The sequence below is a fragment of the Zingiber officinale genome, chromosome 2A, assembly GCF_018446385.1.
Source record: "Zingiber officinale cultivar Zhangliang chromosome 2A, Zo_v1.1, whole genome shotgun sequence".
Classification (NCBI taxonomy): Eukaryota; Viridiplantae; Streptophyta; class Magnoliopsida; order Zingiberales; family Zingiberaceae; genus Zingiber; species Zingiber officinale.
In genome coordinates this window covers 72,644,708-72,716,371 of record NC_055988.1, presented here as the reverse complement: position 1 = coordinate 72,716,371, position 71,664 = coordinate 72,644,708, and the positions used below count along the sequence as shown (strand labels likewise).

At 37.4% G+C, this 71,664-nt stretch overlaps 6 protein-coding genes across 6 annotated transcripts; 4 read left to right on the top strand and 2 right to left on the bottom strand.

Annotated features, from left to right (window-relative positions):
- Positions 1-13,784: 13,784 nt before the first annotated feature.
- Positions 13,785-15,050, bottom strand: LOC122043699 (zinc finger MYM-type protein 1-like). Its single transcript, XM_042604295.1, has one exon. The coding sequence runs from the start codon at positions 15,048-15,050 to the stop codon at positions 13,785-13,787; it is 1,266 nt and encodes a 421-aa protein (XP_042460229.1).
- A 5,933-nt stretch (positions 15,051-20,983) lies between these two features.
- Positions 20,984-21,532, top strand: LOC122039701 (arabinogalactan protein 22-like). Its single transcript, XM_042599175.1, has 2 exons — positions 20,984-21,140; positions 21,288-21,532. The coding sequence occupies exons 1-2, from the start codon at positions 21,023-21,025 to the stop codon at positions 21,383-21,385; spliced, it is 216 nt and encodes a 71-aa protein (XP_042455109.1). The 5' UTR covers positions 20,984-21,022; the 3' UTR covers positions 21,386-21,532.
- A 15,075-nt stretch (positions 21,533-36,607) lies between these two features.
- LOC122041187 lies at positions 36,608-40,925 on the top strand. The gene is made up of 5 exons (XM_042600794.1): positions 36,608-37,190; positions 37,408-39,505; positions 39,709-39,769; positions 39,847-40,067; positions 40,599-40,925. Exons 1-5 carry the CDS (start codon positions 37,067-37,069, stop codon positions 40,654-40,656), a joined length of 2,562 nt encoding a protein of 853 aa, XP_042456728.1. The 5' UTR covers positions 36,608-37,066; the 3' UTR covers positions 40,657-40,925.
- Positions 40,926-45,638: 4,713 nt separating this feature from the next.
- Positions 45,639-48,227, top strand: LOC122041185 (high mobility group B protein 6-like). Its single transcript, XM_042600792.1, has 11 exons — positions 45,639-46,111; positions 46,186-46,323; positions 46,391-46,633; positions 46,719-46,747; positions 46,822-46,927; positions 47,009-47,074; positions 47,163-47,228; positions 47,302-47,406; positions 47,504-47,604; positions 47,676-47,760; positions 47,841-48,227. The coding sequence occupies exons 1-11, from the start codon at positions 45,704-45,706 to the stop codon at positions 47,964-47,966; spliced, it is 1,473 nt and encodes a 490-aa protein (XP_042456726.1). The 5' UTR covers positions 45,639-45,703; the 3' UTR covers positions 47,967-48,227.
- A 167-nt stretch (positions 48,228-48,394) lies between these two features.
- On the bottom strand, positions 48,395-57,824 carry LOC122041186 (rhodanese-like domain-containing protein 4, chloroplastic). The gene is made up of 8 exons (XM_042600793.1): positions 57,183-57,824; positions 56,237-56,339; positions 56,051-56,131; positions 55,696-55,770; positions 55,548-55,622; positions 55,400-55,480; positions 48,971-49,150; positions 48,395-48,688 (listed from the first exon to the last, which is right to left on the bottom strand). Exons 1-8 carry the CDS (start codon positions 57,776-57,778, stop codon positions 48,641-48,643), a joined length of 1,239 nt encoding a protein of 412 aa, XP_042456727.1. The 5' UTR covers positions 57,779-57,824; the 3' UTR covers positions 48,395-48,640.
- Positions 57,825-69,454: 11,630 nt separating this feature from the next.
- LOC122043698 lies at positions 69,455-70,576 on the top strand. The gene is made up of 3 exons (XM_042604294.1): positions 69,455-69,839; positions 69,948-70,153; positions 70,247-70,576. Exons 1-3 carry the CDS (start codon positions 69,455-69,457, stop codon positions 70,574-70,576), a joined length of 921 nt encoding a protein of 306 aa, XP_042460228.1.
- The last annotated feature ends 1,088 nt before the right edge of the window (positions 70,577-71,664 follow it).

Below are 71,664 nucleotides of genomic sequence, written 5' to 3'. Positions count from 1 at the left end.
ACATGAATTTTCTTGCCCAAGAACACCTCAACAAAATGGTGTAGTGGAGAGGAAAAATAGGGTCTTACAAGAAGCGGCTAGGACCATGCTCAATGCATACTCCCTACCTAACTATTTGTGGGCCGAAGCGGTTAATACCGCATGTTATATCCAAAATCGTGTTTTGATTCATAAGTTTTTAGGGAAAACATCATTTGAATTATGGAATGGCACAATTCCTACAATTCACTATTTTAAGGTCTTTGGTTGTAAGGTTTATATTCTCAATACCAAAGATGACTTAGGAAAATTTGAGCCCAAGTCTAATGAGGGAATTTTAGTTGGATACTCATCCACTAGTAGAGGATATAGAGTATACAACAAAAAGACTCAAATGGTTGAGGAATCGTCTAATGTTGAGTTTGATGAGTCTACTAGGACTTATCCTAGAAAATCCTCTATTGACAAGGATATAATTGAAAATAATCAAAACATCACTCAAGAAATGCAAAATCTACAATTAGGGGGTATTGATCTAGGGGGAGAAAGAGATGGTTCGGATGATGAAAGAAACAATGATACTTCCAAAAATGATGATTCCATTACCTCAAGGACCTTAAGGCACCATCAAGATCATCCTATTAATCAAGTAGTTGGAGATGTGGCACAAGGGGTAAGGACTAGATCCTACTTTAGGGATCATACTAGTCAAATTGCTCTAATATCACAACTTGAACCAAAAACAATTGATGATGCTTTACTTGATACGGATTGGATTTTAGCAATGCAAGAAGAGTTGAACCAATTTGAAAGGAGTGATGTATGGGAGTTGGTTCCAAGACCTAATGAGAGTACAATCGTCACAACAAAATGGGTTTTTAGAAATAAGTTGGATGATCAAGGGAGAGTCACTAGAAATAAGGCTAGGTTGGTAGCTAGAGGTTTCAATCAAGTGGAAGGACTTGATTATGATGAAACCTATGCTCCGGTAGCTAGGTTAGAGTCCATTCGAATATTATTAGGATATGCCGCTTACATGGGTTTTAAACTCCACCAAATGGATGTAAAATCGGCTTTCTTAAATGGTTTCATTAAGGAAGAGGTTTATGTAGAGCAACCACCCGGATTCGAAAATATAGATTGCCCAAACCATGTTTATAAGCTTAAGAAAGCATTATATGGGTTAAAACAAGCACCTCGGGCTTGGTATGAGAGACTTTCATCCTTCCTAATCTCCAAGGACTTTAGAAGAGGAACAATTGACCCAACATTATTTCTAAAGTCTAAGGATGGGGAAATTTTTGTTGCACAAGTCTATGTTGATGACATCATTTTTGGTTCAACAAATAATGAACTTCTTCATGACTTTATCAAACACATGGAAAGTGAGTTTGAAATGAGTCTTGTTGGAAGATTGAGTTTCTTTTTGGGATTACAAGTCAAGCAAACTAGCGAAGGAACCCATGTTTACCAAACCAAATTTGCTAAAGAACTTATTAAGAAATTTGGGTTGGAAAATGCTAAAGGAGCATCTACTCCTATGGGGACTAATACCAAGATAGATAGTGATCAAGAAGGGAAATTAGTTGATCCAAAACTATATAGGAGCATGATTGGTAGTTTGCTATACCTAACCTCTAGTAGACCGGACATAATATTTGCCGTAGGAATGTATGCAAGATACCAATCATGTGCCAAAGAATCACACTTAGTAGCGGTAAAGAGAATTTTGAGATACAACAAGAGTACCCTTAATGTAGGTCTTTGGTATCCTCGGACTAGGAATTTTGAGTTGATTGGGTATACCGATTCCGATTATGCGGGTTGCAAATTAGATAGAAAAAGTACTAGCGGTGGTTGTCAATTTCTTGGACCTTCCCTTGTAAGTTGGAGTAGTAGAAAACAACCTTGTGTGACCTTATCCACAACCGAAGCCGAGTATGTGGCCATGGGTAGTTGTGTAGCTCAATTGCTTTGGATGATGCATACTTTAGAAGATTATGAGTGTCACTATTCCAAAGTTAAGGTTTTGTGTGATAATATTAGCACCATCAACTTAACCAAAAATCCGGTGCACCACTCTAGGACAAAGCACATTGAAGTGAAGCATCATTTTATTAGAGATCATGTGGCAAGAGGAGACATTGAACTACTTTATGTTGAATCTCAATCTAATCTTGCCGATATTTTTACCAAGCCTTTACCCGAAGTAGAGTTCACCTCTATTAGGAGGGAACTTGGTATGTGTCTTGTAGAATAGTGAGTATAGCATCGCATGTTTTTACATCACATTATGTTTTTTTTTTCATCTCACATAGCCCTAAGGAGCCTTGCTTGTGTATTTCTTCAATTAGATACCATGTGAGATGTTTAGGATGATGTCTTTGGTTCAACATGTTTGTCATGATACATGACTTTGGGCCAATATGACATCTAGTCACATTGATCCTTAAGTGGACCAATCATTGGTAAGGCTTGTGCACAATTAATGTGTACATAGCTCTTTGAACATGATTGGATATTTCTTTCAAATACAAGTATCATACCCTATTGTATGCAATTTAAGATGATATGGAAAATACCATATAAAGAGGTGTAAGAAAGAAGCCTTGTTCTAATATAGGTACAGCACCTATAGGGAAGTTCAAATTGGGACTTTCACTCAACGATATACTACATAATCTAACTAGTGTTGAAGCATGTGTCAATCTTGGGATCTATGGTAGACATATTTTTATACATATTTTTCCCGAATAGACAAGGTTCAAATATACTTCTCCACTAAATTTGAGAATTTTTGGAGGTCGGTATAATTATCTGTAGGTTTCTGAAATTCGGGGCAGAATAAGGCCAGAATTGGTATCAGTCGACTGGTTCATGTACCAATCGACTGGTAACAGTGACTTTTGCGAACAGAATGATTCTGTGGGTTTCTGTTTTAGGCACCAGTCGACTGATGGAAGCATCAGTCGACTGGTACTCGCGTCTTTATATATCCTTCCGCGTGCAGGTGGCCCGATGGAAACCCTAGTTTCATCTGCCGCCTGGATTCCAGCGCGGCTCGTCGCCGTTTCTTGTCCTCTCCGGCCGCCTAAACCTCCTTCTCTTTCTCGATCTGTCCTCATCTTCCCTCATTGCTCAGTTTGTTTCTCCTGCGGCCTCTCAACGCCAGTCGGCTCGTGTCCTCACCACACCTCCTTCTTCCTCGGTTCTTCCTTGATTTCGTGGCTATGGAACGAAGGTAATCCTTCTCCCTCATCTTTTCTCAAGATCAAGTGTGATTTAACCCTAATACCTTGCTGTTTGTGCTGTTTTTGCTGTGTTTCTGTGCTCTTCTCCCTGTTTTGGGGTTACTTTTGGATCATATGCATTGCATTACCACATTTAGGGTTAGGCAAAAACGCAGAGCTGGTGAGGGAACTTCCCGGCAGTCTGCTCCCGTTCTCTCGGGGGATCGATTTCGATCCGAAGCCGCACGACAACGATTTACGGCTACTGATTTCGCTATGATACCCTGTCGGTATCTGAATCAGACCTATTTTACTACAATTGTACCAGATGTCATGGAGATCATTCAGTATTTTGGTTTAGATAAGTTAGTGCATTGCACGCATTTAGTCAATCTGGATTTATGTAAGGAATTCTACACCAATTTGCATCCTAGAGGTAGTGGAGGTCATACATGGATATCTCGTGTAGGTTGTGTCGATATTGAGTTCACTCCCAGCATTCTCCAGTCCTTCTTAGAGTGTCGGGCTTCTGAGAGCTCCTTTACATGTTTTCCTACAGTTGTTGAGCCATTCACCGATTCACTCTCTCATTTGTCCATTGAATTGATACATCAGTATTACTTCAATGCCCCCCGAGCTCCTCTGCGGCGCATCTTCGATGCTACCCGTATGTCTGCCCGCAGCAACATCCTTTATAAGGTTGTTATTGGGTGTATCTTACCTATAGTCACTCGGGGGCAAGCCAAGATTCGGCTGCCCCATCTGGTCATGATGTATGCTTTGGAGCACCGGCTCGACATCAACATCGCTCTTCACGTCTTTGAGTCCATCGTGCACTTCTCTAGTCCTACTAATGAGAAGTTGTGCATGCCTTACTGTCACATCCTGACATCTTTCTTTGCTTCTCGGGGTCTCGATGTCATGAGGGGTCAACTGCATCAATTATCTAAGGACTATGATCAGATTGGGGTCCGCCAGTTGTCTCTTGCAGGTATTGAGAGACGCCAGGGGGAGATGGTATGGCGTGCTCAGGAGGCGGATGATTCTGACGCTGAGGAGGCTGACGTACCTCCTCCTGTATTGGCACCGCATCCAGCCCCTATGACTGTCGAGGCCCGATTGACTCAGCTGGAGGAGACAGTACGCCAGGGGTTTCAGGAGTTTCGGGGGTTCCGGCAGGATTGGACTGCTTCTCAGCAGCGTCAGGCGGATATGTATGCGATGCTGCAGCGCTGGGATCTGACATACCAGGCTCCTCCACCTCCTCCCAATGATGATAACTAGGACTATGATTCTGGTTTTCTTTGTGTGTTGGTGTCGAGATGTGTTTTGGCTTCGACAGTGCTATATTATGTTCATCTCGAACATTTAGCTTCCTGACTATGATGGACGCCTGGTGTTATGACATTATGTGACTAGTGCTTATTTTCTTTCACTGTTGTAAGCTCCTTTATATTAGCATATGTCCTCGTTTATTATCTGTCATATGTTTCTTCCTATCACTTGCTCTTAGACGATATCATGGATTAAGGGGGAGTTGTCGTTTTTTTTTTTTTTTGTGTGGCAAAAAGGGGGAGATGTGGATATCTTAAGTTAGATATTTTGTATGCTTATGCTTCATTCATGATTCATGTTATATGAAGATATTTTGTATGCTTATGCTTCGTGAATATCATCATACTTTCTAGATGTTGTATATTTAAAGACCTAACTTAAACGCATTTTGCCAAACATCAAAATGGGGGAGATTGTTGGAGCAATCTTGCTCAAGACATTACTAATTGTTGATGTTTGGTTAAAATAGTTTAAGCTAGGCATTAATTGTGATCTAACATAAGTATTGAGTGAGCAGATACAAAGAAAAGACCAAGTATGAAGTTTTGGCAAGGAAAGATCCGGAGGTGCGATCTATTGGCAAAAAGGAGACTTAGCATGACGGAGCCAAAGGTAGCCCTTGAAGGCAAGCGCAAGGATGAGGAGTCGTGGAGACAGAAGCATCCTAGGGGCGTAAGGCTGAGGGAAGGTGCTTGGAGGCTTGAAGTCTAAGCTAAGGAAGTAAATTCAAGTGTATAAAATAATGTAAAACTGAGACGGTAGAAACTGCTGTAAATTTCAGAAGTATAAGGTACCAGTCGACTGGTACTTATACCAGTCGACTGGTACCAAGGCACAGAATGGACAGAATGTCGCCAGGGTAATTGGAGGCAAGTACCAGTCGACTGGTAGATGACCGTTATGAAGTGGCGGCTCAAAATCTCGTCAAATCTTTAGTGCCGTTAAAGCCCATCAGTCGACTGATAGGTATACCAGTCGACTGATGTCGGGAAAAATATAAAAGCAATTCTTAGAGCTTGGAGATAACCAACTGTTCAAAAACCGAAAAAGTGCTCATCAAGTGATCCTCAAGCCTACAGATACTCATACTCTTCCTTCTGATCCAAACTTTCACTTTGTAAAAGGAAGAGGAGATTGTGTAAGGGTTTCTCCACCTTCGATTGTCATTCGAGAAGGAGAAGTTTATAGTGGAGCTTCATAGTGTGGGTGTGTGCGCCTTGGATTAGTCACCTCAAGGAGGTGGAGACCAAGTAAACAAAGGGAGTTAGCATTGCCTTTTTGTTTTCATACTTGTTCATTTGTTTCCTTTATCTTCCACTAACAAGTTGTAGGTCAAAAGTCAAAGAAAGGCTATTCACCCCCCCTCTAGTCGAACACAAAGGTTCTAACAATAATTACATATAGTTTCATTCTCCTCTGTATACAATGCTTTAAAATCACTTCACAAAAATGCACACTTTTAACTTTCTCTTCTCTTTGCATGATAATGTAAACATGCTCCCCTTATACATGGCTTGAAAGATGAGGGATATAGCTTTCGTGTCTATCATGCTTGAACTCTTCAAGGCATCTGATCTTATTGAGAATTTTTCTCCTTAATGGATAGCAGATCTGAGAATGTTGACTGTTAGGATGGGCCTCCATGTATGTTGATCCGGCGGTAAGAACAGGGGACCCCCGTTCTGGGGAGTCAACGTCACGTGGAAGTCAAAGGGCCAGGTGGCCGACCGGAGATGGGTGGGTCGAACGCCCGGCCAGCTGACCGGTGTCTAACTGATGGCAAGAGGCGCCCCAGCAGGAAGCTGGGCCCTAGCACTCATGGTACAGGATCGTAGGGCCGAGCGGAGGGCACGCTCGGCCGAAGACATGAGGTAGCATACTGCTAACAATCTCCACAAAGCACATTACCGAGAATCTCCCAAGTAGACCACTATAGGTGTCCGGCCGGACGTAAGGCAGAGGCTGGCCGGCCGGACGCCCAGCCGGGAGCAAGGGGAAAGGGACAAGGGACATCTTTTTCTGACAGCGGGCATGTTCTACGTTTAGGCCATACTCCAAATCTTACGACAGGGGGTTCCGCTGTCCCATCGAAGATGTGCTTGGACTGTAGCAGTATGGGGTCAGGTAAGCTCACTAACAGTCCCTTACTGGGGTATGGGCTGAGGACACGTGTACACCTTGGTATGTGTGCACCCGCTTCTCCACAGCCCTATATAAAGGCCCTCATCCTTCGCCGGAGGTACGGATTCGACGATTCTTGGAGCCACTTTCTTGTTGAGCTTTGCCTAACTTGAGCGTCGGAGGGTCATCGCCGGGAACCCCTTCCCTGCCCGACTTCCTTGCAGGTTCGCCGGAGGACCGTACGACCGGGCGGATAGTCAGCAGATCTACGTCAGCCGCTTGAAGAGCGCCACGTGCCCAGCGTCCGTTGATTCAGCTTTCGGACAGGATCAATTTGGCGCCGTCTGTGGGAACGCTCCTGCATCCGATCGGAAGCAATGGACGAGGCTGGACGACCGCATACGGTGATGCTCTCCTCGAAGAAGCTCGACACTCTAATCAAGGCAAGAGTAGCTAAGCTCGTGGAGCAACAGAGAGAGAATGCGCAAGCCGAGCGGCTGAAGCAACAAACAACGTCAACATCAGGTGGCCGAGCGGAGGCAATGATCCCCGAGCGGGCGCCTCCCCTGAGACAATGATCCAACCAGCATTCAAGGGGGAGCACCGCCGAGCGGATGAAGATGGATTGAGACTTGGATCAACCATGAAGCGCAAATTATCTCCAGCCTTTCCGGGGCAGGGTGAAAGGTGCACCAATATAATGTGTGCTGTATATTTTCCGTTTGGCTGTATATTTGAAATGCAGGAAGCAAAATGTTAAAACGCAATTGGCATTATCTGCCGAGCGGCCTATCTCCATGATGTATAAGAGCCGAGGCACCGACTCAATGTCGAAGACCCCGGGCCGATCGGCCGGGCGTAAAAATTATCCGAGCCAAGTCATCGAAGACGAAGACCCCTCGCCGCTCGGTAGGGCGTATGTCATCAGTGTTAAAATTAGCCTTAAAGGTCGTCGAGCTCCGACGTTAAATATCGAGAGACGAGCCAGCGTCTATAAACCCTCCGAGCGGAAGACCGTCGAGCTCCGACGTTAAAAATCGAGAGACGAGCCGGCGTCTATAAACCCTCCGAGCGGAAGACCGTTGAGCTCCGACGTTAAAAATCGAGAGGCCCGGTGCCTATAAACCCTCCGAGCGTAAGACCGTCAAGCTCGACGTTAAAATCGAGACGAGCCGGCGTCTATAAACCCTCCAAGCGGAAGACCGCCGAGCTCCGACGTTAAATCGAAATGAGCCGGCGTCCATAAACCCTCCGAGCGGAAGACCGCCGAGCTCCGACGTTAAATATCGAGACGAGCCGGCGTCTATAAACCCTCCGGGCGGAAGACCGCCGAGCTCCGACGTTAAAAATCGAGACGAGCCGCCTATAAACCCTCCGAGCGGAAGACCGCCGAGCTCCGGCGTTAAATATCGAGAGACGAGCCGCCCATAAACCCTCCGGCGGAAGACCGTCGAGCTCCGACGTTAAATATCGAGACGAGCCGGCGTCTATAAACCCTCCGAGCGGAAGACCATCGAGCTCCGACGTTAAATATCGAGAGACGAGCCGGCGTCTATAAACCCTTCGAGCGGAAGACCGTCGAGCTCCGACGTTAAATATCGAGAGACGAGCCGGCGTCTATAAACCCTCCGAGCGGAAGACCGTCGAGCTCCGACGTTAAGAATTGAGAGACGAGCCGGCGTCTATAAACCCTCCGAACGGAAGACCGTCGAGCTCCGACGTTAAAAATCGAGAGACGAGCCGGCGTTTATAAACCCTCCGAGCGGAAGACCGTCGAGCTCCGACGTTAAAAATCGAGAGACGAGTCGGCGTCTATAAATCTTCCGAGCAGAAGACCGTCGAGCTCCGACGTTAAAAATTGAGAGACGAGTCGGCGTCTATAAATCTTCCGAGCGGAAGACCGTCGAGCTCCGACGTTAAATACCGAGAGACGAGCCGGCGTCTATAAACCCTCCGAGCGGATGAGGCCAATAAAAAGGACTGCAAGTGTCCAAGAGACTCGCCGTCAATATCGTTCGATCGTCTCTACGTTCCGCTCGGCTCAAAACCCAAAAGTTCTTCATCGGCATATAGCGAGTGATCTCTGCTATCAAAGCGGAATATTACATATTTAGCCAAGCGGAAGGGTCACGCCAAATACTTCGTAAAAATCCCTTTCGGATGCTAAAGGTGTGATAATAGATGAGCGGATAACACATACATTGGCTAGCAAAAGGGGCAAAGTACGCGAAAGAAGGAATGAGGCGACGGAGGAGAAAACGAAGATCTTATAGGGTGGAGGCCGGGCGGCCTCCACCGTTGGATCCAGGTTACGGGAATCAAAGCTCGCATCGCGCCGTTCATTTCGAACCGCTTCGATCCCATCAAAGCACCATGCCGCCTCCGCCGTACAATGACGACAGTGTGCCACGTGGCATTCAGTTATTCGAAGCATTTAATGAGCGCATGCTCAGCCTTAATGTCGAAGATTGGCGCAGATTACGAGGAGGTTCAAGGAATGTGGCTGTTGACTAACCTTAAGGCCATCCCTGCGGTAGGCCGAGCAGAGGATAATGGCACGAAGGCGCCGCCCGGCTAGACTCGCAGTCCAGTCAGTCGGACTAATCGCCTCCTTCGACTAGACTTGAAGGGGAGGCAAGTGATCCGGCAGTAAGGACAGGGGACCCCCGTTCTGGGGAGTCAACGCCACGTGGAAGTCAAAGGGCCAGGTGGCCGACCGGAGATGGGTGGGTCGAACGCCCGGCCGGCTGACCGGTGTCTAACTGATAGCAAGAGGCGCCCCAGCAGGAAGCTGGGCCCCGGCGCTCATGGTACAGGATCGTAGGGCCGAGCGGAGGGCACGCTCGGCCGAAGACATGAGGTAGCATACTGCTAACAGTCTCCACAAAACGCATTACCGAGAATCTCCCAAGTAGACCACTATAGGTGTCCGGCCGGACGTAAGGCAGAGGCTGGCCGGCCGGACACCCGGCCGGGAGCAAGGGGAAAAGGACAAGGGACATCTTTTTCTGACAGCGGGCATGTTCTACGTTTAGGCCATACTCCAAATCTTACGACAGGGGGTTCCGCTGTCCCATCGAAGACGTGCTTGGACTGTAGCAGTATGGGGCAGGTAAGCTCACTGACAGGCCCTTACTAGGTATGGGCTGAGGACACGTGTACACCTCGGTATGTGTGCACCCGCTTCTCCACAGCCCTATATAAAGGCCCTCATCCTTCGCTGGAGGTACGCATTCTATGATTCTTGGAGCCACTTTCTTGTTGAGCTTTGCCTGACTTGAGCGTCGGAGGATCGTCGCCGGGAACCTCTTCCCGGCCCGACTTCCTTACAGGTTCGCCGGAGGACCGTACGACCGGTTGAAGATCCACGTCAGCGACTCGGAGAGCGCCACGTGCCCAGCGTCCGTTGATTCAGCTTTCAGACAGGATCATATGCTTTTTTGATTTTCTCTGATGGTCAGTGAAAAACTTTCGTGGGATCAGGTTGGTCACCCCAGGTTCGACGTTACTTAACTTGGCTAATTATTTTTTCTTTCAAAACATCTTATCCGGATGTATGTTGTGGGTCCTATAAGGATTAGGGAGAGTGATGGAGGGTATTTTGGTCATTTCACTAGATATCCCCTTTTTATAGTTTTCTTGGACTCGGAGGAGGGGAGGGGCTTCGTTTTCTCCACTACACGCACATCATCGCCCCACACCGGCTCCGGCATCACCTCCAGCAGCTACCGCCTGAGCTCACCAGGACACTGGCAGCCCACAACTCCTCTCACACTCGCTTGCTTGTCGACGTTAGCCGCCCCTTTCATCGCCAGCCACAAGCAGCCACACTAGCCCACGAGTCATCGCTCCCCTCCTTTTGACGCTGCCTCCCTCTCCCTCTGCACACTAACAGACCACAGCGCTCACAGGGGCACCTCGTCACCACCTCCATGTGGCCTCCAACATTGCTGCCACCTTCGCACAGGCACACCAGCAGCCCACACGTCACTTCCAGTGCCGGCTCCCTCTTCCTCTGCAGGTCGGCAGCCTATAATGCACACCACCGCCTCTCACACACGCCTCCTCCCCTCACACTGATAGCCTTGTCTCCTCCAACCAGACCTTTGCCGCTGGCCACGAGCAGCCACGGCCGGCCCGTGCCACCGCTCTCCTCCTTTCCAACGCCACCTCCCCCTCTCACACACACCAACAACCCATACACCCTCCCTCCTCTGACCAGCAGCCTCTTCATCGCCTCCAGCGTCGCCACTTCTTGATCCGCCGCCTCTAGCAGCCACCACTTCCCGATCCGCCACCTCCAGCAATTGTCGCCTCTCGATCCATCCTGCCATACACGTTCGACACCAATCCAACATCTGATGTACGCTGCCGTCACTTTTGATGTCGATCCAGCATCTAATCCACGTTGTCATACACTTCCAATGCCAATCAGATATCTGATCCGCGTTGTTGAACGTTTCTGATGCCTTCCAGCATGTGTGCCATTGTTTCCAGCCTTCACGGCGCTCTCATGTTCTGGCTTTCGTGCCACTATTGTGTTATGGCCTGCGTGCCACTGTTTTTGGTTTTCGCGCAGCTGTCATGTTCCAGCCTACGCGTCGCTATTATGTTTTGGCCTGCGGGCCGATATTATGTTTCGGTCGCTATCTTCACACCTCTCTTCGACTCCGTGCCATCATCCAGCTCTGTGTTAGCACCTTGAGCTCGTTCTTGTAGGTCTGGTATGCTTCACATTCAATTTTTATGGATTTCATTACAGTATTGTTTATCTATTTCATATACTTTGTCGGATACTGACTTGAGCGTCGGAGTGAAAGGCTAGGGCAATCCGAACTCCGCGCGTCTAACACCCCGTCTACCTTTTCTTGTCTTCTAGCAACTTTGCATGCATCATTGACGAAAGACTTTCTGACACCTTTGGTCTCTTGTTCTTGGTTTTTTTTCGGGTTCAGCGACTCAATCAACTTAGAAGACAGTTCAACGCCTTTTTCTCCCTCTGGATCGTAGTGATTTGGTCAATATTCCAGTCAACTCATTGGCATTCCATCTATCACAACTTCCAGATGGGATCAACATTCCTTTGGACTTGCGACAATGTAATCTCATCCTTTGTCTCGTCAAATCCATTATTTATGATCTCCCAAAGGACTACTAATGAAGATGGCATGTGATATTCGAACAGAACATTCAAGTTTAATTTTAAGAGAAAAAGTTTTAGTAGAGAGGAAGATCTCGCTTCTTATTCTTAAAACTCACTTTTCTTTAAGTTACAAATCAAGGGAGGAGAAGCCTATGGATAGTAATTGAGAATCTTAACATCCAACTACTCAATTTATTAATCATTTGCTCCTAACTATTCGATATGCTAACCACCTAATTTTCAGCCAACAACTTGCTACTTTGCCCTGGGACTATGGTGCATGATTAAATCATTCAAACGTCCCTTCGGATGGATCTAGTGATTAGCACATGAAATATTGCCACAATGAGGTCAGGGGTTCGAATCTCGGTAAAGCCGAGGTAAATGTCTCCCTTATGTGCTAGTCATTATTCCAAAGGTTAGTAGCCGTCCGTGATTTACCTTCTTCGTGTTGACCTTGGGACGAGTTGACGGGGGCACTGGGAGCGAACGTATTCACCTTTTGCCATAATAATTAAATCATTCAAATGATTAATTAGATATTTAAAATTAATTCTAATTGTGATATATCATTCAAATGATTAATTAGATATTTAAAATTAATTCTAATTGTGATATACTATAGGAATTTTTCCTTCAGTATAATGATAAATTTAAGAAAATTGACCAATTGGATGACAAGTATTTTTAATTTATAAAATTTTTTTATAAACCTAAACTTTTAAAATTAATTGATTTGAAAAACTGAGCTCTTAGGTTGATATAATAGCCACTTTCGAGTACTCCAATTTAAACTTTATTATTAAATGTAAAATCTATCTGGTACGAAAAAAATATATAAAGTGAATAATTTTGAAGATATTAATGGAGTGAATAAGTTGAGAAGTTTAGCTGAAGGTGAAATCAGGACTCAGTCATCTTCTAGTTGGATAATGTGTCACAAGGCCAAGGAAGTTTGGTTGACTTGGAACAGTTGACTTGAAATTGAATGTTTCAATACTGTCTTGCTCAATGCTAGTGGTGGCTGACCGAATGTTGACTGACTGATCTCACCAATGACCTTGTGTGGAAATGCTCCATTCAAAAAAGACAAGGGATTTCTATTGCACATTGATATCGAGATGCTGAAATTAACGCTGAAATGAAAATTTTTCATTTCAAACTTTAAATTTCTCTTACCTTTTCAAAATTCACTCTTCGGACTTAGATAGAGTTATCCATTTAAGTTGGATATATCGGATCAAAAATTTAAATATTTACATATATTAGATTAAAATTTTATCAATTTGTTTAAACATATATCTAAATAGGTCAGTCCAAGGGCGTAGCTAGGATTCAAAGATACATGGGACTGACTATAATTGATATAAAAAATTAATCAATTCAAAAATACAAATAAAAGTATGTGAATATTAATTTTTCAAAAACATGACATAAAATATTTAATATTCAGTACATTCAAAAGCATAGAATAAAAATATTATTGAAGTTGTACTCTTCGATTTTCTTAGAATCAAACTCATTAATTATTATATCATTATCAATAGTTTCCGCTAACTCCCGTTCAATATAGATGACCATAGAATCTGTTAAAAACTCTTCTTCCATCTTGTTACGAAGAGCTGTTTTAACAAGTTTCATAGTTGAAAATGCTTGTTCCGTTGTTACTGTAGAGACGGGAAGAGTAAAACAAGACGAATCAACCTACCAATTAAATAATATACTGTATTCAATATATAAATAAATGATATAATTATAATATATATAAACTAATAAATGAGAAAAAATTACCTGTCAATCAAATTATAACTTCCTGATTTGTTTGTTTCAATTAATCTTCGACATAATTCAGAAATAGTTGATAAATTTTGAAATCTTTCATGGCCAACAATATTAATCTTATAGTGATCCAATTGTATTCTCAAGTGGTGTAAATCTTGTGTATCAAAATCAAGAGGATAGAATTTCTCAGCAAGTCAATAGATGTGATCAACATTAAAAAGCTTAAAGTTTTCTTTAGGTTCCAAAGCACAACTAAGCTTAAGAAGTTCCACTGCCTCATCCTTGAATCTACTATTAAGCTCTTCAACTTGAAAATATATTGCAGCAGTAAATACATCAAATCGATAGTGATGCTCAACTGTGATTGAATCATTTTGTTGACAAGAACGACCTGTAGCAGATTTATAACAAGCTTCCATTTGAGGTATCTCAATGTCATACTTGGCACAAACTTCTTTCACATAACTAAGTAGAATAGCAAATCCTTCTTCTCTCAAAGTATGAAGCAAAGTTTTAGTAGTTGAAACATAGTCCATTGCATTTAAAATATCTAAAGATTTCTCTTGCAATGCTCGACAAAGCAGAATTGTTAACCCCATTATCTTTTGCATCAAATGTAATATGAATATGAAATCAAAAGACTTCATCGCTATCAACAAACCACTAGCTTCACCACGGATGGAGTTAGAGGACCCATCATACACCATGTTTTCTAATACGGTAATCACAGAACTATACATATCAATCATGTTACAAATTGAGTCAAAATTAGAACTCCAGCGAGTCTTTCCAGGCCATAGTAAATTTCCAATTTGATTACATCCTCTACCAGTATCACGTTCACCAATAACTACCATATGCGCAACTTCAGCTTTTTGAGCAGTAAGTAACTCAGCATGACGTTTAGGAGACGCATTAAAGATATTACAAATGGAATTCAATTTTGAAAAGAATAACCAAATGGATATCTCTTTTTCAACAGCTGCAGTTAATGTTAGTTGAAGTCGATGAGCGAAACAATGTACATAATATGCACATGAACAATCTTTCAAGAAAAGAGCTTGTAATCCATTCCAAGAGCCACGCATATTGTTAGCACCATCATATCCTTGTCCCCGCATGTTGTGGATATGCAAGTCATAACAACCAAGAGTATCAGATATTTTTTTCTTAAGTGTTGCAGCAGTTGTGTCAGTCACATGTACAATAGCAAAGAACCGCTCTCGTAAAAAACCATCAATATCCACAAATCTTAATACAATAGTCATCTGCTCTTTGTTAGATGTATCTCTTGCTTCATCAACTAAAATACAGAATTTTGCATTCTCGATTTCTTTACGAATCTTAGTTCTCACATGATTCACAAAAATATTCAAAATATCTTTCTGAATATCTGGTGAAGTATACTTTGCATTTTTTGGAGCTTTCTCTAAGACGATGTCCCCAATATTCTCATTCATTTTTCTCATAAATTTTATCATCTCAATAAAATTTCCGTGATTATTAGAAGATGGAGATTCATCATGCCCTTTAAATGTGCATGTTTGTAAAGTAAGCCATCGAATGCTTTCAATAGTTGTTGTAAGCCGCAATCTGTTCTTCTGCTTTTCTTCTGAAGATTATGCATTCATCATTTTATCAATATGACGAGGTATATTCATCAAATTATCAAGATGTTCCATAGCATTATTATGTGGTGAAGTATTGCATCCTATATGCATCAAAAATGCACATCTATCACCATCATTAACTCGTTTCCAATATTTGAATCCATCCGTCGTAAATGCAGGATTACAAGGATGCTTATGATCAAACAAGAAGCATGGAAAACAAAATGCAGCATCTTTTGAAGGAGAATACTCTAACCAAGTAAATTTTTTAAACCAATGACTTTGAAATCGTCGATTTTGACTTCCGAATTTGGTCGGTGGATACTCATTCTTACTAGGTTGATATTGCCCCATCTTAATATAAGCTCGTCTAATTTCATCTCTTTGATTAACAGGATATTTCCATATCGGAGTACGTAATCCTGGATCAGGTTCAAGAGAACTGATATCAATATTTGTTATAGGAGATTTGTTAGATTGTTGATCACTTGAATTTGATATATCAATATTGGATGAATGAAGAATTCCCTTGACTTGTCAATGTTTGCTCTTTTGGTTTAAAAAAAGAATTAATAGTTTTTCTTTTCTTCATTTCTTGAGTTTTCTGTATTAAAGTGAATAAATATAGAAATTATCATTATCCAATAATAAGAAAATATCCCTTAATAACAAATCAGATACAACATAATATGAAGTCATATGTTGCTAATATCGAAACATTAATAGCTAAAATAACCAAGTATATAAATAAAAGTAACCAACTTAATGATCTAATCTATATGTCATCGAATCATTTTATCTAACTGATTAAACTAAGTATTACTTATAAATCAATTAAATTGATTAATATTTAATCATCTAATTAAATTATCTTTAATTAATTAACTAACTAATTAATTAAAATAAATTCAATTACCTGATTTAGTTGTAGTTCTCAGCAGTAGGATTGGGGCTTCACTTTCTCATCCCAAACATGTTCAGACTTGAAATATGTTACTCTATAGCAACCAAACAAAATCTAAAATACCGGAAAAATGACGAATAATGATAAGGGAATTTTCTGGAATTTTTAGAAATTTTTCGGTAATTTTTCGGAGCTCGTATGAGCAACTTTACAGGGATAAAAGGGGGCCCAAGAAAGCCTGTTTAGGCTACCCATTTAAGTGAGGAAAAGTTATTTATTTTTTTTCTTTTCCTTTTTCTTTTTATTTAATTCCTTCCTCTCCCCGCCGAACCCGTGCGTGCCCCAAACCTCCCCGCGTGCCATTTCTCTTCTCCTCCGCCGAACTCATCCCGAGCCCTAACCTCCTAGTGCCGGCGGCTTCCTTCTCCTCTGTCCTTGCCCAAGCGCCGGCGAGCACGAGCCACCGCCGGCCGAGCCACTCCTCATCCCTAGCACCGACTTCTTCATCTACTCTTTCCCGAGCCGCATCTAGGCGTCGCCGTCATCTGAGGCGATCGGAGCCACTGCCGGCGCACCTGTGCCCTGGCACCCACCGTGATTTCTTCAGCCTTAGCGCTGGTCGCCGGGCAAAGTTCCTTTCCACTGCCCTAGCGACAACGGCCGGCCGAAACCCTTGTGCGCCGACACCGATTCTTTTCGATCGGCCGACCTCCCTTCTCTTCTTCGAGCGCCGGCCACCGGATTCCCCGAGCCACTGCCGGCCGAGCTCGTCCCTCTGCCTAGCACCAGTGCCCTAGCCGTCTCCTGCTTGCTACTGGCTTCTGATACAGCCACTGCTTGGCATCGCCGTCACCGGAAGAGAGTAATCTCAAGCTCCCATCGGGACCAAAAGGTAGAGATTTTTCTAAATTGAGTCACTGCATACACCGTAAGCTCATCTGTTCATATTGTCTACCAACAGGAAGGCAACTAGGAATCAAAGTGCATTATGTCAAATTCTGTCATTCTAAGCATATAATGCTAGTGCATTGATCTGTGTTTGCTTCTGAAGAATTGTTAGACTCTTGGTCTACATGTTAGTTTGCATTAGCAATTGGTTGAAGCATCATATTGTTTCCTTTTTGGATCTGGGCAGTGAAGAGGTGTCCGACAAGAGCTGTGGTGTTTCGAGCAGCAGTTACATTCTTCCAGTGGCCTCTCTTTTCCGGCAGCGATTCTTTTTGGGCCGAGGATTAAGCTAAAAAGTAAGGTAAGGGTTTGGTGTATAGATTGAGTTGGCACGCTCTTGATACATGTTGTTTTAGGTATGAATTGATACATATATGATTGGATTTGGATTTAGGTTAGTTTCTTGGGGATGTGATTTAGCTAATTAATTGATATGTAATTAGCTAAATCCATAGATTCATGTTGTTACAGGACTTTGATTCGGGATGGGCGTCTCGACATTGGATTGGTTCGATTCGATCTATATCGGAGGCGGGTACCTCTTGACTTATCTTTTATGATATTGTCATTGGATATGCATAGTATTTTATAACTACAAGCAATGAATATGTTTGCCTTTGGTATGTCACTGTTTGATATCCATAGCATGTTAGATTTGTCACCTGTGAAGTATCCGTACTTATATCTCGTGATTTGTTACCATGAGTATCTTGTTGCCATGAGTACCTTATTGCCATGAGTATCTTAGTTTCTAGAGTGACATACCATGCTTTACTGAGGTTAGGGTTAGACTCTGGATTTTTGTTTCTGACATGTATATCCAAATTATCTTATACTTAGGTTTTTATGCCATGCTTGGATTGTGTATTTCTATTGGTATATCATATATGATTCGTGTACCTAGATCTTGTGGTTTTGATCTGTGCATATTGTAGGTACATATGCTATGGAAGGGGGATATGTTTAGGATCTAGGTTGTTATACCATAGAGGACCAGTATACCCTAGATCCGTGGATTTGACATATTGATACTGTGGTACCCATATTATGTATATATGGATTTTTCTTTATGCTGATCGGGACATTCCATACTTATTATGTTCAGGACATAGGTTTTTGATATTCTATCTGACCTGTGTACTCTAGATCTTGGTATGTGACCATCGATTTTACCGTACTCATTTTATACATATGGATATGGTTATGTTGATCGGTTTATGACCATGCTTAGTGTCATGTATCATGATTGCATCTTCGCGATTATCGGCTCTACTATGGTTGATCACATCGCCAGTTACATGTACTGCACACACCACCACTCATGGATTAGTGGTATATCGGCAGGTGTGTGGCGGTTCATTGTTTGGCTCCGTTGGTCCGAGGACTCAGCGTGGTAGCCGGGCAGTCACTTCCGCTCTGTTTAGTGTAGCAGCGTAGTAGCCGGCAAACGGTGGACTCTGTTTGGCTCCGTTGGTCAGGTGACTCAGCGTGGTAGCCGGCAGAGATACCTCCCCGTCATCGTGTACCGGGAGATGAGAGCATTGAGCTCCCCCATTTATGATTTGGGGTCACAGGACAGGAGTACTCCGACAGCATCCCGTCCACTCGGTCACTCATCAGGAGCAGTGACGACAGAGTGCACGGTTGTCACAGCCCTACCCACTCGGTCTCACCATTTGTGTGTGAGATGACTGACTGGCGTCAGGGGTGACCAGGACGCATCATTAGCATCATATGCATTGATGCATTTATATTTTTATGATTGTGTTTGCTGCATTTTGGTTGGATACATACTTTTGACCTGCATACAGGATTATTGACACTTTCGGTTTGACGACCCTTTTGTCTGGATAGGAGTTCCTGGTGAGTACAGCTTCCTCAGTTACCTTTCAGTTTTGCATATTCCCTATATATGATTAGGAAGTTGTATTCCATGTTTATTGCTGTTAGATATATCTTACTACTCATGTCCATTGGTATTCGCTGAGTTGTTGAACTCACCCCCGTTGACACTATCTTTTCAGGTACCAGGTTATTTATGGTGTCGCTTGGAGCATCCTGTCTGCTGGTCCCCACGTCACATCAGAAGCCATATCTCCGCATTTTTTTGTTATTTGATCTTGGTATATGAGATGTATGTATTTGACTTTGTGTGTTCTGGTTTTGTGTTTGGAGTGTTGATGCTGTATGTGATGTTTTGTATTGGTTGTTGGTTGTGTAAGCCTAGCCGGCTAGCAGTCTTTGTGTTTTGGTTTTGTTCCAGCCGAGTGGGCTGATGATATATATATAACTGCGTGGTTGTGTGTATATATTCCAGCCGCCTGTGGCTGATGTATATTGTGTATGTAGAAAGTTTCAGATTGTCCGCCGTACAGGGGAAGTGCTACCGAAATTTCTTCGGACAGAGACTCCTCCAGGGCGTGACACAAAATTCCTGCAACAAATGATTTTAAATGATATATTGATTCTCGAATAATTTCATATTCATCAAAGTATCTTTCTTGTACCTCAGTTCTAAAATATTCCCTCAATACAATATGTATATCACGATCCCAAAGAGCCCAAAACAACCAATTTGCATAACGCAATACAAGAAAATTCTGAGCCAATTCCTTTCCCAGATATTTTGCACGTTTAGGGAGAAGGGAGGACGTGTACGAGATGGGACAAGGAAAGCGGCGTCGACGCTGGCGTAGGTTGTCACGCGGCAAGTAAAGAGTTGTGTGTGTTGTAGTTGTGGGTATGTGGCAGCGTCGTTGTGGAGGTGGCGCCAACGTGAGATGAAACAGTCGTTGTGGGTCTGTAGTACTGTCGTTGTGGAGGTGGTATCATGAGATGAAGGAGTCGTTGTGGAGGCGGTATCGTGAGATGAAGTAGACGTTGGCGTTGTGGAGGGGGCGGCGGCGTGAGATGAAGGTAAAAAAATAGGTTTAATTTGATGAAAGCATAGGGCTAAAAAAAAAATTGTTTTAATTGGGTGGGGTTGGAGCCCACCCTAGCCCAAGGGTGGCTCCGCCCCTGGGTCAGTCCATACTAATTAAGAGTCCAAGCGGACCAATCCATGATAGGCTTGTGTTGATCTACGGATTGAGAAGAAAAAAAATTTAAAACTTAAGATTAAAGTGAAAAATATAATGGACTCATGAACTCATAATTTGCAACCAAACTTAAAAATTTCTTAAGTCATCCCTAGTCTACCGATGATGTATTTTTGATGGTCAATTTTAGTCCGTCTACTCTAGACATAGAGTTAAGACTATAAATGAATTAAATGTAAATTTTGATGGTGAGAGCATATATATTTTTGTTTAATATATTAGGTCAATTATATGATTAAATTTGAATTTTTATTAAAGTAAATAAATAAAGTTATATACTTTAAATAACACTTTTATCAAACTTAGCTGTTATGAAGCTTCGAATTCGAGATTGTTTAAAACTTTTAAATTTTATTAAACTAAACTCAAGGTCGAAAAAATCAAATCAAGCTCAGCTTATTTTAATTCGATTATAACAACACAAAGCCCTACTCAAAGCTCTAAATCTCTACTTTATAAGGTATTATGAATAAATAAGCAAACCTGAGGAGTTGAAATGAAATGTTCGCTGTTCAAAATTCGAATCATCTTCCGCAACTTTTTTTTTTTTTTTTTTTTTTGTGTGTAACCACTGTTGTCTGTTGACCATCGAACGGGCCCCACTCCAGTCGGGACAATTCAAAGACGAAAGAGGAGGGAGGAATGGACCCCACCCTGTGTCCGGTGGACCCCCGAAGCGCAACGGTTCACATGCGCGTCTCCGGCCAATAATACCGTTCAAACTTAAGTCCACCCACTTCCGCCTAGAACACGCAACAGCAGACCCATCCAATAGTATTGTGCCAACGCAAACGGTAGCCTCCTCCTGCTTGCCCTCCTATAAATCACCTCCCACACCTCGATCGCGATCTCATCCTCGCTTCCATTTACAAATGGCTTCGCTTTCTTCGGCGGCGGTGGCCTTCGCCGTGGTTTTAGTCTCCGCCGTCGCCCCCGCCGTCCTCGCCCAGTCTCCGGCATCTGCGCCGACGCCGGCCGCAACCAGCGACGGTAAGTCACCTCTCCCTCCTCACCCCAAATTCGTATCAAATTTTTAAAAAGCGCCTCTCCTTCTTCCGTTTCAACATCATTAGCTTCTGCGATTTGCGAATCCTTGTTTATTTACTTTTCGATTGTTCAAAAAAAAAAAAAATGAAGGGACGTCGATCGATCAAGGAATCGCGTACGTGTTGATGGCGGTGGCGTTGGTGCTCACCTACCTCATTCATTCATCGTCGTCCACCGCGTGGAATTAGGTCTTCTAAATTTGTTTCTGATGGATCATGATGAGGGGATTATTAATCGATGTTAATGGCGATTTAGATATGTTGAGATGATGTGACTCGATCTTGTGATTTGCTTGGAGATGTATCGTTTTTATCCATTTTGATTTCATTATCGTACATATCGTTTAACTTGTTGGATGTAGCTCAACATTGATCATGGGTTTCGATACTAGAAAAATCAGGCATTAGCCGACGGCGGCAAAGATTTTTTGGTAGCATCAAACACTTGCACAAAACCGACGATGGCCCTAAAAGAGGAAGGTTTTCACTAGAAAGCCTAAACAAAGAGAGCATATTTTGATAGCATCGACTCTAAGCAACAAAATTGATGATATCTTTGCAAAAATAATGATAAATTAAATCGGATGTTTGCAAAATGATTTTTTTTTAAAAAACTTGTTTTTAGGTCTTTCAACAAATCAAAAACATGAAAGAAAAATATTTCTCAATGACTAATATAACCTTCAATGGCCACTACATGCCTCCAACATCTCCTAGGCTTTGGAACACCTCGAAAGGAAAAACAAATAAACAAAAAAAAAAATTGTAGTCCTCTAAAAATTCTAGCCAAGTTTTCTTATCGAAATCAATGAAATAGGATTTAAGGATTCTTAGTCTTGCTTGACCAAATGTTAGGTCCTTCACTATTCCACTTCACATATCGTATTCATCTAGATCGTCCTTAACTTCGACCAAGCCCACATGTAATAATGAGGATGGCGCGACTCAACTGTGGACGGAGATCTCTTGGATTTCTCCATCCGTAGATAATTGAAAAATCTTCTTTTTCGCTAATAGGGTGTCTTAAAATTTGTTGTAGGGATGCCTTCGAAAAATACATATCCTATCTTAGAGATCACCTATTACGACCCACAATATAGTAGTTACTCTTTCTACGAATCTAACTGAGTAAATTTAGATTCTTTATCTTTAGGACAAAGACTATTTGCCCCTAGATGTAATGTAAATTTAGATTCTTCACCTTCACCTTCACCTTTGATTTACCTCTAAAATTTGTCTTGCTCACACATATCAAAATTCTAATGCAATTCTGCTTCAATGAAAACTTGCATCCCACCAACTAAATCTAAATGTCAAATATTAGGTGTATTCTTTATCAATGAGACGTTAAGAGCATCGAACATCATCTTTGGGCTTAAGTGTCTACACACCGTTTTATGTTTTTTGCTTTCTTCTATGGACAATTCATTAAGTCTTTGGGTTCATAAGTCTCTAATTCCACTTGATGGGGTTAGAGATTATTACAACATTACTTAGAATTTTGTTTCACTTATAGATCTAGATAACGCTTGCACAAAGTGAACCCACTCCTGCTGAAACAATTAAAAAAACTTTACATTTTAGTTCCCTCGACATCGAATGCTTTCTCTTTGAGAAAAAAACTTCTTATTTACAAGCAAACAACATGATCTCTTATAATCGCCACTCTCGATTCTTGATTTCTTTTAAGCTATAGAAATCCATCGAATATAATCTTTACCTTCTAAGAGTGCATAAATTATATTCCGAATTTATCATATAGACAAATAATGAGAAACGAATCAGTAGAAAGTTCATCAATCTTCAGGATTAGTCGACACGTGGATTATTAAAATAAAATTTTAAAATTTATTTCCTTTGAATTTTCCTTCCAAGTTCCAATCCCCATTTTGTTCCCTGGAAAGAAACATTCACTAAAAAAAAATTCCAACATTAGAGACGGACTTTTTCCGTCACTATTCCATCTCTAAATGGAATTAGTGATTAAATAGCGACAAAATAATCACGTCGTTAGGATTTCTATCACTAACTGTATTTTAGAGATAGAACTTAATATTCCGTCTCTAATTAACTACGGAACATAAATTTCGTCTCTAAATTTAGAGACAAAATATTATAGTCGTCGCTATATATTTTAACGATGTTAGTTTAATTAGCGATAGTAATTTAATAATCGGTCGTTACCTGGAGAAGATTTTTGTTATTTTTTGGGCACTTATTAGCAACGAAATATTACTGGTCCCTCGCTAATTATCGTTGTTCCAGGCAGATTCTAAGATCACTTAGTGGCGGGATATTACTATTCCGTCGCTAATAGCGACAGACCAATAATATATATCGTTTTGCTAGACAAAATATGGGATAAATTAGCGACAGACCAGTATTTATTCCATCGCTAATAGTGATTGAAAAATAATATCTGTCGTTAGATATCGTTTTGCTAGGCAAAATCTTAGATAAATTAGCGATGGAATAGTATTATTCCGTCACTAATATAGACAGAAAAATAATATCTGTCACTAGATATCATTTTGCTAGGCAAAATCTAAGATAAATTAGCGACGAAATAATATTATTTCGTCGCTAATTAGCGACGGAATAATAAATATTCCGCTTCTAATGCCGGGAAATTTTAGCATCCAACAACTATTTATACATTCCTCCCTATTTACATTTCATATCAATCTAAACTATCACATACGATGATTTTCAAACAATACAATACATTCACAATTAAATAAGCACAAACACAACTATAAGCATAATACTACAACAACAATAATTCAAGCACAAAATTAAAATTAAAACTATAATATCCAACAACAATAATCCAAGCACAAAACAAAAACTAAATATCCAAGCAAAAAAAAAAGGCAAACACCCAAATATCTCCAACAACATTTGAATATATAGTACTACAACGTCTGAATTTCAAAAATACAATACAACACCTCCTAGCAAAGAAAATCTAATCCAAAACTAGCGAATGGTAATCAATTCTGTAGAAATTTTTTAATATGATAGATTAATAATAAAATAAAGAACAAACTAATACACAATTATGAATAACATATTAAATTTTATAATATGAAATTATTTTATATACCTGAATGCTAGTTTGGATATCCGATGATGGTGTTGTATAGAATAGATATCAAAGTTCTTGAAAAATATAATACAGTGTTAGAGATAGTTTCATTAGTGAATAATAAAAAAAAATGTATCCAAGAAGACTTACATACCCCGTGCAATTTGTGCAAGATCCAATCGGGTTTGTCGCTTCGCTTGAAATTCTCTCTCCACACTCAAGAGTCGTGTCTTCAATTATGCATTTTCTTACTCTAAGGCATCTACTCTAGCAAATGATCCGGATGCACTAGATGATGCGTTAGGACAACCCCTGGCCCTTGGAGTCATCTCCTGATCATATACGACTCTTGCTTGGGGCCTAAGACCATAGAGGGTGGAAATCTTTTTCCTTCCACCGACCACATCATAATAAATTTCATTTATCTGGTCAATGGATAAAGTCTGCCCCCTCACCTCCCTCTAAACTAGGCTAAGATGCCTGTGCAATCCTAGCAGCAATTTGTTCCTATTTACATTAAAAAAAATATTTTTATTAGATATTTATTAAAATGATAAGTCATCATTGTTAATAATTAAAGTGTATATTCTTATGTCTAATGTCGATGATCGACGATCTATAAAGTTGTCATTTTTTGACTTGTGTGTCTTGGTAAATATCTCTCAACAAGTAGGAGGTCGTTGTAGCTCGTGTTCCTGAATATTAAAGAATGTACATATTTCCAAATATTATAATTCATTTATAATCCAAGTACAAAATTCTTATAGAATTTTTTAATTGTAAACTCACCAAGTCTAAGGCATGTTCAACGATCGATTGAGATCCAACGGTATGCTTTGTCGCTCCGGTACTAGGGCTAGCCAGCTCACTCTTTCTATTGGCTCGAGTTGTCATTGCATTTTCTTGCCATCTGTTTGTAGTCTAGATGGCTCGCCATGCATCCCAAATGTCCTCAGATACATACGATGGTTTTATTCCTTTTTGTCTTGCTTTGTATAGCATGTCTTTGTAGAATTTGGCACAAGTTGCGTTCCAGGTGGCATAAAATTCCACCTCGTGCTCTGTCTCCAAGTATATCTTTTCTGCAATAATTTGTTCACGAATTATCATAAAAACATAAAAATCATGATATTAAAATTACTTACAAAAAACTTATCGTAATAAAATTGCCTCATTTCCGAGTCTACCCGTTTCCATGTAGTACCAACAGGGCTAAATAGCTCTTTAAATTTCGATGTGATGTAGGAACCTACTGTATGACCATCTAGGGTAAAATTACATTTAACAAATAAAAATATTAGAAATATTTTAATACAAATAGATGCAGTGAATAATACTAATAACACCAATACTTATCAACCCCTAATAATCCGCAGAACAATCTGACCACCAGCATTAGACATGTCTATATCTGCACAATTCCATTATAACACATACGCTTGCACACTAGTTTTAATCATAAAAACATAATGACTAATAGAGTAAGACTAGTGATCCTAAGGGGGCGTTTGGTTCTCTCCTAGGAATCGGAATGGGAATGAGTATCATAATATTATGGAATGAGAATAGGTATGAGCTTGGGTATCATTCTTAAAAATGATGTTTGGTTAGTTAAATATTTTCAATCGGAATAAACCTAAATTTCCTTTTTTACCCTTACAGGAAAATAAAAGAAAAAATTAAATGGGAGAGAAACATATGATGAGAGAAACATATGATGAGAGAAAATAATGAGAGAGAAAGTGTGATGTGAGAGAAAGTGTGTTAGGAAAAAATAAAGAGGGAGAAAGTATGATCAGAGAAAATGAGGAGAGAGTGTATGATAGGAGGGATTGAGAAGAGAAAAGTATGATGAGAGAGAAAGTGTGATGAAAGAGAAAAAGTTATGAAAAAAATGAAGAGAGAGAAAGTATTATGAGAGAAAATGAAAGAGTGAGGAGAGAGAAAGTATGATGAGAGAGAAAGAGTGATGGGAAAAAATGAAAAGAGAGAAAGTATGATGAGAGGAAATGAGATACTGAGGAGAGAGAAAGTATGTTGAGAGATAAATAGTGATGAAAAAAATGGAGAGAGAGAAAGTATTATGAGAGAAAATGAAAAAGCAAGGAGAGAGAAAGTGGGTTGAGAGAGAAAGTGGGTTGAGAGAAAGAATGATGGGAAAAAATGAAGAGAGAGAAAGTGTGATGAGAAAAAATGAAGAGAGAGAAAGTGTGATGAGAAAAAATGCGAGACTGGGGAGAGAGAAAATATGATGAGAGAGAAAGTGTGCTGAGAGAAAAAATGTGATTAGAGAAAATAAAGAGAGAGTGTGTGATGAGAGAGAATAAAGAGAGAGAAAGTGTGATGAGAAAAAATGAGGAGAGAGAGTATGCTAAGAGAGATTGAGAAGAGAGAAAGTATGATGAGACAGAAAGTATGATGAAAAAATAAATAGAAAGTGTGTAATGGGAGAGAAAGTGTGATAGAAGAGAATGAAGAGAGAGAATATAAGGAGAGAGAGTGTATGATGGGAGAGAATATAGAGAGAGAAAGTATCTTGAGAGAAAATGTGATGATAAAATAAGGAGAGAGAAAATATGATGAGAGAGTGTGTGTGAAATTAAAAAAAAATTGAACAAATATACTAAGGATATTTTTGTCTAAAACTTAATTCACATTCTTATTCCATCAAAATCCAAGGGAGGGGGTGGGTTTCATCCATATCCAAATTTTTGGATTTTATTCCAAAATCTTGATTCCATTCCCATTAACCAAACACAAGGTTTGGGAATGAATCCATTCCCTCATTCCCAAACTCATAAACCAAACGCCACCTTAGCTTAATATTAATGAATAATAGAGCATAACTAGTGAGATGTAAGAATTTTAATCAGTAACATTAACATTTTGTAAGTCCTCCTCACTAGACTCTATTAGTGCAATAAACTCCTGGACATTTCTCCATCATCTATCTCCTAATAAGATACATTAATCAATTTACTATATTCTTTCCAAAATATCATGTAGTTGTTAATGCAACAATCAATTTCTCTACTGGCAAACCTAAACCTCTCACCAATTTTTTTTTGTATTGTAGAAACTATCAGACATTATGTTATCAACAAAAAGTAACTCAAATATCAATTGGCATATGTCATCATAATATCTTTATGAAAAATGATGCTCTGCCTTGATGTTCAATAACCTTGCAGTAACTGATAATTGGGAATGACTAGACGGAATCCCTCTCATACTTCTCTTTCACTAGCCTTTAACATGTCATATATTTGTTGAACTTCAAGTGTTGGAGTATTTCATCTATATTTGAATAATCAACAACATTCATAGCGTCATAAACCATTGATTGTATTACATTTTCATTAGATGATGATTCCCCTAAAGGAGTTGTGTTAGATGAAGAAGCAACTGAAGTTCCAATACGGTGAGACAAATAAGGCTCTCCATTACAGTACCAGTTATAATAATTTGGGACAAATTTAAATCCTTTTTTACAAAGATGTACTTTCACAGTATTCTCATCACGGAAAGCTTTATTTCCACATTTGGAATGATTACACATACTGTTGGATCGTAAGCGTTCAATAGAGGGGGGGTGAATATCGATTAAAAAAATTTGAATGAGTACGCAGCGGAAAGAATAAACGAAAAGGATGACACAAGTAATTTTTTACTTGGTTTGGAGCCTATGTCGACTCCTACTCCAAGGCCCACACACAAGGGTGCTTTCGATGGGCAATCACTAATAATTCGAAATGTGGATTATAAAAAGAAGTACAGGAGTTATTAGAGAATGAAAGAACCGACAAGTAAAAAATTTAAACTAACTAGTAATTTGTCGGAGAGCTTTTGCAGCGTCGCAGGAGTACAAAAGAGCAGATCATGAGTTGTTGTTAGAACTTCAGCCTTGACCCTCCTTATATAGGAGGTTCGGGGCACCTGGAACCTCCAGGGCGCCCTGAATATGATGTAGTCGAGCCAACCAGAGCGCTCCGCGTTGCGAGATGACGTTGTGGATAAAAGTTCACCTCCGGGCGCCCGGACCCTCATTTTCTAGCAAATTCCTTCCTGCAAGAAAACGTTAGTCCGGAAGCAAATATAAGATATATCCTGCAATACAGAGTATTAGCACAGTTTAAAATTAAGCAGAATATTAATTAGATTCCATCTCTCCGAGACCGGAATCTAGTCAGGATCTCGACTTAGAGTTTCGAAATGGTTCTAAGTCGGATTGGCGCCTAAGTTCCCTTCCCGGGAATGCGTCCTCACAGTCACTCCCCTCCAGTGACTTACCTTCACTTACCTGCCAGACGTCCGGTCAGCCCTTCGACCCGTTTAGGCTTTGTGCCAGCTATCCGGTCAGCCCGTCGACCTAGCTGGACTTCGTGTCAAACGTCCGGTCAGCCCGTTGACCCATTTGGACTTCTTGCCAGCTATCCGGTCGGCTCGTCGACCTAGCTGGGTTTCGTGCCAGACATCAGGTCAGCCCGTCGACCTGTCTAGGCTTCTCCTGCACACTCGATCAGAGTATTAGATAACAACGAAACTAACTTAACCTATTTTTTCATTCATCAAAACTTGAGTTAGACCGTTAGCGCTAACCGCATCAACAATCTCCCCCTTTTTTATGCAATGACAACCTGATTAAGTTAGTGATAAATATGCAAGTAAAAACAAGCATAAGGTTGTTAAGTTTAGCTTTTAAATTTTGTTCTGTTTGTTTAACTAACTTAACCACCTAACCCTCCCCCTTTGGCATTCATCAAAAAATTAACATAGAATAACTTGAAATTGAAAAAATGCAAAAAAAAAAAAAATAATCTAGAAATGTAAGTCAGATTATCTTGGGGGAATATAACATAGAAAAATGACTTAAGTTTTCAACTTTTATCTTTTTCAAAACGTAGTTACGTTTATCTTTAAAAGGATAATTGTAATTTTAACTTAATCTTTCAAAAAGAGTTTTGTAATTTGGAAACATAATTTACAAAGATAGTAAAAAATATTAGGGTTAAGTTTAATTTACAAGTCAAGTTTTTAAAACTAAGTAAAATTAAGTTTGAGTTTATAAAAACATAACTAAGTAAAATCAAGTTTGAGTTTGTAAAACTTAACTAAGTAAAACTCTGAGTCTAAAACCTCCAATTTTCAAAATAAATTTTCAAAAATATGTTTTTAAGCCTAAGTAGAATACAATTTCCAAAAATACCATAATTTTCAAAATGAAGAATCCAATTTTCAAAAACTTTTCAAAATTGAATTTGAAAAGTTTAAAATTTGAAAATAAAGTAAATTTTCAAAAATGATTTTAACTTTCAAAACTAATTTTGAAAAATCCTAAGAAATTTCTGAAATATTTAGGTTTAATTTGATTTAAAAAGAGGTATTTTTCAAAAATTAATTTTAAAATAAGTATAAAAATAATTAACCTCTCCTGACGTCAATACTCCCCCTGAACTTAATGCTCCTTATGAAATCAACACTGGGGTTTGGATACCTAAGTGTTCTAAGGGATTTAGGGTTAGCAATATTTTTCTACATAACTATCTCTATATACTTAGTATAATTGGTCATTTATTAAACAACTAGTCTAAAAGATAATTAATTTTAGATTTAGGTGTATTAAAATAATTTGTTACTAATTTAATAGCTTAAATTTTGTATTAATTGATTAATTTAATGACACTCTTAGTTATAATATTTATTTTATTTTTTATTTTAAGTGGGATTAATTAAGTTTATAGTCAGTAATAATTCAAAGATGAATAAATTAGTAGATTAATTAATCTGTTAATTTTTTTTAAATAAGATTGGGAATTGAATAAATTAAATAAGTTGTTAATATCAAATTGTTAAATCACATTTAAGTAAAATAGACTTAAAATAAATTTTAATTTTAATTTTACTTTAAGTTTGGGTTTAGATTAAGTTTAACTTAATTAAAATTTTAAAGTTTAATTTTAATTTTAATTTTAATTTTAATTTTTATTTTAAATTTTAAGTTTAAAGTTTAGTTTTTTAACTTAATTTAAGTTTTAAGTTTAACCTAATTTAACTAGATTAATTTAGTTTAGTAAATTTTAAATTTAATTTAATCAGTATTAATTTAATTTATTTTTAGTTGAGTTGATTTTAAATTTGCTTTTTAATTATAGTTTTAGTTTTCAATAAGTTAGTTAAAAATAATTTTTAAGATAGTTTTTAAGTTAACTAAAGAAACTTTTAATATACTTTTTCAGTTAAGTCTTAACATAATTTTTAAGTTAAAAAAGATTTAAAATAATTTTAAGTTTAAAAAGATTTAAAATAATTTTTACTTTAAAAAAATTAAGATACTTTTTAAGTTTAAAATAATTTTTTAAGTTAAATTAATTTCTAAAATAATTTGTAAGTTAAATTAATTTTTAAAATAATTTTTAAGTTAAATTAATTTTTTGAAATAATTTTTAAGTTAAAATAAATTTTAAAATAATTTATAAGTTAAATTAATTTTTAAAATAATTTTTAAGTAAAATTAATTTTTTTAAATAATTTTTAAGTTAAATTAAATTTTAAAATAATTTTTAAGTTAAATTAAATTTTAAAATAATTTTTAAGTTAAATTAATTTTCAAAATAATTTTAAGTTAAATAAATTTTTAAAATAATTTTTAAGTTAAAATAATTTTTAAGTTAATTTTTAAAATGATTTTTGAAATAATCTTTAAGATAATTTTTAAAATTAATTTTTTAAAATAATTTTTGATATAATTTTTAAGATAATTTTTAAGTTAAATTAATTTTTAAGTTAAAATAAAATTTTAAAATAATTTTTAATTTAAATTAATTTTTAAGTTAAAATAATTTCTAAGTTAAAATAAAATTTTAAAATAACTTTTAATTTAAATTAATTTTTAAGACAATTAATATGATTTTTAAATAATTTTTAGAAGAATTTTTAAAGTGAGTTTTGAATAATTTTTAAAATGTTTTCTTAAGGAATTTTTAACATGATTTTCAAAAGAATTTTTAAAGTGATTTTTAAAGAACTTTTAAAGTGATTTAAAAGAACATTTAAAGTGATTTTTAGAAAATGATTTTAAAGGAATTTTAAAAAAAATAAAAGAATTTTTGAAATAATTTTTAAAGATTTTTAAAATAATTTTTAAAGAATAATTTTTTAAAGAATTTTTAAAATAATTTTTTAAAGAATTTTTGAAATAATTTTTAAATATTTTTTAAAAATAATTTTTAAAGAATTTTTTAAATAATTTTTAAAGAATTTTTTAAATAATTTTTAAATATTTTTTTAAAATAAAATAATTTTTAAAGAATTTTTGAAATAATTTTTGAAATAATTTTTAAAATAATTTTTAAAGAATAATTTTTTAAAGAATTTTTAAAATAATTTTTAAAAGAATTTTGAAATAATTTTTAAAATAATTTTTTAAATAGTCTTTAAAATAATTTTTAAAAACATTTTTAAAAGATTTTTAAAGAATTTTCAAATAGTTTTTTTTTAAATAATATTTAAAAGATTTATTTAATAGTTTTTTAAAAATAATTTTAAAAGATTTTTAAATAGTTTTTAAAATAATTTTTAAAAGATTTTTAAATAGTAAAAGATTTTTAAATAATTTTTAATATATTTTTTATAATCTTTAAAATAATTTTTAAAATATTTTTAAATAGTTTTTTAAAATAATTTTAAAAGATTTTTAAATAATTTTTAAAATAATTTTTAAAGAATTTTTAAAATATTTTTAAATAGTTTTTAAAATAATTTTTTAAAAGATTTTTAAATAGTTTTTTAAAAATAATTTTAAAAGATTTTTTAAAAGATTTTAAAAATAATTTTGAAAGAATTTTTAAAAGATTTTTAAATAGTTTTTGGTTAGATAGGTCCAAAACTCGTGGCCATCCTTGACTTTTCCTATCCTGCAATTAACTTTCTTAGGTAATAAATCTGAAACTAACTTTATTAAATTTTGTTTTGCTTCTGAGTTTTGTGTTTATCTTCTCAGTGCCAAGCCACTATCAAAGTCGTTCATGGAAATGAAGCTTTCCATCTATATCCTCCATAAATTGAATTCATATCATTCATATCTCTCGTACATCTCATATGGAGGTTGTTCGTTGATGCTCCGTCCTTCTAGAACAGACATTGGTCTTGGACACAAGAAAATAAAAGAAAGATCCCAAGACTTGGTCTTGGATTAGCAGTGCTGGAGGAAAAGAAATATGCGTAAAAAAATAATAATAATTTTTTTAATAATAAAATATTAAAAAAATATTATTACAAATTTTTTGAAAATGCGAGATTTCGCTAATACCGACCAATGGTGAAAAGATGAAAATGAAGTTTTCAAAAATGGTTTGGGAGGGAAAAAACGAAAGGCATAAGAATATATTTTAAGAACAAACGATATCTAATTTTTCTTTAAAAAGACCCCCCTTTGCCTGATTGGTGGTTGCACCAAATCAGAGCGGTACCGGCTCTGATACCACTTGTTGAATCGTAAGCGTTCGATAGAGGAGGGGGGTGAATATCGATTAAAAAAATTCGAATGAGTACGCAGCGGAAAGAATAAATGAAAAGGATCACACAAGTAAATTTTTACTTGGTTCGGAGCCTGTGTCAACTCCTACTCCAAGGCCCGCACATAAGGGTATTTTCGATGGGCAATCACTAATAATTCGAAATGTGGATTACAAAAAGAAGTACAGGAGTTATTAGAGAATGAAAGAACCGACAAGTAAAAAATTCAAACTAACTAGTAATTTGTCGAAGACTTTTTGCAGCGTTGCAGGAGCACAGAAGAGCAGATCGTGAGTTGTTGTTGGAGCTTCAGCCTTGACCCTCCTTATATAGGAGGTTCAGGGTGCCTGGAACCTCCAGGGGCGCCCTGAATATGACGTAGCCGAGCCAACCAGGGTGCTCCACATAGCGAGATAACGTTGTGGATAAAAGTTCACCTCCGGGCGCCCGGACCCTCTTTTTTCAGCAGATTCCTTCTTGCAAGAAAACATTAGTCCGGAGGCAAATATAAGATATATCCTGTAAAACAGAGTATTAGCACAGTTTAAAATTAAGCAGAATATTAATTAAATTCCGTCTCTCCGAGATCAGAATGTAGTCAGGATCTCGACTTAGAGTTTCAAAATGGTTCTAAGTCGGATCGGCGCCTAAATTCCCTTCCCGGGAATGCGTCCTCACAGTCACTCCCCTCCAGTGACTTACCTTCACTTACCTACCAGACGTCCGGTCAGCCCTTCGACCCATCTGAGCTTCGTGCCAGCTATCCGGTCAGCCCGTCAACCTAGCTGGACTTCATGTCAAACGTCCGATCAACCCGTCGACTCATTTGGACTTCGTGCCAACTATCTGGTCGGCCCGTCGACCTAGCTGGGCTTCGTGCCAGATATCATGTCAGCCCGTCGACCTGTCTGGACTTCTCCTGCACACTCGATCAGAGTGTTAGATAACAACGAAACTAATTTAACATATTTTGTCATTTATCAAAACTTGAGTTAGACCGTTAGTGCTAACCACACCAACACATACAATATAACGTGACACCATCCATACATTCTGGATGACTTTTTACAAAGTTCACAAACTCTTCAACTCCAGTAAAATATTCATCTCAAATAAATCCATTTTATAATCTATTGTACATCCAATCTTTGTTTATGTACATTGTATCCTAACAGACATAAAATTGGTTACCTTGTAAGTGTGCAATTAATACAATAAAGGTACTACACACATGCATGATTCAATGTATTCACAAACCATACAATGAATATAAAAAATTAGGTATATAATTAAGAAGTTGTCCTTTCAAAGCAATGATACTAGGTTAAAATTCTACAACTTGCTAAACTAGGTTAAAAATCAACCAGAATATATATAATTCTACAACCTAGAAGCAACAAATTCCTAGCCAGGAGCTCAAGGGTGGCCAAGAGGGTCGGCTAATTCAGCGTCAGCATGAGCGATAGCGAGGCCTGAGTCGGCCCAAGCCCGCTACCATGATCTCCGGGCAGACTCGCTTGCACAAGCTCAGGGCCGGCCAAGCTCCCTGGCACAACATTGGGGCAGGTCAAGCTTGGGCCAGCTGAGGTCGTGGCCGGCGGAGGTCGTCGCCACGAGCTGGGGGCCAGCTGAGGTCAGGGCCAGCAGAGGTTGTCGTCGTAAGCTCAGGGCCAAGCAAGGGTCGCCAGAGGGGACAATCGCCGAAAGGTTCCATTGGACACGCGCGGTGGAGAGGCAAACAGAGGTGCACGCACGATATGCCCTAAATCACGATATTAGCGACGAAAATAATAGTTTCGTTGCTAATTAGCGACGGAACTAATTATTTCCATCGCTAATTAATGACGGAATTATTATTTTTGTCACTAATATCATGCTTTAGGGTTAGATCCGTCTGATTAGGAAAAAATATTCCGTCTCTAGTTAGAGATGAAATTAAAATGTTCATCTCTATTTAGAGCCAGAATATTTATTATTCGTCGCTAACGTTTACTTATTAAACTTTGTTATTACAAACAATCAAAATAGAGACGGAAATTATAATCCCATCTCTAACTAGAGACGGAAATATAATTCCGTCTCTAACTCCATTTCTAAATGGCAGTTTATTTGTGGTGATTGATGGTAAAGATTAGCAAAGCATATTTTCGGTTGATCTATGAGTAACATCAGCTTCAACACCTTCTGTTCAATCTGAGTCCAAATAAAAGAAGTGGGATAAGTGTTAAAAGGTAAAGATTATGTCTTGATCCAAATGCATGGATGCAGTAAAAATATGTCATACTTTCTTCTAGTGACATAATTGACTACGTGAGAATAACATTGTCAAATGACTCGTCGGGAGGTCCTTGGTGAGACCCCTCTCGAATGTCTAAGTAGTGGTAAAAAAATATAGAAGATGAGATGAATTTAAAATTTGTGTCGGCTATTTAGATGATGAATTTGATTATACCTCTCTTTTTCATTATCTATGCTATTTAGATAGTTTTTAAGCTCTCAAATCTTAACGGGTTAATGGTTTTGGATTGTGATTTGCGGGTACTGAAGATGCAATATTATTAGGGGTAGCAGATTCCACCATTCAAAATGAATGATATAATTTTATCTTTTTTTTTTATTTCTATTATTTTTATTTTAATGTGGGTTATTAAATCCATTCTTTGTGAGTGCCCAATCTCATCAAGAAAGAACGATGAAACCTTTTTTATTTTTTATTTTTATTTTTATTTTATTTTATTTTATTTTGTGGAATTTCTTGAATGATGCAGGAGTAGAGTAGAAAGACAGAGTTGATGGAGCATCCTATGGAGAAAAGCTAAAGTTGATTTTAAGTCATGATTCTCAATCAACTAACGTATGATGTAAGTTTTTCTTTTATATTATTATTATTATTATTATTATTATTTTGGGTCAAGAATGTGATAGGTGGAGAATTTGTGGGATGAGAAAAGAAAATGTGGCTAGAACTTTAGAAAAAAAACACCATTTCTCAGTGGAATCTGAAGACTTTATGATCATAAATATTTTGTTAAAGTCTTAAAAGAAGATGCACCTGTCTACACATCAAATTATACCGCATATAAATCTCAATTCCTAGACTAATCAAATATTTTGATCCAAAGGTGTAACACCTCACTATTTAGTGGACTGACATATTATTTTGTAACAGTGAGTTAATTAATCATAATTATAAGTTTATATTATTGGATGTGAATTATATATATATATATATATAATCTATTAACAGTGAATTGATAATAGAATTGAGTTGATTGTTATAAATAGGACATCGTCCGGTAAGATTGAGTCATTTTGGATCTCCATATCAAATCTTTTCAGGATCATGTGGAGACGCAAAGGGAATGTCAAATCCACTATGTTCAGTTTCATCGTCTATTTTGTTTCTTTTATATTTGTGTTGTAATTTTGACGATAAATCTTTCCTATTTTCTATTTTATCAAATTCATGTTTAGAAAACGTCTATCACCTCGTCTAAACCCTTCGAATCGACTAAACTATATAGCTCGATCCTCTAACTAGACCCTACATCTAGGGTTAGCCAAACCACAATACTTATATAGTTAATTTTATTCAATTAAATAACCTGAACAGTGAAAATTTTAAGTAAAGGGATTAATGTGAAATTTTCCCTCAAATATTTAGGACCACACTAAGTCTGCCTTTTGTTGTGTTGAAGGAAATTACTAAAATTAGTGGAGCAAAAAAAAATACAAAGTTTTGTCTAAAAAAACGAAAAAGAAAAAGAAAAAGAAAAGGAAAAATAAAAATTAGAAAAGGCCAAAGGAGCGTCGTCGCCCACATCATTACGCCAACGCCGTCCTCCAAAACCCCGCCTTTCGTCTTCTCCCTCCATTTCCTTTCGAATCCACGCCTGTTTCTCTCTCCGCCTGCCGCCTCTCATGGCGAAGAAAGGGCGGTCTCGGCGGAAGTAAAGTGGAGACCGAGCAGAAGAGGAATCGCCTTTCGCGATTGCCGAGAAAGGGCCGGGTTTTGCTCTCCTTCTGCGCTTGACGTGACGGGCGCGGTCCCGCTGGGAAATCCCATCGCCCTCTTATTTCGGTGCTCAATCGCGTCCGCGCGTGATGTAAAAGAGAGCACTTTTTTGGTGATACGAGAATGGAAAGCTGGAATTTTGGTGGGGATTTGTAGGAGGTGGGGCAAAAGGTCGGTGCTTGGCGTTAATCTGGAGGGTTTGAGTGCTTTGAGGGTTATGGAAGAGCGATACGGTTTGTTATCGCGGTGACAGATGGACGGAGGAGGAGGAGAGTCTAAGGTTCGAGTGGTGCGGTGCCCTAATTGCCAGAAGCTTCTTCCGGAGCTCGCCGATATCTCGCTCTATCGCTGCGGTGGTTGTGGCGCTACTCTTCAAGGTGATTCTCCGACTTCTCCATGTCTTGTTTCTTAAGATGTCGCGTAATTTCTGCAGTTTTGATCGAAAAATGTGAAGTGTCCTCTTGCAATATGGTTTTGTTGACCTCAACAAAATTCAGTGATTGTTTTTGTTGAAAAAATATATTGTGAATTTTCTGTTATAAACATAGTGATTTGAACAGTGTTGTATTTTGTTTATCTTTACCATTGATACAGCAAAAGGACCACCCCCCAAGTTAGAACCTTCATCCGATAAACCTGATGGACCTAAGGTCGAATATCTCGAGCTCTCTGAGAGAACTTCAGAGAGCAAACCTATGGTTTTAGATGCAAGCTTGGGGCTTGATCTTGGTGGCAATACAGATGGACTTGGAAGACATGAGGAAATTGCCCTTTCTACTACAACTACTACTACTACTGCTTCTACTACTACGAGGAAAGAGAACTGTTCAGGAGTAGATGATCTCATCGAGAAGAACGAAAGAGAACAGTATGGTAGTAATGGCCTGTATCAGCCAATGTTATCAGTTGATAGTATAAGCAACAATGGGAAAGCAGTAGTCGAGACAATTTTACATGAGGGAGAGGAAACTGAGCAATTGGTTGATAAATCTTTATATGCTCAGCAAGCATTAGTCCAAAATGCCAAGAATGTTTGGAATCCGAAAGCTTTCAGAAAAGGTGTTCAACTTGATAGTTATTCTGATGAAGGTCCATCTAACTACTATCAGAATGCAAGAGGTAGGTTTCCTAATGGTGATTTTGACAAGAAAAAAAACCTTGAACCAGACCAAGCAGAGATGTTGAGAATGCTTGATGAATTAAGAGATCAGTTGCAAAGAACATGCGAAGTCACAGACAAGCAAAAAATGAGCATCATGGTTGATAGATCGACAACTTCCTGCAGTTCCTACACCCATCATGCCCGTGCCAATAGATTTCCTAATGGTTCATTTTCATTAAACCGAAGTCCTTCTGGTCGGACTCCAAGAGAATTGGAGCACAATGCGAGCAGACTGGTTTCTTTAGCTAATGCGCCTTCTCAGAGCAGCATGACTGGGTATGGGGATCCATTGGTCCATAGAAAAGCTCCATTTCACCTAGCTGTGGAGTACCCATTGAGGCCAGTCAACAATTCTAATGGGCAATTGGATCATCATCGTGCCAACTTCTATAATCAAAATGTACATTACCATCAAGCGGCCTGTTTATGCCTTCATTGCAATGGCAGACACTTCTCAGGAGCTGCAAGAGGCCATTCAACAACATTGAGTCATCAGGTCTCGTATTTTACAGATAATTGTGAATTACCTCATATTGCTGCTCCCTTGATCCTGGGGTCGAGAAGTTGTAATTCAAGATCGAGAAGTATTCCTTCTAATCCACACGAGCCACGGGTACATCGCAAGGCCACGATCAGCAAGAATTATGGGCGTCTGTGTCATTCCTTTACTGGTGGTGCCCCTTTCGTGATATGTAATTATTGCTTTGAACTTCTGGAACTACCTGGCAAATCTTTGGCACTGAACAAGAAAACAAATAAACTGAGATGTGGTGCTTGCTTCAAACTCATTTCCGTTTACTGTGATGGAAGTAAACTTGTCGCATCTGCTTTGGCACTAGTATCGCCTGTTTCACCCAAGGACAATGGCTTTGCTGGCTATAACCCATGCAATTCTGACCAACATACAGATGAAAGGTTAGTTTTACCATGTGTTGTTACAAGCAGTGATCATGAGATGATCGAAAGGGCACATGGGTTGAAGAACACAGATGAGTTTGATGATATGAAAGGGATCTCTTCTACTTCTGCTATGTCAGAGCATGCCAACAGCTCAGATAATGTAATCTCGGAGAAAGGGGTGCCTAACTATGCAGATATTCCCGTTGGACCTCAGATTATTTCACGCACACCGAGCCTTCCAATTCATGCTGATCAAACAATTGATGGATGGGGAAGTGGAAATTGCAGTAAACGCTCTGAACAAGAAAAGAATACAATCTTAAGCGGTAACTTCAGACAGAACTCACTCAAAGATGTTTCTATGGCAACCAAAATGGATTTATTAGTGAATGAATTTCCAGATGTAACTTCTTCTCGAGATGATACAGCCTTGATAATCAAACATAATATTCAGCCAAGAACAGCTAAGGCTGGAGATTCATTTCTTGGCAGCATCAAGAAGAGCTTTCGGTTCCATAAATCAATGACACGTGACAGATCTAAGGTTACAGTCAACGGTTACCCGATTCCTGACCGGTTAGTTAAGAAGGCTGAAAAACAAGCTGGCACAATATATCCTGGTGATTACTGGTAAAACTCATCTTATGCCGTATGATTCGTTTGCATAACCAGCTTATTTTTTCACTACGCGTTCCACTCATAGTTTGGGGAGAGGATTTTAAGTGATCTATTGGGCTTGTTTACATTCCAACAGCTATTACCATCCAAGCATGCATCGCTCTGTACAATCAATCCTATACTAATTTCTCATCCTGAATTTCTCCTTTCTTCAGGTATGACTATCGCGCTGGATTTTGGGGGGTGATGGGGCATCCATGCCAAGGCATTATTCCTGTGAGGAACAATAATCATGCATGAAATTGTACGAAATCTATAAGACAATATGATTCACTGTGTAATCTCTTTTGCAGCCATTCATTGAGGAGTTCAATTACCCAATGGCCAAGAATTGTGCAGGTGGAAACACTGGCATCCTTGTTAACGGACGCGAGCTCTGTCAAAAAGATCTGGATTTGCTTGTTGGTAGGGGGTTTTCAACTGCTACTGGTTCTTATATGCTCGACATTTCTGGGAGAGTTTGGGATGAATCCTCTAGTGAAGAGTTAGATAGCATCGGCAAACTTGCACCAACGTAACATCCTATATCTTTTTCTTGATTTTTCCGTTAGACAAAATCACTCCTTTTCAGATGCCAAAAATGAGGACTTTAATGGCATGTGAATGACATAAGATAGTGATGGACTGAGAATGTTCCAGTCATGGCGTCTTCTATATCATTTTTCCTTGACATTCATTTTGGACATGTTACTCTAGCTGCCATCGATATCACTTCCTGTATACACTTTTCAGATGCCAAAGATGTTCCACTCATAGCTAAAGTCAAAAACTATTGGTGCCAAAGTGCTACCTCATGTTATATTCATTTAGAAATATCTACTGTGTTATAGTTTGAAAATTTCGAATACAATTTGTTATAAGTAGGCTAACAAATTTCTTCCTAATATGTAAAATCTAAGGCTCAAGACTGTGGTTTAGTTTTGTTGCTTAATCTTCAAATCATGCCATCAATTCTGCTTCATAGCTACATTTCTTTCCAATCTGTGATAAACTTACTGAATTTAGATAGTTTTAAACTGGATCTGATTCTTCATATTGCTCACAGAATTGAGAAAATGAAGCATGGATTTGGCATGCGGGTTTTGAGGACCTTTGCCAAGTGACTACTAGTTAAGGTTGGCGATGTGCTGATCGATAGAAATCCTGCACAAGTTTTAGCTGCTGAGGGAGAAGAATCATTTGTCTTTGTGGTGTTCTCTTGTTCACACAATCATTTGTATCATTTAAAAGGTTCTTTTCTTTTTCTCCTATTTTACTGTTTTATTGTATTAAATTTATGTTTTGTAGGTTTCCTTCTCTTTAGGTTGACTGATAGGTCTGTACAATAGCTTTGGTTTCTTAATGAAATTGAGATGCACTTTTCCGTTTGCTCCATGAGTTTTTTTTTTTTTTTTTCTATTTTTGATAATACATGTCCAAATTTCGTCCAACTAATCTTGGAGGTAGATGATCAACCTTAGGTTATGCACATCTAGAGGTCAACTAATAGAATATTTGTCCATATTAAAATTTGAATTCTAATATTCTTGTTTAATTTCCTAAGTACTTTATGATTACATCGCACCTGTTGGAGCTTCTTGATGCAAGGGGACTGTAATGGGAAATAGTAAAGCTAGAGAGGTCATAATGTTTTACTTAGATTAAATTACAGGATTTTTAATATATCAAATCGAAATTTATTCAAAAATCTACATTTGTTATAAGGTGTAACTATATCAAATCAAAATTTATTCAAAAATCTACATTTGTTATAAGGTGTAACTCCCAATGGTCCAATCTTATGCTCAAGAAAGTTGTTTAAAATCTTTTAGACTCCCAATAATTGTAGTCATTTTTATTAAGATTATGTATTATTAGGATTTTGAGACTATTTAAATATTTATTTAGTTGATGTTAAGCCATTATTTTTATTTGAATTATTTTATTCAATTAAATCAAGAGAAGAATTTTTCTTTGTTTGATGATTTCTAATGTCTATTTTAAAAATTCTCTATTAGAATTAGTCTATAGAATAATCGTTATTCTAGTTGGTGTGACTCCATGAGCATTTAGATTGCAAATTAAGATATTGTATTTGACAATTATAGATACAGATAGGTAAATTATGGATGATATTTTGTCCTATTACAGTGGTTCTCCCCAATGACTTATAAGGTGTGTTTGGTTCAAGATTATCATGCATAACTTTAGTTATGTGATTACCAGATAATCACATAACTCGGTTATTGGAAATAAAACTTAACCTACTATTGTTTGATTGAATCTTAGGTAATACAATAAAAATTTATTTGTTTGGAGATTTTAGTGTATAACTTAGTATAGGAAATTGTATCAATCACCGACTAATAAAATAAAATATAATAATAATAGTAATAGTAATAATAATATTAGTGGTGATATATATAAATAAATAAAATGTCTTAATAAGAATATAAATACATATATTGCAATAAAACAAACAAACAAATAAACACTAGTTTAACAAAAGCATTTACTAGACAAACCTTCAAGATATCATTGGCAAATTTTGAACTATTGTAGAATGGAGAAAAGATGATTTAGCATCATCAAAAGTAACCATTGCTTCCAGCCAGTTATGCATGAAAGGCGTCCATCATTGAAGAGCAAGAAGTGCAATGAAAATGTTTCTTGATACATGAAGAGACTCAGCAATTTCCACCAGTGCTCTCTCATATGCAGCATGTACTTTCCGCAAATCCTATAGTGCTAATATATATCTTCATGTATTTGTGCAAATCGTAGCACGCCAATGGAATTGACAGGAGTGGAACAAAAGCATAAGGACTAAATTGAAGTGCTAATATCTTTGCTGTATTTGTTGCTTGGGAATTCACTTCCTTGGGAGTAAAAACAAGGGTTGATAGAGCTGCACCAGCTAATTCAGCAGCTTCCAGCTTTCCTGGAATAAAATAAAAACTTAACCATGAACAAAAAGGATTCACTAGGTTCATAAATCCTTGATGTTGAACTATTTAAGCTTTTTCTAAAGGCAAAATCCATGTTCACAAAATCTCTATTAGAGAGAATGAATCCCAACAAACTATGTCTGCAGATGAAAACAGAGCAAAAATATGGATTCAAGGAAACCTAGGTGTTTGAGACAGAAATAGGACTTTAGACATTACCAACTCATGATAAAAAGATCATAGCCACAGAAATAAATTCCAAACTATTTTATGATCAGTGACCACTCTGGAGTTCATGAAAGGTATAGTAGGAATAAAATAAGTTATGGGTCAACAATCAGACCAGTGGTCAGTGGACCAACTAATTAGATGGTGGTTCAATTAGAATGGGATAGATAAATATATTAAAATATAAATTAAACCACTTTAATCAATTACACATGATGCCTGAACGAATAGTGATAAAGTGGTTTCCTAGCAAAAAATGTTTAGCCTTAGAAACAAGGGGTTTTAGGATTTAGATACATTCAATTCCACTACTAAAACCATACATAACAAAGAAGATAAGGATATTCTAAATCAGGTCAAACCATTAAACAATGAACAATAGAAATGTACCCAATCAGGCTGACTGGGGACAACTACATATAAAGGAATCATTATAGAGTTCAAAATAACCCAAAATTCACATCAGATGACCAAAAAAATAGCAAAGCTACCTAACCAACTTAACTATTTGTATACTATTCTCATTAAGCAATTAGATGCATTTTATTTTTCACTTTGCATATTGGTATTGTTCCTATATGTGCTCAATCCAGATGATTATAATTACATCAAAGGAAAAACAATTAAAAGAAGATAAAACTATGTTTGAACAATATATATGAAGATTAATAGCAATCAAATGGCGCTTTAAGCCGACTTAAATATTTGTGTATTGTTCTAGTTAAGCAATTATATGCAGTTATGTAGTGGTGGATCAATCAATAGAAAATAAGTCCAGGCTTTATCGAGAGAAATATGTGAAATCATGTTATCCCAAAGATTGCGCAAGCCATTCCTTGGAGGCCAGGAGAGTCACTTGGTCATGCTTAAGTTGGCAATCAGGTAAATGCTAACTCAAAGATGGAAGAGTGTAAGTTAAGAAAGCCTCGCTTGCCTTGACGAAGGGGTGTAGTAACAGACCAGGAAGTCAATTCCCTTGACGAAGAACGGGACGAAGCCAAGAGGGCAGCCTTCGAGCGCAGCATGGAGCTCAATGAGGGCTTGGGATGTCGTGAGGAGTCCGTTCTTGACAAGGAGGCAGAGTTCTCGAATAGCCTGGTCGACGACGGGGGCGGCAGGGGAAGTGAGGTAGGTGGCGAGGGCGGAGTCGAGGCCAAGAGGAGAAGACGCGGAGCGATGCTTGCGAAAGACGGTGGTGTTCGGCGGCAACGACGCTGTTGAATGGACTATAACCGGAATCAAGAAAACCCCTAGAAATTTCTGGTAATCGCATTTCGGATTGTATTCCCAGATTACTGATGTTTGTTAGTGAGTCGGTCATGTAAAATTACTCGAAAATTATTCATTATCTGAACTAAATAAGATTATTATTGATAATCTTAATTGAATAATTAAGATTATCAATAATAACTTGGAACTAAAGGTATCCTTAGAGTTATTCACGTAAATATTCATGTAAATATAAACTACACTAATTCGTAAACCGTATAATGTACTCTAAAGGAACCGACTGTGGTCCATTTATTTGCATACCATCATTACATTTCTTTGAAATACAGGGGACCCTTCACTTTCATAATTCACGGGTGCATCAATATCGCGCTTCATCCTCTTGTAACTTTAGCCATTTCTAATTTTTCTAAGGCATTTCATAAAAATAATAAATTTGAGCAAATATCAAAACGTCATCCAACACCCTTTTTTTTTAGTAAATACGAAATTATGAAACGTGAAAGACTAAATCAATTCAAATTATGTAGGGGCCACTTTATATATATATATATATATATATATATATATATATATATATATATATATATATATATATATATATATATATATATATATATATATATCTAAAAAACTAGTATCAATTGATTAAAATTATTTAAACTCAATTAAATCAATTTAATATGATTAAAATCGTCATTAAATGACTGCTACACCAATATAGCAGTCACTTAAGTCAACTACTACCGTAATTTTAAGGGTGGTCCTGGATAACGAGGTTGATAATGAAAAGATCTAAAATTAGAGTCTTCGTTATAGTCTACTGTAAGAGATTTTTTCTTTGCCGTCGGGGTCATGATGCCACGGTACCTAAGCACCCATGATTTGAATCCTAATTATGATCTATTTGTAGAAATTTTTCTTTAAATAAGGGACGTAATCAAAGGATACTGAATTTTTGGACTGGCCGCAGCATGTGCTTCCTGATTTATCTTTGTGGTCGGTGGAAAATTTTCGTGGGACTGACGGTCATTTCAGGAATAATCAATGAGACTAACTGAGATTACCATTTTTTAAAAAAAGATTTTTCTTATAATAAGAAGCGGATTTAAGAATATTAAATAAATCTTTGTGAATACTTTTCAATTTATCCGGGTGACAGATAGAAAATTTCTATATAATTGAGTGGATTACTCTTAAGATTAATCGGTTAAAAAAATTAAATATGTAATATCAATTAAAAAATAAATAAATAAAAAATAATTTTACATGATTTTAATTTTTAAAAATATTTTTAATTACATATAAATAATATTAATGGAATTGGCAGAATTTTTATATGAAAATATTTTATGGATAATATTTTCGATTAAATTAAATTACAAGAAAAATAATTATTTTAAGGCTTATAGAATGATTTATTTTAAAACGACCTGGTAGCTTATAAGTGGCTGTATATCTTTAATATAAATATATGATGAAATTCTTTTTGATCTTTTTTTTTGCATTTTTTAGTTTACCCAATAAATTTTGAGGTGTGCTACAATCGGAGAGCAAAACGTTGACATTTTTTTTGTTCTGCTATGTATATTCTAACGGTAAACAAACGACCTTTTGAAGTTTCCCGCTTTTCTTCGATTTAAATTTTGAAAAAAAAATGACCGTTATTCCCGTCCGCTGTAATAAATAATCCCAATCTACTTCCCATTTTGCTGCTCTTCTCTTCCCTTCCCTTCTCCTTCCCTTCCTTTCTGATCCAGCTGCCATGGCGATGTCGGTTCAAAAGAAGGGCAGGAGCCGGAAGGCTCTGAAGGACTTGCTGCCGAGCGAGGTCAACATCTCCGATTCATCCTCACTGGTGTGTGATCTTAGCAAGGACGATGGCGAAGGCCTCTCTCCCCGTGTCTCGCGCAAGAATTCCAGGAAAGGGCCTGCGAAGTCCAAGCCTTCTTTGTCGGAGGCCGAGAAGTCCTTCGCGGACGAGTTGCTCCAGCTGCAGGGAAGACTCCAGCAGCTCCAACTCGAGAAAGAGAAGACAGAAGGGCTCCTGAAGCAACGCGACGAGATGCTGAAGCAGAAGGATGAGGAGATCGAGAACCGAGACAAGGAACACGAGAAGCTGCAGGAGGAGCTCATGAAGACCCAGAAGCTGAAAGAGTTCAAACCCACAATGGTATGTTGATTTTGGATGAATTAGAGGAGCTTGATTTGCTCAATTTGGTGATCGATCTTGTTGATGTTGCACAGAACTTTCCTCTTGTTAAATCTCTAAGAGAGAAAGATCAAGATAAGAATGATAAGAAGAAGAGCAAAGGAAAAATTGGTGACCAGAAGAGGAAACCATGCCCGGCATACGTCTCGTGGTGCAAAGATCAGTGGAACGACGTAAGATAACAAAGACTCTTATTTTCTCCCAAAGACCTGCAAAAAATTAATTTTCCCCCCATTGTAGGTGAAAAAAGAGAACCTTGATGCTGATTTTAAAGAGATTTCCAATGTGCTTGGAACAAAATGGAAGGCGTTGAGCGCAGATGAGAAGAAGCCCTACACAGACAGGTACCAGAAGGAGAAGGAGGCCTACCAGGAAGTCGTCAAGCAAGAGAAGCGAGAGAAAGAAGCAATGAAGCTACTGGAAGAAGAGCAGATGCAGAAGACCGCCATGGAGTTGCTGGAACAATATTTGCAGTTTCAACAGGTGAATAAATTAGTTTAATATAACATCCAGTCTTTTTATCAACCAAAAAGAAACTGTTCTTATTGTGGCTCGATTATCTAAACAGGAAGTTGAAAAAGAGGGCAAGAAAGCAAGGTATGTATATCATTCGCAAAAGATCAAATTTTGCATCATGGTTTCCAAATTGATGAAGTATATCTTTGGTTTAGGAAAGAGAAGGATCCTTTGAAGCCAAAACATCCGATGTCAGCTTTCTTCTTGTTCTCGAAAGAACGCCGTGAAGCTCTGCTACAAGAGAAGAAAACCATCCTTGAGGTATGTAGTTTAGAAAACCCAATATGTTGCTGGAATTCTTAGGTAGCTTATTGTTAATACTATGCCGCGTGCCTACCTCAGATCTCAAAGATAGCAGGAGAGGAGTGGAAGAACATGGCAGAAGAGCAGAAAGCTCCCTATGAGGAGGTGCAAAATGGAATCTTTTCGTGTGCATCTTCAATTTGAATAATTTTTATGTTTCTCTCTGTTCTCAAGCATATGTCAAATTTCTCAGATTGCTAAGACTCTGAAGGAAAATTACAACCAAGAGATTAAACTTTATAAGCAAAAGAAGATTGAGGTATGAAACTGAGATTGAGCTTAAAAGTGAATTGATGTTTAAAAAAAATGCCAATTCAGTGTGTATGAATCAGGAAGCTACTACTTTAGAGAAGGAAGAGGAGGAGCACATCAAAGTCCGGATGCAAGAAGCCCTCCAGCTGCTTAAGAAGAAGGAGAAAACAGATAACATGATCAAGGTTAGTTGGTTTCTGTCATTTGCATTTTTTTTTGTTGTTGTTGTTGTTGAATTTCACAATTCTAATGGAGAAGCGATTGTATCGATATTTGAAACAGGAAACTAAGGAGAATCGTAACAGGAAGAAGAAAGCTAAGGAAGAACAAATTGCAGATCCCAATAGGCCAAAGAGGCCACCCTCTTCTTTCCTTCTCTTTAGGTGTGTGTGTGTCTAATGAATCTTTGCAAGTGCTTTGAGCAATTATATTGATCCAATTGTTGTTATTGCAGCAAGGAAGCAAGGAAACAAGTCATGGAGGAAAGACCAGGCATTCCAAATAATACCTTGAATGCTATGATTTCAGTGAAATGGAAGGTATTTTTCTTTCCGCAAGCCTTTTAACTTCTCGATCAATTGGACCTTTGTGGTAATTGAGATTCCTCAATGTCCTACAGGAAATGAATGAAGGGGAGAAGAAGATTTGGAATGACAAGGCAGCAGAAGGCCTTTGTGCGTACAAAAAAGAAGTAGAAGAATACAACAAGGCTTTAATGGAAAACAAGACTACTCCTAAAGAGTGAAGATGCTTGTGACTGGTTCAATTGGCATTATTGAACATTAGCAACTTCTTGTTTGACAACTGATGGTAATTAGGCCCTAGACTCTTTGTAGTTGGCTGATGTTTGTTTAAGCTTCATTTCTGAATGAAGCTTCCTCTATCAATGAATTAATTTGCCATTTTCTATTGAATTGTATGCAATCAAATTATATTGTATCAGTCTTGATACTCCAGATTCTGAAGTCAAGAAAGCATCTACTCACTCAGAAATCCATATTCATCACATTTGAGATTCAAACTCTGGTTCTTTTATTATTCCTCCAGTGCTTTCCCTAAAGCTGACTTAGGCAGTGTTACAGTAAAATGTTAGGACAGAATTCATTTTAATGAACATTTTTATCACACAAAATCTAATATATATGCAGAAGTTCTCTTAAGATAATAAGAGAGTTACGAAAAGCACATGTAGTTGCTGCTTACCTTGATTTCTTCACAAAATGTAAATGATAATAGTGATTCGAATTATAATTTACATACATCATCGGGAGATATAAAGTGCTGAACTCTAATGCTCCTCTTTTTGGCTTATGTATGCTACAAACCAAATTGAGAACAGACCTTGAAACTTTTACTGCAAGTATACAACTGAATTTGATGCCATCCAGCGATAGATCAAAATAATACCGAAGCAGAGTCTCAAGGCGCCGAAGGAGAAGGTGAAGTTGGAGGCTTGAGGTCTGGGTACTGTTTGCAATCCAAATATATTAAGACCATTTTAAACAAAAATTAAGAAAGCTCTCTGAGCATTGCAGAAGCTACCCTAAATTAAGTGTATGAACAATGAATGAATGCATCATGACCTATTACCATATAACATTCATGTATTCTCTATATGCAAAGCTCAGTTGATGAAAATTCATTTCCTACGGCAATGAGAACGGACGGAATTTTAGAATCAATTTCTTATTTTCAAAATGAGAATATTAGAATAATCGAGAATGTAAAATAAGATGGATCGACAATTACATATGGGTAGGGAGAAAGAGGTGTTGGTGTTGCTGGAAGAGAGTCAGCCTCAACTTCTGCGTTGGGAATTGAGTTGACTACTGGGGCAGGTTCAGTTGAGGCCTCTACTTTTGTCTCAGGTTTTACTTCTGGACTAGCTGTCGCACTAGTAGATGCTGGAAGAAGAGCCTTGCCGATCATCTAGAATACGTGAACAATACACATTATTCACCAGGAAAGCATCATGTGCTTACTATAATCACAAACTATCGAAGAAGGCATACATGTCCATAAGTATCACTCTTAGTAACACTCCTTTAAGGCCATCGGAATATCTTTTATCCAACAAGTCCATAAGAAGAAAGCAAATAGAAGTTCATGTTACTAGTATTTTCTTAAACGTAGACAGTATTACACCAGCCTCTTCCGTCAAGATAAATTTCATTTGGGAGCAGCAGAGTACATGTAGGACTACATATATATTTTTACCTTCCACAAAAAGTTGTTTTACCAACCTATATATCGAGTAGAACTTTAAAATAAGTAGAAACGTACAAAACTGAGGCAAGTTCCAGTTTGATGTTAATGCAAAAAGAACTACAAATATGAAGCTTTTGTGCAGTTATTTGTGTCATTAGTCATTTATCTCAACCTGTCGCTGAACAATATGCTTTGTTCTCCAAGATATCCATCCATAGAGAACCAGACACTCGCCATTTTTTAGCCTGTGGACTTTACCACTGTTTGTTGGCTTCCAAACTTATCAGATAACTTCTTATAGTTAGTTAGCTATCAGTCTCTATTAATTTGCATCAGGTTTTCACTTTTGAGCTGGCGTAGCCTAATGGACTAGTATGGAAATCACAGTGTTATTGAACCTCTGAATTGACTCAAAAGAAGTAAAGCGAAAGAGAACGAGGTGCCCCCACATCATATTAGATGTGAAACTATTCCCCATTTGGAGTGCGAGTGATGGTTAGACTCTTCATTGTTTGAAAGGGCAAAGTTTGAAAATGTCAGCAACCATTTGTGAATAACATATGTTTCAGGCATTAAAATATAATTATTATGCAGATGGATAATAATCAACACAAATGTAGAAGGAACTATTTGGGGGTAACTAACCTAAATTTTTCTATAATATACTATCAAAGTCATCCTATAGTATCTAACCCAACCTAGGTTTCTACCTTCATAGCCTATCTCACATGCCAATTCCACCTCGACCATTGCAGTAGAGACACGTCAGAGGTAAACTATCACCTAGATTAGTCAAGTGTGTCTTACACCGATTCTCTTGGATACAAAAGGGATATTGTTGCTATTTTCATGAGTTACAATTTGAATTATCTCTACAAATGTCCTTTTCTTTGAGTACATTTATTCTTTTCAGACTCATCATCTACTTCTGAGTATGTGACTAACATATTTTTAGTGTTTATGCCTTTGTCCGTTCCATTATCTTCTCCTTCAAGACTGCCCAAGACTAGAAGCCCTACAATTAAAGACCTACAATAGATGATGACAGAAAATCACTCTCACCCAACATCATCTCCCATTCCAATTCCAACTTTCAATTTGGATCTATTTATTACTCTCTGAAAAGGTACGCAGATATTGTTCCTCGCATCTATTTCTCATTTCCAATCTCATGATGCATTATCACCTAGTTATTCTGCCTTTATTTTTGTTTGGCTTCACATTCTATTCATAAAATTGTTTTAAATGCTTGAAACATTTTGGATGAAGACAAATAATCGAGAATATGCGAGCATTACATTCTAATGTCACATGGCAGTCAGTACCTCTTCCTCCTAGCAAATTCACAATGAATTATTGAGTATTGACAGTGAAAACATCTCCTACATACATGGAATATTGATTAAAAGCTAGATTAAGTAATACATCTGGGTCTATAGAGTGGATTAGCTGGACACTCTTTTATTTGTGGCTAAAATTACACAAATCTATCTGATCCTGTCCGAATCGCCGAACCAAAGGACGCTAGGCACGTGGCGCTCTCCTAGTCGATGACGCAGGCCTCCGAAGCTCCGGCGATCCTGCAAAGAAGTCGAGGTGGAGGGCCGTTCAGCCGATGACGTGCCGCTACGCACTCGGAAGCGCCGACGACCGGAATCCGCATCTGCCTCGACTACACTTGATGAGTCACAGCCCGAGCGGGGCGCGGATGCCCCGGTGCTGTCCGGGACGGTTTCCCTCGAGAGTACTTCGATCCCTCGTGGTTCTCCGAGGGCCAGCTCTGAGGCGCCGCCGTCCAGCCCTTCAAGAACTTTGCGCCGTATCAGGCACTTGGGCGAGCTTCCCTCCTCGTCCACCGGTGGGCCGTCCGGTAAGGCCGACGCTTCCAAGAGCGAGCCGAGCGGCCAGAATTTAATTAAAACCGTTCTGCGCCTTCCTTCGGAGGCGTACATGGCTGCTGCTGATCGGCCTGTGGTCCCCGAGCAGCAGATTACCTTGACAGGCCCTCTGGCCCAAGCTTGGGTGGACGCTCGGCGTCGAATAGCCAGGCTGACTGCCGGGCAGCTCGGCGACAGCAATCTACAACAGGTCACCGGGGTATGCTCTGTTTCTTTGTTTGCGTATTTAAATTGTGTTTTTAACCTGTCCACATTTGCTAGCAGAACTGGGTGGAGCAAATCGCCATTAGCGATCGATTGGCCGAACTGGAGGACGAGTTGAAAAAACAAAAAGCTGCGGGGGGTACCGAGCAGTCGACGGCCGCTCTAGAGAAGGCCAAAAAACTACTGGATGCCGAACGGAAAAGGGCTTCCGATTTGGCAAGCAAGGTCGTTCGGCTTGAAACGATGATCAAGCAACGAGATAAGGAGATCAAAACGGCGACCACTCGGAAGCAACAGGCCATCAATGATATGGACCGCATGAAGGTGGAGATCAGGGGGCTGGAACAACACATCAAAGATTTGGACGCCCTGCTAGCCACCGAGAAAGAGAGCCGCTCGGCCGATCTCCAAAGATTTGATGGAGATTTGAAGGATCTTCAGGCCGCCAGCGACGCTGCCCACGCCGCGCTCAAAGAATATCAAGAGGGGGAGTCGGCTCGCTCCGAAGAAGGGAGGAAGGCGTTCCTCCGCTCGGAAGACTTCGGAGAGAAGTTTACTGACAAGATATCCCTCACTTTCGAGGAGGCGATCAAGGCGGCGGTGGGCTATCTGAAGACCAAAGGCCACCTGCCTGCCGAGCTGACCATCCCCCCCGAGGACCTCGCGAGCGTGATGGATTCCATCCCCGACGCTCTTTTTGATTTTGATGTGTGAGGAGCGTTTTCATGAACTTTTTTGTATTCCCGCCGTTCGGCCCAACTTATCTCTGTAATGACTTGTTTGATTTACCTAATGAGTAATAGATGACCTTCTGCTCCTTTCACTTCTGTTTTAGCAAGGCATTTTTCCCTCGTCACGCCAAAGTGTTCTTTATATCCTTTCCGCTCGGCACCACGATTCCGTTCGGCTCAATTCGATCGTCTTAATTACATCTATCATGTGACCGCGCAGCCGCTAAGTTTTCGGACGTAACCGCTCGGCATTTACATGCTAATATCCCTAACTTTCACTGACCAACTTTTTCTTTGTGCCTTACCCCAAAGGGGTTTTCCGTACATTTTTGATGAGCGAGCCGCTCAGCCGTATAACCAGGCTATCGTTGATTGTATCATGTGACTGGCTATCCGCTCGGGCGTTTATAGACGCCGGCTCGTCTCTCGATATTTAACGTCGGAGCTCGACGGTCTTCCGCTCGGCGATATTTAACGTCGGAGCTCGACGGTCTTCCGCTCGGACGTTTATAGACGCCGGCTCGTCTCTCGATATTTAACGTCGGAGTTCGACGGTCTTCCGCTCGGACGTTTATAGACGCCGGCTCGTCTCTCGATATTTAACGTCGGAGCTCGACGGTCTTCCGCTCGGACGTTTATAGACGCCGGCTCGTCTCTCGATATTTAACGTCGGAGCTCGACGGTCTTCCGCTCGGAGGGTTTATAGACGCGTGCTCGATATTTAACGTCGGAGCTCGACGGTCTTCCGCTCGGACGTTTATAGACGCCGGCTCGTCTCTCGATATTTAACGTCGGAGCTCGACGGTCTTCCGCTCGGACGTTTATAGACGTCGGCTCGTCTCTCGATATTTAACGTCGGAGCTCGACGGTCTTCCGAGCGGACGTTTATAGACGCCGGCTCGTCTCTTGATATTTAACATCGGAGCTCGACGGTCTTCCGCTCGGACGTTTATAGACGCCGGCTCGTCTCTCGATATTTAAGTCTCTCGATATTTAACGTCGGAGCTCGACGGTCTTCCGCTCGGATGTTTATAGACGCCGGCTCGTCTCTCGATATTTAACGTCGGAGCTCGACGGTCTTCCGCTCGGCCGCCAGACGCTGAAGTTGCTTGCTGCTCCGGCCGCTCGGCTGCTGCCTTCTGTTTTTGCTCCACAAGCTTGGCGGCCCTTATCTCAATCAAAGCTTCGAGTTCCTCAGTTGAAAGTGTCACCGCGTGTTGTCGTCCAGCCTCGTCCATTGTTTCCGATCGGATACAGGAGCGTTCCCACAGACGGCGCCCAATTGATTCTGTGCAGGATCGCCGGAGCTTCGGAGGCCTGCGTCATCGACTAGGAGAGCGCCACGTGCCCAGCGTCCTTTGGTTCGGCGATTCGGACAGGATCGCTATCCTTTTCTTACCTTGACACTTTTTTTACGCAAAAATCACCTAAGTCCAACAATTTCTTACCTTGACAACTTAGGTGACCTAGTGGAAGAAACATGCATATAGAAATCACCAAGGGATTGTTGCTCAAGGGAAGAATGCTTTAATATGGAAATTGAAGAAGTCCTTATATGATCTAAATCAATCCCTTAGAGCATGGAAAATTTAATTCCACTCTCCTTTAATTTGGAATGATAAAAATGTCTTAAATTCATTCAATATTTTATTTTACCTCTCCTCTTCATCAGGGAAGCATATCTATTCGGATGATGCTCTGGATGACTTGAATACCTTTAGACAAAGTGGATGACCTAGATTATTTGCTTAGTATAAGGATGTCTTGCTCATGGAGAGATTTATATCACCAAGTGGAAATGTGTACTTGATATGCTTCAGGAGAATAGTACATTAGAGTTAAGCCAATTGATACCCTTATGCATCTTAATATCTAACTAAAGTTAGGGTAGGGAGATTGATCTAAGAAGATATCAAAAACTCATTAGGAAACAAATTACCTCATAATTACAAACTAGATTATCACTTAGTAAGCATGATCAATTAAATTCCTGATGTTCCATGCCATCGAGAGAATTCCATGCTATTTGAAGAATGCTCTAAGGAAAATCCTTCTATATTAAGATCTAGGTTACCATAGGGTACACAGATGTTGACTGAGGTCTTCCCATGGATAAGAGATTCACATCTAACTACTGTGGCTTCTTGGGAGCTAATCTGATTTTTGACAGAGTAACAGACAGCTCATTCTAGCATGACTGTGTGTAGCAGAGAGAGCTTATATAGGTTAAGCAGTTAATTGCCAATTAGAGCATCCACTTAAAGAGCTATTAAAATTGTACTATGATAGCCAAGTTCCATGCACATAGTTTCTAATCTATTGTTCTGTGGGAGGACAAAACACATACAGAATGATCACTTTGACAGAAACACTCATATAACAAAATCATTTTTATTATTTGTTAATCTCCAATAGACAGTTAGTGGATTTACTAACTAAATCCTTAAGAGATCCTAGGATTGACTATATCTATAAGATGGTTTTCATGATATTATTAAGCCAACTAGAGAGTGGGAGATTTATGAACAATGTACATTTGAGGGATTAAAAAATCAATGTTATAAATTATAAATAATTATAGATATAGGTACAAGGGACTATGGGGTAACTAACCCTAAATTTTCTCAAAACAGTAAGCACAGAAGGTAAGAATTTAACCAAATCATGTTTTCATGCACCCTTTCTCCCTCCTGACAACACTTCCTGTGTGACCACTCATGCAAAGGATGTTCAAAAATTTCCAGATGTACTATGGCTTTTGTACATTATAACATCATGGTATTTGAAAAAATGCATTAGTAATCAGATTAAGAATTGAATTCATAAATTGATTCTGCACGTATCTCGTCAACTAGCTCATTTAAGAGCAACCTTTGTGTTCAAAAAATTTGAAGATCTAGTATGGCTTTTGTACATTATAACATCATGGTATTTGAAAAAATGCATTAGTAATCAGATTAAGAATTGAATTCATAAATTGATTCTGCACGTATCTCATCAACTAGCTCATTTAAGAGCAACCTTTGTGTTCAAAAAATTTGAAGATCTAGTATGGCTTTTGTACATTATAATGTTATTGTATTAGAAGATGTGATTTAGGAATCAGATTAAGTATAGAATTCATAAATTGATTCTACCTTAATCTCATCAACTAGCTCTTTCGGAGCAACCTTTGTGTTCAAGAACTCATCAAGTTGTTGAAGAGTGACCTTCCTATCCTGTAAATTAACAAATAAAAGTTATATTCGAAATTGTTTTCAGAAGAAAAATTTGTCATATACTAACTTTTGCAAACAAGAGTCGTTTTGTGACAAACTGAATAAGAGCAGCTGATCCTAATAGTTGGAGTACAGTTTCTATCTGCAATGAAAGGAAAAAATTATAACCATAAGCACCAAATCATGTTTCTCTAATAAAAAGATATGTAATTTACCTCAGTCGAAGCCAATATACCTAAGCCAGTGGCAGCTGCTAATCCAAGAGTAACAGCAAGACCATCTGAACTTTCCTGTAGAAAGCTTCTTTTTTTAATTGATAAAAGTAATAGCATAAAAAATAATAACATCCATCATAATTGAATATATATTTTTAAAAACATTGAGCAAATGTTTAATAAATATATGGTAAGGAAGAACATACAGATGTCTAAGAACTTAACCTATACAAAATACAAAAATTAATATTTGTTTCAAGGTTTTTTCTCCAACGATACATAATTAATAGGGATACAATTGCGTCAAACCATGAAATCTATAAAGCTATTTTCAAACCCATGTTGGTCAACTTACTTCAAATATGCTAACAAGTGAATCTTTTAGATTGCTAAAATCAACACCCTGTTTAGGTTGCAACCAAGGAAGACCACTACTCTGCAAAAGAGTATTTGAAATAATATAATTGTCAAGTTTAAAGGGTTCTTAGCTAGTAATTACAAATCAATACTAAAACAATTACAAAGTTTAGACAATAAGGACCATCCATCCTCGAGTTCCTTCTGCACCATCTTTAATTGCATATGCTGCTTTAAAACCATTTAGAGTAACCAGTTCAGCAACCAGTTCAGAGTTACCATCAAACCTGGTTTTCATAAGAAGATTTTAGTTATCCAATTCAGGCATAATACTTGAAGAAACCTCAAAATAATCATACCTCTCAGAATAACAGGGTTTTACCTCATAATTATTCTATAGCAAACTGCTAGCATATTTAAACCATGAATAAGTTATCGGAACCTATTCCATCACAAAACTGAAAGCCTGAAGATTACTGCTTTCTTTTTCCCATAATAATGTAATCTTGAAAAGTTCTTTAATGTTACTGGATGTCTCGCACCACCATCCTGGGGATTCCATTTTTACTGCACCTATCTTGACTGAACTCGGTGCAAACAAAATTAGTAGCGTGTGACCTACGTTCAAGAGATGTCTACCACATTTGTGGAACCATTGCAAAGTTTTGTTGTGTCAGACCACCTTCAATTTTAACCAGTTTAATATGAATTCATATCATGCAAATGCAGATGTATTGTAGTTTTATGGGCAAATATAGGCCCCTTTGAACCTTGAATTTACCTTTTCAATTTGTTTTTAACCTTTACTTAAGCCTAATCATGCGAAATAGAAGAATGGTCACGTGTGTTCTCTTGAATAATGAGAAGAAGTTTTGAATAAACAGATTTGACTTAGAACAAATAAAGAAAATTTCAGTTGAGTCTGCAAGAGATCAATCTTTCTTGAATTCATTAAAGAAATCTTCGACCATTGTTCTGTTGACCTTTAATGTCCGAGTCACAATTTCATTAGATCTTAAACTCTAATAAAATGGATAGACTTACATTAAGCAGATCATTGACGAACGAACAAATTAAGAAAATGAACGTAACCAGCACGGACCATAAGCAAAATACGGCCAAACCCTTACTTGTCGAGAATGTACAAGGTAGTATTGGCAGGATCCTTAAACTTCAACTCAAGCTTCTTCAGGAACCTTTGCTTGTCGTCCCCTCTATACGTGATCGCTACCGCCTTCTTCTTCAATCCCCTCAAATCTGGGCTCCCCACCTGCCTTAAATCCTTCCCCTCCCTTATGTCCAACAGCTGCGCACCGCTGTCCTCGGAGAGCTTGGCGTACGCCCCCTTGGCGGACTCCACCCCCCAGCTCTGCGCCAGATTCAACACCTGAGAAATAACGAGCGGCACCGCCAGTGCCAACCCAGCGCCGCCGACGATGAGAGGGTTGTCGGTGACGAAGCTCACGATCCCGTCGAGGAGCCCGCTGAGATCGAAGTCCGGGAAGGGGGAGGAGCTGCCGAAGGTCTGGTTTAGCGCTTCCTCATAGGTCAAGGCTCTGGCGAGCCCTCCGGCGCCGAGAACGGACGAGAGGGCGGCGAGGTTGCGGATCCTGAGGGGTAGAAGCGACCGCCTGGCCTCGGCCCTTTTTCCGGGGGAGGAGGAAGAGGAAGCGGCCTTGTGGAGCGAGGCTAATGGAGTGAGGCCTGCAGCATTTAGAACTTCCATGGCATCACTCTCGTGATTGGAGTTCGGAAACAACGGCGAGTGGGAGAAGCAGAAGAGGTTTAATACCATGGAAGAAGATGGCAAGTATAGCCAATGGGAGCGCGCCACATGGACTTGAAGATTAGGCGATGCCGTCACGGTGGATCCTCATTATGCGGACAGGAATTATTGAGGTTTTTTGGTGTGACATTATATAAAATATCGAAAACCCCTTGGCCCTATCAAACATCAAAATATATTTATGCTACAATTTTACCTTATTTTATTTTATTTTTTCTGGCCTTTATTGGAAACCGAGACCTGCCAGACGAAACCTGTACTGCAGCCTCGCTCGTCAGTACAACGTACCTTATTTATTTTATTTATAGAATTTATTTAAATTTATTTATTAAAAATATTATTCAAACTTTTAACAAGCTTAATTATAATATTGTTATTTTTTATAATTTATATTAAAAAATTTATTTATTTATACAATTTATATTATTTTTTTTTATTTTTTATGATTTTATGAATATTAAATTTAAAAAATAAATAATTTTCATGAATATTTTTATATATATCACAGTTAACCCTCCATCTAACTATCAAACCTTTTTTTATATCCAAGGTAAAATAAAAATAAAAAATACAATATTGTAACGATAAATTATCCTAAAAATCTCCATGTTATGTTTTTTTATATCCAAGGCAAAATAAAAATAAAAAATACAATATTGTAACGATAAATTGTCCTAAAAATCTCCATGTAAAGTTTTAACTTTCAATCTCTATGTCAAAGAATATTTATTTTAACTCCTTAATGTATATTAATTCACCTAATTCATTACTTCTACACAAATTTTGAGGGATTATTATAAATATAAGTACAAAAAGTATAAAAGGATGTAGCATTCATCCAAAATGAGATATAATTTCTCTTAAATTCAGTATCATTTAAATTTAAATATAGTACACTACATATGCACACAATTTTTAGGTTCATGGTAAAATATAGATACAAGAAGTCCATAATGAAATATAATTCCTCTTAATTCAATATAATTCTTTTGCACACATTTTTTAAATACGTGGTAAAATATAACTACAAAAAGTCCATAACGAGGTATAATTCCTCTTAAATTAAGCATCATTTAAACTAAAATCTGGTATATTTTTTATTCAATTGAGCACTATCTATAATAGATCGATCAACATCATCTATATATATAAATATGTAGTAATGCCTCCCTTATGTGCTAGTTGTTGGTTAGTCCTAGGAAAATCGTACCGGTTTCACTGTACAAAAATTTTGTATAAGTGTCGAACCTTTCCTTAAATAACCTATTGTGTTCTTTAGAAGTTAAATTAGGAATCGCAGACGGAACTTAACATCATTGATTCCAAATTTAACTTATCTGTTATTAATGGTTTAGATTTGAATCGCAAGCGGAACTTAACACTATTGATTCAAATTCACCTATGTTATTAATTCCATTAAATATTAATTTCTAAAATTGGCTTCCAGTACTGCATGGCGAGGCACGTGGCCTTCTTGGATATGAGAGCAACCACCACCGCCTAGACAAAGCCTTTAAGGAAAGCTAATATTTAATTTCCTTAAATAACTCTAGGTTAACCAAAAAGAACAATCGAATCATAAATTCGAAAAAGAAGAAAACACAAACTCGAAAAAACTAACTCAAAAAACTAGATCTAATGCCTCTTGTGTTTGGAATTCTTACAAAAAGAAATAACTAGCATGATGCGGAAAATAATTGCTAATTATATCTTCTCTTTGTAAACTAATGACCTCGAGATCTTCTGCCGTATTCCTCGCCTCGCCTTGGACGTCGTGTGGGCGACGATCCTCCAAGATGAACACCACCCAAAAACTTCCTTCCTCTTCCTCTAAAATTCGGCCACCACCACCACCAAGGAGAAGAGAGCAAAGGGAAAGGGAGAAGAGAGAGGGTCGGCCACCAAGAGATCCTCCAAGCAAAAGAATAAGAATTGTGTCTCATGAAGCCTCCTCACCCCTTCTTTTATAATACTTGCCCAAGGCAAATAAGGAAAGAATTTTTACAAAAATTAAAATCTTCCAAGAGTTTTTCCTTTTCCCTTTTAATTTTTCCTTTTCTTTCCTCTTGATTGAATCAATCACCAAAAATAAATTTGATGATTTTATTTTTTTTTAAACATGGCCGACCACCTTGCTTGGGCACCAAGCAAGGGTGGTCAGCCCCTATAAGAGGAAAGGAATTTTTTTTTATAAAATTTTACAAGAAAAAAAACTCTTATAAAATTTTACAAGGTTTCTTTCCTAAAGTAAGAGTTAAAAAAGGAAAGTTCTAAAAATTAAAATCATGTTTTAAAATTTAAAACTTCTCTTATAAAATTTCCTTTTTTAACATGATGATAGAAAATTTAAATTTTAAAACTTATCTTCTTTTTTTCTTAAACCATGAGAACGGTTAAAAAAGGAAAGTTTTAAAACTTTTAAAACTCTCTATTAAAACATGTGGCCTAATTCAAATAAGGAAAATTTTAAAAATTAAAATCTCTCTTTTAAAATTTATAGTTTTCTACAAAGAGAAGATTTTAAAAATTCAAAACAACCCTCCTTTTTTAAATTATTGTGGTCGGCCCCTACTAGCTTGATTACCAAGCAATAGGGTCAGCCCCTATAGAAGAGGATGTGGTCGGCCCGTGCTTGGTCACCAAGCATTGGACCGGCCCCCTTCTTGGACACCAAGATGGGCTTATATTTGGATGGACTTGAGGATATAATGAGGCTACGACAGGGACCTAGAGGAGAAATTGGTGTTGGTCTTCCGATGAGCTTGAGTATCCCGTGCTCGCCCTGAACACACAACTCAAGTTCATCGATAATAACTCATTCCACTAGAGAGTTATTATCGCACTACCGCACTAATCCCAAATTATATTATGGGCTCCTTCTTATCATGAGTGTGTTAGTCTCCCTGTGTTTAAGATTACGAATGCCCACTAATTAAGTAAGTTATTGACAACTCACTTAATTAATATCTAGCTCCAAGAGTAGTACCACTCAACTTCATTATCATGTCGGACTAAGTCCACCTGCAGGGTTTAACATGATAATCCTTATGAGCTCCTCTTGGGGACATTCTCATCCTAGATAACTAGGACACAAATTCCTTCTATAATCAACAACACACACTATAAGTAATATCATTTCCCAACTTATCGGGCTTATTGATTTATCGAGCTAAATCTCACTCATTGATAAGTCAAAGAAATAAATACTAAATATATGTGTTTGTTATTATATTAGGATTAAGAGCACACACTTCCATAATAACTAAGGTCTAGTTCTTTTATAAAGTCAGTATAAAAAGAACTTACCTAAAATGGTCATACTCAATACACTTGGAGTGTATCAGTGTAATTTATTAGTTAAGATAAACTAATACTTAATTACACTACGTCTACTTCAACGGTTTGTTCCTTCTCATTTTAGTCGCGAGCAACTGTTTATAATTTATAAAGAATCGACAACTTGATCTTCTGTGTGTGACATCACACACCATGTTGTCTACTATATAAATTAATTGAACAAAATTACATTTAACAAATAAATGTAGATATTTGACCATTGTGATTCTTTATTTCTAAATAAATGTTTATACAAAAGCTAGGCTTTTAGTATACACTCTAACAATCTCCCACTTATACTAAAAGACTAAGCTGTCATATTTGCTACCATATATCTGATTCTCATCTTCTCCACATGCCGATCAAAAGCTTTCGCCGGAAGGGTCTTAGTGAAAGGATCTCTTAGGCTATCATCTGATGCAATCTAGGCGGCAACAACTTCTCCTTGTTATACGATATCTCATATTGGGTGGTACTTGCGCTCTATTGTGTTTACTTGCCTTATGTGTTGGTTAGTCCTAAGAAAACGTACCGGTTCCACTGTACAAAAAATTTTATACAAGTGTCGAATCTTTCCTTAAATAACCTATTGTGTTCTTTAGAAGTTAAATTAGGAAACGCAGACGGAACTTAACATCAGTGATTCCAAATTTAACTTATCTGTTCTTAATGGTTTAGATTTGAATCGCAAGTGGAACTTAACACTATTGATTCAAATCTACCTAAGTTATTAATTCCATAAATATTAATTTCTAAAATTGGCTTCCAGGACTGCATGGCGAGGCACATGGCATTCTTAGATATGGGAGCAACCACCACCGCCTAGGCAAAGCCTTTTAAGAAAAGCTAATATTTATTTCCTTAAATAACTCTAGGTTAACCAAAAAGAACAATCGAATCACAAATTCGAAAAATAAAAGAAAAGAAACACAACCTCGAAACAAATCCGAAAACTCTAGAATCATATGCCTCTTGTGTTTGGTATTTCCATAAATAACTATACAAAGAGAACTAGTATGATGCGGAAAATAATTACTAGTTATACCTTTCTTTGTAAGCAAAAATAACCTCTTGATCTTCTACCGTATTCCTCTTCTTATCTCAGACGTTGTGTGGGCAACGATCTTCTGAGATGAGAACCACCAAGCTCCTTCTTCTCCAAGCTAGATTCGGCCACCATTAATTCTCCATGAGAAGTAAAGATCCGACCACCACCACCAAGCTCCAAGGGATGCTAGAAACGAAGCCTTCTTTCTCTCCTTCTTCTGCTAGCTAGAACCGACCACCATGGACTTCCCTTAAGTTGATGCTGCCGGCCACAAAGGAGGAAGAGAAAAGAAGGAGAAGAGGAGACCCTAGGGCCGACCACACCAAGGAAGAAAAGAGAGGAAGAAAAGAATAGAGTTGTTCACCATGAAGGCACCTCTACCCCCTCTTTTATAATCCTTGGTCTTGGCAAATAAGGAAATTTAATTAAAAATTTCCTTAATTCTTTTGCCATGAAAAAGAAAAATTAATTAATTAAAAATTAATTTTCTTTTTCCAAATTACTTGGCCGACCACTTTCTCCCCAAAACAAGGAAAGTTTTAATTAAAAACCAGAATTAAAACTTCCTAATTTGTTTCTAGAAATTTATAAAAAATTTCAATAATTTTAATCCCTTCATGATTGATTAGTAAAAAGGAAATTTTATAAATTAAAATATTTCTTTTAAACATGTGGATAATTTCCAAAAAGGAAAGTTATCTCTAAAAATTAAAATCTCTTTTCAATCTACAAATAAGGAAAGATATCAAATCTTTTCTTAATTTTTTTTGTAGAAACTAATAAAAGAGAATATTTAATTTTTAAACTTTCTTTTAAATCATGAACATGGTTAAAAAGGAAAGTTTTCTCAAAATTAAAATCTCCTTTCAATCTACAAATAAGGAAAGATTTTAAATCTTTTCTTAATTTTTTGTAGAAAGCTATAAAAGGAAATATTTAAATTTTAAACTCTATTTTAAAACCATGATATCCACATAAGAAATAATTTTAATAAAAATTCCTTTTAATTTTCTAGTGGTCGGCCACCTAAGCTTGGGACCCAAGCTTTGGCTGGCCACCAACTTAGCTCATCCACTTGGTCTTGGCCGGCCCTAGCTTGGGTTCCAAGCTAGCTTGGCCGGCCCCATTAGGATGGGTAAGAAGGTGGGTATGTGGTGGGTATAAATCTCTATATACAAGAGGCTACGATAGGGACCGAGAGGAGGAATTGGTTTTGGTCTCCCGATGAAATTAAGCTTCCCGTGTTCGCCCCGAACACACAACTTAACTTCATCAATAATAATTCATACCACTAAAGAATTATTATTGAACTACCGCACCAATCCCAAATTACATTTTTGGGCTCCTTCTTATTATGAGTGTGTTAGTCTTCCTGTGTTTAAGATGTCGAATGTCCACTGATTAAGTGAGTTACTGACAACTCATTTAATTAATATCTTAGTCCAAAAGTAGTACCACTCAACCTTATCGTCATGTCGGACTAAATCCACCTGCAGGGTTTAACATGACAATCTTTATGAGCTCCTCTTGGGGACATTATCAACCTAGATTACTAGGACACAGTTTCCTTCTATAATCAACAAGTCACACTATAAGTAACATCATTTCCCAACTTATCGGGCATTTTGATTTATCGAACTAAATCTCACCCTTTGATAAGTCAAAAAAATAAATATTAAATATATGTGCTTGTTATTATATTAGGATTAAGAGCACACACTTCCATAATAACTAAGGTATAGTTCTTTTATTAAATCAGTATAAAAAGAACTTACCTTAAATGGTCCTGCTCAATACACTTAAAGTGTACTAGTGTAATTTATTAGTTAAGATAAACTAATGTCTAATTACACTACGACTATTCCAATGGTTTGTTCCTTTCCATCTTAGTCGTGAGCTATTGTTTATAATTTATAAAGAACCGATAACACAATCTTCTGTGTGTGACACCACACACTATGTTATCTACAATATAAATTAATTGAACATCTACATTTGGTATATATAAATGTAGTCACTTGACCAATGTGATTCTTATAAATGTTTATACAAAAGCTAGGCTTTTAGTATACACTCCAACAATCTCCCACTTATACTAAAAGACTATGCTGCCATAAATGCTACCATACATCTGATTCTCATCCCTTCAATATGTCCATCAAAAGCTCTTGCCTTAAGGACCTTAGTGAAAAGATCTACAGGTTATCACTTGATGCAATATAGGCGGCAACAACTTCTCCTCATTATACGATGTCTCGTATTGGGTGGTACTTGCGCTCTATTGTGTTTACTTGTCTTATAGACTCATGGTTTCTTCGAGTTTGCTACTGCACCAATATTATTAAAATAAATTGTAATAATCTTTAGACAAACCAGAAATTATATCTAAGTCCATCTTGAGGTTACTGAGCCATTCAGCTTCTATGGCTGCCTTAGAGGCTGCCATATACTTAGCATCCATAGCGGAGTCTGAGAAAGCACCAATGCTTAACACTCCTCCATAGTTATGGCTTTACCTCCTAAAGTAAATACAAAACCCCGAGGTTGAATATTGGTGCTTTCCCACTATGAAAAAAACTTAGTTTGCCTCTTTATTTAGTCACCAACACATATCTCATCATACTTTTCATGAGAAATCCTAACAAACACTTATTTGTTTAAGAATTTAATAAATATTCATAAGTTAATTAAAATAATTTATTTTTTATCTTAAAAAAGTGAAGGGTGGGTATTAATAGAATAATAAATAGGGTAGGGATATCCGATCCTCCAATAAATATAGGGATGAAGATGAAAGTTAAATATTCAATGGTATGAAAATGGATATAATAAATAAGGATGGATACATATGATATAAAATCCAACCCATTGTTATTTCTAGGGCTGTAAATGAACCAAGCGTTCGTGAACAAGCTTGCTGTTCGGCTTGATAAGAGTTTATTTATGTTCGTTCAATATACACAAGATTAATTAAACAAATATGTTTGAATAACTTGTTAAACTAAATAAACAAGCTTGAATATATATGTGTTTAGCTCGTTAATGTTCGTGAACAATGTTCATGAACAATATTCACAAACTATATTCATTAATAAAACTCTTTTCAATATATTAAATAAATAATAAAATTTATAAAATAAAATAAATAAATAAGTTTAAATTATCAAGTTCAATAATCAATCTAACAACTAAAAATTTTAAATAATCAAATAAGTTTGAAGTGAGAGTTCGATAACATCTAAATGAACCAAGCTCAAGCCAAACTTAAAATGAGAGCTCGATAACATTTAAAAGCTCATGTAAATCCCCGGTTGGTAGGCAAGAGGGGGTGAATTGCCTTAAATAAAATGAATACCCTTTCTCGATCTTTGGACTAAGTTAGGCAAACATTTGTTTAAAAATAGAAAGTAAATGTATAAAATAAAAACAGAGGCAAGAATATTTACTTGATTTGCAATTAAAGGATTGCTAATCTAAGACAAATGTAGCTCACTAAGATCTCCTTCTTCCAAAGGCGAAGTAGCCTCTTATAACATTGAAAGCTTAGAATTACAGTGAAAAATAGAACTAGAATTTAAAGTACAGAAGTCATTTACAAGTATTGTCCTGAACTACTGAGACTAATGCTCTATTTATAGCTTACTAGTTGGATCTGACCATTTGCCGATGTGGTAGCTCCGGGCGCCTGGGTGTGGATAAAACTTTATCTACGTCGCAATGACTCTGCAAAGATTGATTTTTCTCAGTCCTGCCGCTTGGACCAGCTCTGGGCACCTAGATTATGCTGACGCGACTTCGAATAGGGACACATCAAGGAGGCACCCTAGGTTTCCCTGGATGGTCCAGGCACCTGAATAGTCAACTTCTTGTTGACTGTCCGGTTTCTCCTCCATTTCAGCTTCGTTCACTTGGGTGATTTCAACCATCCGGAATATGGCTCACTTGAACTCATTTTCCAGCATTCTCCTCGAGCAATCCTCCGCTCCAGCTTGTCATCCCTTGAAAATGTCATGTGATTCCTTCTCGTCTGCCAGCACACTCTTTCGTAGCACCTCGTCCCTCAGACGCACCGAGCCCGTCAACTATCTCTTGTACCATCCTTCTCGCTAGCTGCGTCTTTTGCTCGACTTCCTGTGCTCCTAATTTCCTGCACACTTAGACATAAGACATCAAACATACATAGGACATAACTTAATTTGGTTGATTACACCAAAACCACAATGGAGTACTTATAATATCCCCCCTTTTGATGTGGATCAATCCAAATTAAGTTAGGATAAAACAAAACATTAAAATAAATGAATATACAATTAAAACATTAAATATGAAAATTAAAATACACTAAATTAAAATGTATCTCCCCCTAGACTTAATCTATAATTCTTCCTTTTTGATCACATTAAAAATAGGAGTTAAAAAAACTAAGGGTTCCACAATTGTGATATGTAGAGTAATTTTAAACAATTTTTTTTTTAAAAAAATAATTTTTATTTGTTGAACAATTTTGAAAATTTTTATAACTTTTAAGCAGCCATATCCAAAGTGATAAAATTTTCATGAAAAAATGAAATAAATTTACTCAGAAATAAATTATTTTCTAAAAAAGATATATTTTTCAAAACAATGATTAAAAATAATTTCTAAGCTTAAAAAATCTTAAAATTTTTTCTGAGAATATAATAGAGCAAGTATGTTTTTATAAAAAATAAATTTTTAAAAAATGGATATTTGAGAATTTTTAATAATTAAAATTAGTATTTGGATAAATAATTCATAAAAAATAAAAAATATTTTGAAAATATTTTATTTGATAGAGAACAAGATATTTTATCACATTAAAAATAAAATTTTCAAGAAATAAATTTCTGAAATAATTTTAAATTAAAAATATGATTTTAGTTTAAAAAAATTAATACAATGATAAAAAAATTTTTACTTTTTTTCTATAGATAAATAATGAGATCCTCTTTCTTGGAAAAAAAATAAGATCCAATTAATTTCGATAATAAATTGTACAAAATAATTTATTTGAAAATGTTAGACAATTTTAAAAAAATATTAAATCAAATTAAAATTAGAAATATGCATAAAGAATTTAATCTAAACATAGGTTTCTTCCTACTGAATTAATCAAGTACTTTCTAGGAATATACTTTTTTGTTATTGACTCTTGTGAAATCTATAATACTAATTTAGTTCTTGATAATTTCTAATATTTGAATTAGTAAAATTTGAATATATAATTTTTTTTAAGTTTTCTATTTGTTCTTTCAATTTAGCATTTTCAATTTTTAATCTATCAAATTTTTTTATTAAATATGATTTTGCTAAGATTATTTTTATTTCTAAATTCTCCTTTTTAAATTTTTATTTTTCAATTTTCATATTGACTTAGACATGAATTTTATACCAAAATACAGTTGATCAGGAAGTAAGAGACCATGGGCGGAGCTTACATGGGCCCAGTGTGGGCAGTTGCCCACACTGGGCCTGAACAAAAAAAATATATTATTAAGATTTTTTTTTTGCCCTAAATCAACCCCTAACTAAATTAATCGTTCTCTTCCCCTCTTCATAGTAACCTCACGTCAAACAACCTGTCCACGTCGTGACGCCGATTCGCCAAACTGCAGAGGCCAGAGACAGAGGAACACGAGTTGAGAGAAAAGCATCGTGTGCGCGACCACCGGACCACGCCGACGGCTACACACCTGCAACAACTTCACAAACGTGAAATGCCTCCGCCACAAGTCATCGTAGGCTCGTAGCTCACGCGATCACGCAGTCCTTCCTCGTCGCCTCCTCTTCGACTACATCCATGGGCGGAGCTTACATGGGCCCAGTGTGGGTAGTTGCCCACACTGGGCTCGAACAAAAAAAAAATATTATTAAGATTTTTTTTTGCCCTAAATCAACCCCTAACTAAATTAATTGTTCTCTTCCCCTCTTCACAGTAACCTTATAACAAACAACCTATCCACGCCGTGACGTCGTGACGCCGATTCGCCGAACTACAGAGGCCAGAGATAGAGGAACACGAGTTGAGAGAAAAGCATTATGTGTGCGACCACCGGACCACGCCGTCGGCTACACACCTAGAACAACTTCACAAACGTGAAACGCCTCCGCCATAAGTCATCGTAGGCTCATAGCTCACACGGTCACGCAGTCCTTCCTCGCTGCCTCCTCTTCGACTACATCTTCCTCGGTTCCTCCCTTAGTCCCTTGCCGCCGCACTCCATAGCAATTAGCAAACTAAGAAGCTTAAGATAACCCTTAAATCCTTAACCCTAAATGTTTTTTTTCTTGTTCCGAACAAAAAAACCAGCGAGGCAGCGAGACACTTCTAAGTTCTAAGTTTTGTTTCCACAACCAATATTAGTTATCTGTATATTGTTTTGTTTTCTACCATATGCTTACAAAATTAAGAGTTACTAATGTCTAATGTTATAGTTAATATGAGAGAAAATTATTGCAACCAATTCCGAATTGATGAGCATAACCAAATGTTGGCCACTTTTGGTGGATTCAAAATTATTGCAAAATTAAAAGTCAAAAAAGAGTTTTGTGGACAATTTTTTCTTGTAACCAATTCAGTCCTGCAATGCCTGCGCGGTAGCGTATAAGTGCAACCAATTCGGTCCTGCACTTAACGACTATCGCTGCCTTGGTGTGACCGTGTCACTGCTCGGCATAAATCCATTGTTTTTATTCATTTTTATACATTGATGTTTACTTAATTGTGTTTGCTTAGTTATTTACACTTCTATTATGTAATTAAGCAATAAGCATGAGTCTTATCTTTAATATTAGGTGGTTTTAGGATTTTGTTTAAGTTTGGATTGTTAATTCATTTTTTATTTTTTTTATATTAGGAAATCACTATGTCTACAATGCATAGAGTTTTTAAAAGAAAAACTCCAGAACCAGAAGAACAAAATATTGGAGATGTTACAATTGGAGAATTTGATTTTTCACAATTACCAGCAGATCCTGGACTAAGGATTCCAATTTGTTCTTATAATGCTAACATTAGGGATCAAGTTCGAAGGATATATTTGCATAAAGGCTCATGCCAACCTTCAGGTTATGAATTCCCAAAATGAAAATTTGGAGTAAGCCAATTTAGACGGTTTAATCCTTCATGGTTTAAGGAATTTGGTGATTGGTTGGAATATAGTATAGAAAAAGATGTGGCGTATTATTTGTATTGTTATCTCTTCAAGACAACTATGGGAAAACAAGCAGGAGGAGAGACTTTTGTTAGCGAAGGATTCACAAATTGGAAGGGTAAAGATAGATTAAATATTCATGTTGGCCAACATGATAGTGAACATCATAAAGCTCGAATGAATTGTGAAGCTTTGATGAATCAATTTGAGCACATTCAATCAATTTTGCACAAACAGTCAAAGCAAATGCGAAATGATTATCGTATCCATCTCAATGCTTCGATTGATTGTATCAGAGTTTTGTTGCGACAAGGGAATTCATTTCGGGGTCATGGTGAGACTGAAGGTTCTCTTAATCCGGATAACTTTCTTATTCTACTGGAGTTTTTAGGTGCTCATAATAAAGAGATTAATGATGTGATATTGAAAAATGCTCCTAAAAATTGTAAGTTAACATCACCGGATATTCAGAAGGATATAGTAAGGGTCTGTGCAACTAAAAAAATTAATGTTATTATCAAAGATATTGATAATTCATTATTCTCTATTTTAGTTGATGAATCTCGTGATGTGTCAATGAAGGAGCAAATGTCAGTTGTTTTGCGCTATGTGGATAGTAGTGGGCATGTAAATGAGTGTTTTATTGGAATTGAACATGTTACTAGTACTACAACACTCTCACTTAAAGCTGCTATTGATAAGATGTTCTCTAAATATAATTTGAGCATAACTAATGTGAGAGGACAAGGTTTTGATGGAGTAAGTAATATGCAAGGTAAATTTAATGGTCTAAAAGCACTCATTTTAAAGGAGAACCCATGTGCATTTTACATACATTGTTTTGTCCATCAGCTTCAACTAGCTCTTATAGCTATGGACAAAAAAAATCTTCCGATTTCTAATTTCTTTCGTATTGTTGGTAATGTGGTAAATGTTATTGGATCATCTTACAAACATTCTGATCTTCTTAAGGAGAAACATTCAGATTTTATTGTTGAGGCACTGGAGAGGGGTGAAATTTCAAGTGGTCGAGGACTTAATCAAGAAACTACCCTTCAACGTGCTGCGGATACACGTTGGGGGTCACATTACAATTCTTTGATCAGTTTGATTTCTATGTTCTCTGTTGTCAGTGATGTGCTTGAAGTGATTTCAGAAGATGATTCTAGTTCTCCTGATTAAAAAACTGAAGCATTTAATTTATTAGAGTCAATACTTTCATTTGATTTTGCATTCAATCTACACTTGATGAAACATGTCTTAGGATTTTCGAGTGAATTGTCGACGACATTACAAAAGAAAGATGAGGATATTGTAAATGCAATGGATTTGGTACAAGTATACAAACACCGACTCCAAAATATGAGAGAAGATGGTTGGGATTCATTTTTAGAAAAGATTCACTATTTTTGTCGACAACATTACATTGATTATCTCAAAATGGATGAAATGTTCACACGTTGGGCACCACATGGTCGTCCCCATCGTAATCCACCAGAAGTGACAAATTTACATCGCTATCGAGTTGAATTATTCTATGGTGTTATTGATATGCAACTTCAAGAATTAAATGATCGTTTCTCAGAGGCAAGTACAGAGTTGCTTCTTTGTGTAGCTTGCTTGTGTCCACAAAACTCTTTTTTGGCTTTTGACAAGAAAAAATTGTTGCAACTGGTTGAGTTTTATCCACAAGATTTCTCAAGATTTGATCTTCTCGTTCTTGATTATCAACTTGAAACTTATATATGTGATATGCTTTCTAACAAAACATTTCAAGGATTGAAAGGCCTCAGTGATCTTTCAGAGAAGTTAGTTATGCAAAAGAAAAGTATGGTGTATCCATTGGTTTTTAAGCTTTTGACATTAGCATTAATTTTACCGGTTGCGACCGCGACAGTAGAGAGAGTGTTTTCTGCCATGAGAATTGTGAAAGACAGGTTGCGCAATCGAATGAGTGATGATTGAATGAATGATAGTCCTATTGTCTATGTAGCGAAAGATATATTTCTAATGGTTGATAATGAAGCTATTATACAAAAGTTTCAAAATATGAAGAGTCGGAAAGAACAATTGTAAGGTAATTATATTGTGATATTTGATTTCAATTGTATGCTTTGTTAACAAAAGAATTAACTTCTTGACTTAAAATCTTTACAACTCTCCTTTTAAATTAATATATTCCTTAAACAATCATGTAGTTCTACTAATGCTGAATATGTCACGTTATCACTACAAGTTTTAGCTTTCCATTTTGAATTTTGATAGTAAGT

Bases quoted from the DNA above. Each gene is read 5' to 3' on its own strand.
- LOC122043699 (XM_042604295.1), bottom strand. From the start codon at position 15,050: ATGAATGAGAATATTGGGGACATCGTCTTAGAGAAAGCTCCAAAAAAT.
- LOC122039701 (XM_042599175.1), top strand. From the start codon at position 21,023: ATGGCTTCGCTTTCTTCGGCGGCGGTGGCCTTCGCCGTGGTTTTAGTC. The intron at 21,141-21,287 runs GTAAGTCACCTC...AAAAAAATGAAG, and splicing joins GCCGGCCGCAACCAGCGACG to GGACGTCGATCGATCAAGGA.
- LOC122041187 (XM_042600794.1), top strand. From the start codon at position 37,067: ATGGACGGAGGAGGAGGAGAGTCTAAGGTTCGAGTGGTGCGGTGCCCT. The intron at 37,191-37,407 runs GTGATTCTCCGA...CCATTGATACAG, and splicing joins TTGTGGCGCTACTCTTCAAG to CAAAAGGACCACCCCCCAAG. The intron at 39,506-39,708 runs GTAAAACTCATC...TCCTTTCTTCAG, and splicing joins ATATATCCTGGTGATTACTG to GTATGACTATCGCGCTGGAT.
- LOC122041185 (XM_042600792.1), top strand. From the start codon at position 45,704: ATGGCGATGTCGGTTCAAAAGAAGGGCAGGAGCCGGAAGGCTCTGAAG. The intron at 46,324-46,390 runs GTAAGATAACAA...CCCCCATTGTAG, and splicing joins GCAAAGATCAGTGGAACGAC to GTGAAAAAAGAGAACCTTGA. The intron at 47,229-47,301 runs GTATGAAACTGA...TGTATGAATCAG, and splicing joins ATAAGCAAAAGAAGATTGAG to GAAGCTACTACTTTAGAGAA.
- LOC122041186 (XM_042600793.1), bottom strand. From the start codon at position 57,778: ATGGAAGTTCTAAATGCTGCAGGCCTCACTCCATTAGCCTCGCTCCAC. The intron at 56,132-56,236 runs GTCCTTATTGTC...ACTCTTTTGCAG, and splicing joins AAGGAACTCGAGGATGGATG to AGTAGTGGTCTTCCTTGGTT. The intron at 55,771-56,050 runs GTAAGTTGACCA...AGCTTTCTACAG, and splicing joins CACTTGTTAGCATATTTGAA to GAAAGTTCAGATGGTCTTGC.
- LOC122043698 (XM_042604294.1), top strand. From the start codon at position 69,455: ATGGGAAAACAAGCAGGAGGAGAGACTTTTGTTAGCGAAGGATTCACA. The intron at 69,840-69,947 runs GTAAGTTAACAT...TCTCTATTTTAG, and splicing joins GAAAAATGCTCCTAAAAATT to TTGATGAATCTCGTGATGTG. The intron at 70,154-70,246 runs GTAAGTAATATG...TTTGTCCATCAG, and splicing joins GAGGACAAGGTTTTGATGGA to CTTCAACTAGCTCTTATAGC.